This window comes from Ranitomeya imitator, chromosome 2, assembly GCF_032444005.1.
Source record: "Ranitomeya imitator isolate aRanImi1 chromosome 2, aRanImi1.pri, whole genome shotgun sequence".
In the NCBI taxonomy this organism is placed as follows: Eukaryota; Metazoa; Chordata; class Amphibia; order Anura; family Dendrobatidae; genus Ranitomeya; species Ranitomeya imitator.
Genome location: NC_091283.1, coordinates 329,387,047 through 329,459,135, shown reverse-complemented (window position 1 = coordinate 329,459,135; position 72,089 = coordinate 329,387,047). Strand labels below are relative to the sequence as shown.

The following is a 72,089-nucleotide window of genomic DNA, read 5'->3' as shown; positions in this document are numbered from 1 at the left end:
CTTGTATGCGATTGTGGGAAGAGGAGATAAGAGGGGAATAGAGAAGGAGATCTTGTGAGGATCGGAGGTTGCGTGCAGGAAAGTACTGGGAGACGAGGTCACAGATGTATGGAGGAGACAGGTTGTGGATGGCTTTGTATGTCATGGTTAGGGTTTTGTACTGGAGTCTCTGGGCAATGGGGAGCCAGTGAAGGGATTGACAGAGAGGAGAAGCTGGGGAATAGTGGGGGGTCAGGTGGATTAGTCGGGCAGCAGAGTTTAGAATAGATTGGAGGGGTGCGAGAGTGTTCGAGGGGAGGCCACAGAGCAGGAGATTGCAGTAGTCAAGGCGATAGATGATAAGGGCATTGACTAGGGTTTTTGCAGATTCTTGGTTGAGGAATGAACGGATTCATGAAATATTTTTGAGTTGTAGTTGGCAGGAAGTGGAAAGGGCTTGGATATGCGGAGAGATCAGCGTCAAGGATTACCCCGAGGCAGCGAGCTTGTGGGACTGGGGAAAGTGGGTAGCCATTTACTGTTTCAGCTTGTTTGGTTCCTAAGAGACCCATGTCAGTCTCTGAACTACCAGCTATATACCAGGAATATGCGGATGTGACAAGAAAAATGCTGATCAGCTACCCCCTCACCGTCCATACGATTGTCCAATTGAATTATTGCCCGGAGCAGGAATAATCTTTGGTAAGATCTACCCTCCGGCAGGGCCCGAACTTAAGGCTTTGAAGGACTATATTGACAAAAATCTAGCCAAGGGCTTTATACGCCACTCTTCATCTCCTGCAGGTGCACCCATCTTCTTTATGAAGAAAAAAGATGGATCTCTTAGACCCTGCATAGATTATCGGGAACTCCATAAGGTCACTATTAGAAACCGTTATCCATTGCCATTGATCCCTGAGTTAGTACGGCATGCCAAGATTCTAAACTGGGTCTCTGTGGGGCCTATAATTTGGTCCGTATTACACCTGGGGATGAATGGAAGACTGCATTCAGGTCACGCTACGGACACTTTGAATATCTAGCTATGCCGTTTGGTCTCTGTAACGCCCCAGCCACTTTCCAACACTTAGTGAATTACATATTTAGGGATCTCTTAGATACATTTGTGGTGATTTATCTGGATGATATTTTAATTTTTTCTAACTCCACAGAGGAACATCACAGACATGTGAGAATGGTCTTAGAACGTTTACGACAGAATCATCTTTACATTAAACTTGAGAAGTGTGAATTCCATCAGACCGAAATTCAATTTCTGGGGTATGTAATGTCTACACAAGAAATTAGTATGGATGGAAGCAAGACCTAAGCCATCAAGAATTGGACAGTTCCCAGGAATGTGAAGGAGGTGCAGCGCTTTATCGGGTTTGCCAATTTCTACAGGCGTTTTATTAGAAATTTTTCTGAGGTAGTGACACCTATCACACAACTTACCCGGAAAGAATCTAGCTTCACTTGGACCCCTAAAGCCCAAGAAGCATTTTCCAGTCTGAAGGATAAATTTACCACAGAACATATCCTAGTGCATCCCAACCCTAAACTTGCCTTTATAATAGAGGTGGATGCCTCAGACTGTGCCATCGAAGATATACTATCACAGAGAATAGGTGAGAAGAATGTCTTGCACCCCTGTGCTTTTTTTCCCCAGCGGTTATCTGTGACTGAGAGGAACTATGATGTAGGCAATAGAGAATTGCTAGCTATTATTGTCGCATTCAAGGAATGGAGACACCTTCTTCATGGAGCTGCACAGCAAATAGTCGTCCTAACTGACCACCGCAACCTTGAATTTATAAGGTCGGCTAAGTGCCTGACTCCTCGCCAGGCCCGTTGGAATCTTTTCTTAAACCAATTTGATTTCGTAATCTCTTATAGGCCAGGATAGCGCAATGGGAAGGCTGATGCACTCTCTAGGATCAATTCAACGGAGACCCGTCCATCTACTCCTCCTAAGACGATTCTTCCCTATTCTAGTTTCCTGGGAGTGATTCATAATCAAGATCTACTTAAGGACATCAAGGAAGCATACCATTCAGATTCTTTCCTGGTACTACCTCCTATAGACGTAAGTCTTGTTTATTAGAATGGTGTGTGGTTTCAGGGGCAACGCCTGTATATACCTGAAACGGTCAGATTGAGAGTATTGCAACTCATCCAAGATTCTAAGATAGCTGGGCATAGAGGAGATCTAAAGACACAAGAATTTCTTTCACGTTTCTTTTGGTGGCCCACTTACAGGAAGGAGGTTCTAAACTATGTCACTTCATGCGAAGTTTGTGCGAGATGCAAGACACCATGTTCCTCACTAATGGGTCTATTGCAACCCCTACCCACCCCTTCCCGTCCATGGGGATCCATTTCCAGGGATTTCATTGTGGAGTTGCCAACCTCTCAAGGGAAGAAAACCATTCTAGTGGTAGTGGATCTGTTAACAAAGGTGGCTCATTTTATTCCCTGCGTCAGCTTCCCCACTGCTAAACAGACATCAGATTTAATGATTCAAAATGTGTTTCGCTTGCATGGAGTACCAGATGAGGTCATTTCTGATCGAGGGGTGCAATTCATTTCAAGGTTTTGGCAGAATTTTTGTGCCGCACTGGACATTAAAGTAAACCTTTCTTCTGCTTTTCATCCACAGACTAATGGACAAACAGAACGGACTAATCAGACCCTGGAGCAGTATCTCCGCTGCTTTATCTGCCACCTACAGGATAATTGGGTGGATTTACTTCCACTGGCCGAGTTCTCCTATAATAGCACTTCAACTAAGCAGTCTCCTTTTTACGCCAATCTAGGTTATCATCCTTACATTCTTCCTCAATTTCCCATAGATACGCCCTTGCCAGCTGTGGCTGAAAGAATCACGTCTTTACAAACAGAATATTGATCTTCTAAAGGAAAATCTGGAATTGGCTCAGGAAAGGTATAAGAGAGCAGCAGATAAGTTTCGCAAACCTGCACCAACTTTCAAGGTTGGAGACTCTGGATATCAACTAAAAATCTTAAATTGAGAATCCCATCATCCAAATTGGGTCATAAGTACATTGGACCCTACAAGATCAGTAAGATTGTAAGTGCCGTTGCTTGTCGTCTTCAACTGCCCAGAACTATGAGAAGTCATCCTGTCTTTCATGTTTCTCTACTAAAGGCAGCAGTACCCAATATATTTCCTGGACGTTCTTCTCCCCATCCTGATCCAGTGCTGATTGATGGTCAGGAGGAATTTGTGGTGGAGAAGATTCTGGATTCCAGGTTATATAGGAATCGGCTACAATAGCTGATTAAATAGCAGGGCTACCCAGTTGAGGGCAACTCATGGGAACCGGTTAATAACATTAATGCTCCTCGCTTACTCCGTCAGTTCCATCAGAGGTACCCAGACAAGCCTGATCTGAGGTCATCAAAAGGCTGTCTCTAATGGGGGATAATGTAAGGTTCTCAGTCTCTTTGCTATATATGCTGTGATTTTCTGTTATTGAAATCTGGTTTTTCCGTCGGCCATTTTGCTTTGTCCTGCTGCAGCTACCTTGCCCTGAGTCAGTATGGAGTTTCTAGCTTCTATGTTTCTGCCCTGTTCTCTGCCACTTGCCTTTTTAAGCAGCCTCAGCTGTTCAATCAGTGCTTCTGAATCATGTCTGCAGTCAGCCTGTGACCTGCTCCTGGAAGTCTTGGACTTAGTAATCCAGCCATCTCCTACTGTGGATCTCTGGAACACTTGTGGAAACTGGAACTCTGCTGCATGCTAAGCAACATTTATCAGGGAAGTAACAGAGTGACTCTGAACCTGCTTTGTGCTTAATGGTGAACTTAAGGTTTACTCTGGCCTGCTGTGTCGCCCGCTATGTCTCCTGCCTCTGTACCTGCAATTGTGTAAAACCTGTTTCTCTGTGGCATACTTGTATGAAGTAATACAAGCAAGTCCTAACTACCGTATTTTTCGGACTACAAGACGCACTTTTTCCCCCCAAAAAAAGGGGGGAAATTGGGGGGTGCGTCTAATAGTCGCAATGCAGGCTTACCGTGGTGGCAGAGGTGCGGCGGCAGAGGTGCAGCGGCAGAGGTGCGGCGGCAGAGGAGGCGCAGTAAGCGGGGTCCCTTTCTCCGGTGAGGTGATGCAGCAGCCCGGTATGCAGCAGAGCCGGGTGAATCCTGTTGTTATCGGTGGTGGCGGCCATTTTCCTGAGGTCGCGCGTGCGCAGATGGAGCGCTCTGCTTCCCGGGGCTTCAGGAAAATGGCCGCCGCGATCTCCATCTGCGCACACGTGGCCTCCCGCGGCCATTTTCCTGAAGCCCCAGGAAGCAGAGCGCTTCATCTGCATACACGCGGCCTCAGGAAGATGGCCGCGCCCACCGATAACAACAGGATTCACCCGGCTCTGCTGCTTACCGGGCTGCTGCATCACCATACCGGGGAAAGGGACCCCGCTTACTGCGCCTCCTCTGCCGCTGCACCTCTGCCACCGCACCTCTGCCGCCACGGTAAGCCTGCATTGCCTGCACGGTAAGCCTGGGACCGCTCTCACGCCATACCTCTCACTGCACCTCCTGATCCCAGCACCTCCTGATCCCAGCACCTCCTGATGCCAGCACCTCCTGATCCCAGCACCTCCTGATCCCAACACCTTCTCATCCCAGCACCTCCTCATCCCAGCCGACACCTTGCCTCCTGTGACCCTGCTCTGCCACCGCCAGCCCTCAGGTAAGATACTGTAAATTCGGACAATAAGACGGACCCCCATCTTATAAAAAATCGTTTTTTCTGCAATTTTCACCCCAAATTTGGGGTGCATCTTATAGTCCGAAAAATACGGTAAACCTGTGTCTCCTGTGTCTTCCTCGCACCAAAGCACAAGACTCTAAATAGACTGTGTACAAAACATTACGCTGCCAGACCCAGAGATGCACCTCATGCCATTTTACAGAAGAATGCAGCAGAACCAGCGAACATATGCAGCCACCTGGAATGATCTCTGGGCCATAATGGAAATAAAAGCAGGTGATGCATTCTGGCCGGTCATGCAGGAACACTTCAAGCTTCCAGCAGAATTAGATGTACACATTCGGGAGTCAGGGTCACAGCTAATTAAACAGCTCAGAGAGTTGGCCAAAGGCAGATTGGCAGGACTAACTCTCAGCTTCTATGACATGAGCCAAGACAAGACAGAGTCTGTGGAGAAGTTTCATGGCAGAGTAATGCAAGTTTTCCAAGACTTAGGTTTCACCATTCATGACCAGATACACAGGCAAATTGTCACGGGCTACCGCGACAGAGAGGTTCCAGAGAACCGCAGCGCTCTGGGCCTCGTTCACACACTGTGAACAGAAGCTCTTCACCTATATTCTGACCTGGCTGCTTTGTGCCAGCAGTGCAAGAGTTAACCTTATTGCTGAGAGCTGGGTCTCTCTCAGCTGAACTGGATTTTGTAATCTGATCCTCTATATAGACCCAGTCCTGACTTCAGCTATTGTCAGTGATCAGTTCTACTGCCTGGCTGGAGGTTGATGGAGAGAGGTGTTGGTGTTGGAGGTTTATTTACAGAGATTGGTGTCTGCAGTTTTGGTTGCATGTTAAACCTGTTTTCCTTCCTAAGTTTATTCCTTCTCTTCCCTTCTCTGTGGTTGTGTGAGCATTTGGTGAGTTTGAATCTTTTAGTTACCTTGTCTGTTTACCCTGTTGTTTGTTGTATTATTACACGGGTGCACTCCACCTCTTTTGCGGGGAGAGGGGGCCACTCATAGGGCCTGCACAGGAGACAGGGATACGCTGGCGGCTCGGGCCTCCTAACCTTCATAGGTACCCCAGAGATGAGGGAAAGCCAGGGCCCCATTAAAGTGGTAGGGTCAGGTGCGGGTCCCAGTACGCCGTCCTGCCCCTTTAACGCCGCTTACGGCATGACACAAATGTTGGCACAGGCCTTTGTGCATGGACTAAGAGAGCCAATCAGGAAACCGCTGATAATGGCCAGGCTTGACACCCTGCTCACTGTAGCCAAAGGGATCGAGTTCCAACCAGGAGTGCGGAAGACGGCCCCCCTCATGGTGGCCACAGACCCTGATGAGCCACCACAGTATAAGGACAGAAGAAGTGTCAAATGTTACAACTGCGGCAGATTTGGCCATTACTGGAACCAGTGCAGAGCACCTCTGCAACCCAAGACCCTGCCCAGAGGAACAGGCCAAGGAAAAAGCACAGAATGCAGTGAAGTACCCCGTCCATAGGACAGGGGCAAGCCAGGTCGGCAAGACACCACGCTCCTGACATGTAAAACCCCATCTGCGGGACCAATACCCCAAATTACCCTGAAAGTGGATGTCATTGTCAAATCTTTTCTTGTGGACACTGGTGCAGCCAGAAGTGTGATAAGACATGTGGAACTCCCTGACTCTACCTATCTACCTATCTTCTTCAACTATATCAATAGTAAAAGAATAAAAACTGAAAATGTAGGCCCCTTAAAAAATAGTGAGGAAAGAATGGTTGTAGATGACGAGGAAAAAGCTAACATATTAAACACCTTCTTCTCCACGGTATTCACGGTGGAAAATGAAATGCTAGGTGAAATCCCAAGAAACAATGAAAACCCTATATTAAGGGTCACCAATCTAACCCAAGAAGAGGTGCGAAACTGGCTAAATAAGATTAAAATAGATAAATCTCCGGGTCTGGATGGCATACACCCACGAGTACTAAGAGAACTAAGTAATGTAATAGATAAACCATTATTTCTTATTTTTAGGGACTCTATAGCGACGGGGTCTGTTCCGCAGGACTGGCGCATAGCAAATGTGGTGCCAATATTCAAAAAGGGCTCTAAAAGTGAACCTGGAAATTATAGGCCAGTAAGTCTAACCTCTATTGTTGGTAAAATATTTGAAGGGTTCCTGAGGGATGTTATTCTGGATTATCTCAATGAGAATAACTGTTTAACTCCATATCAGCATGGGTTTATGAGAAATCGCTCCTGTCAAACCAATCTAATCAGTTTTTATGAAGAGGTAAGCTATAGGCTGGACCACGGTGAGTCATTGGACGTGGTATATCTCGATTTTTCCAAAGCGTTTGATACCGTGCCGCACAAGAGGTTGGTACACAAAATGAGAATGCTTGGTCTGGGGGAAAATGTGTGTAAATGGGTTAGTAACTGGCTTACTGATAGAAAGCAGAGGGTGGTTATAAATGGTATAGTCTCTAACTGGGTCGCTGTGACCAGTGGAGTACCGCAGGGGTCGGTATTGGGACCTGTTCTCTTCAACATATTCATTAATGATCTGGTAGAAGGTTTACACAGTAAAATATCGATATTTGCAGATGATACAAAACTATGTAAAGCAGTTAATACAAGAGAAGATAGTATTCTGCTACAGATGGATCTGGATAAGTTGGAAACTTGGGCTGAAAGGTGGCAGATGAGGTTTAACAATGATAAATGTAAGGTTATACACATGGGAAGAAGGAATCAATATCACCATTACACACTGAATGGGAAACCACTGGGTAAATCTGACAGGGAGAAGGACTTGGGGATCCTAGTTAATGATAAACTTACCTGGAGCAGCCAGTGCCAGGCAGCAGCTGCCAAGGCAAACAGGATCATGGGGTGCATTAAAAGAGGTCTGGATACACATGATGAGAGCTTTATACTGCCTCTGTACAAATCCCTAGTTAGACCGCACATGGAGTACTGTGTCCAGTTTTGGGCACCGGTGCTCAGGAAGGATATAATGGAACTAGAGAGAGTACAAAGGAGGGCAACAAAATTAATAAAGGGGATGGGGGAACTACAATACCCAGATAGATTAGCGAAATTAGGATTATTTAGTCTAGAAAAAAAAACGACTGAGGGGCGATCTAATAACCATGTATAAGTATATAAGGGGACAATACAAATATCTCTACCCTCACCTAGTGTATCCTCACCCATCCCCTGTAGACTGTGAGCCCTCGCGGGCAGGGTCCTCTCTCCTCCTGTACTTGTGTGTGCCTTGTTTTACTCATGTTTATTGTACTTGTCTATATTTGCCCCATTCACATGTAAAGCGCAAAGGAATAAATGGCGCTATAAAAATGAATAATAATAATAATCTCGCTGAGGATCTGTTTATACCAAGGAAGGTGACGGGCACAAGGGGACATTCTTTGCGTCTGGAGGAGAGAAGGTTTTTCTACCAACATAGAAGAGGATTCTTTACTGTTAGGGCAGTGAGAATCTGGAATTGCTTGCTTGAGGAGGTGGTGATGGCGAACTCAGTCGAGGGGTTCAAGAGAGGCCTGGATGTCTTCCTGGAGCAGAACAATATTGTATCATACAATTATTAGGTTCTGTAGAAGGACGTAGATCTGGGGATTTATTATGATGGAATATAGGCTGAACTGGATGGACAAATGTCTTTTTTCGGCCTTACTAACTATGTTACTATGTTACCTGCCTATCAGAATCCTCTGTGTGTTGCGTGGGGATTGACGGTCAAGTCAGACATTCTCAGCTTATAAAGCCTCTGAGCGTGTGCACTCAGCCAGGACACTCAATCTTGTCCCAGTTTGTAGTGTCAAGGACTTGCCCACTCAACCTGCTGAGGGCGGACCTACTACAGAAGCTGAAGGCGACCATAGTGTTTCAGGAAGATGGGACCATGACACTTTCTTCACCCCTGACCTATGAAGAATCAATCATGCTGGTGGCCCTGCAAGAACCTCAAACAACCGATGCAGGCCTACCCAAAAAGGTACTGGACGTAGTACCAGAAAGTCTATGGTCTAAGGGACCCCAGGACTTGGGAAAACTTCAAGTTGCCCCAATATGGGTGTCACTCAAACCAGGTACCCCGTACCCTCGTAAGGTTCAGTATCCCCTGTCTATCACCCAGAGTCAAGCTGTCTCTGACCAACTGAAGGTCTTCCTGGAAAAGGGATAATTATTCCCTGCACATCACCTTGCAATACCCCACTTTTTCCGGTGAAGAAAAAGACTGTAAAAGGAGAGCCAGCCAAGTTCAGAATGGTGCATGACCTGAGGGCCGAGAACGAGGCTTCGGTATTTGAAATCCCAATTGTGCCAAATCCGCACACTCTGCTCTCAAATGTGCCAGCCATAGCAACAGTTTTTCAGCAATTGACCTGGCTAATACTTTCTTCAGTGTTCTCCTTCACCCGGACGACCAGTACCTGTTCGCCTTCACACACCAGGGGGCACAGTACACAAGGATAGTGATGCCCCAGGGGGCTCAGAACAGCCCTTCACAGTTCACCAAAGCAATGTCCACCATCCTCGCCAACTGAATCACAGAACATGCAGAAGTCACCCTTCGACAATATGTGGACAATCTTCTCCTTTGCGCAGCTGACCTTGATACGTGTACAGCGCATTCCGTGTCTCTCCTACTCTACCTGGCGGAGCAGCACTGCAAGGTCTCGAAAAACAAAGACAGTGGTGTCAGAAGCGAGTGATGTTCCTGGGACACTATATTGCCCAGCAGACAAAGCACCTGACAGATGACTGGAAGGCCACTGTGGAGAAGATGGCTCCCCCAACAACTCCAAAGACACCACAGGCCTTCCTTGGTCTAGTTTCGTATTGCAGGACCTGGATCCTTAATGCCTCAGTCTTAATGCAGCCTCTGTACGATCGCATCAATGCAACCCCATTCCTTCTCTCGGATGCGGCTGTCAACTTGTTCAGGAAACTGAAAGACTCCATAGTCTCAGTGCTAGCACTAGGCCTACCTGACTACGAGAAGCCATTCTGTCTCTACCTGATGGAAAAAGAAGGTCATGCTACTGGAGTCCTGACACAGATTCATGGAGGAAAACAGAGACCTTTAGGCTACTTCTCAGCCCGCCTGGATCCAGTTGCAAGGGGAGCCCCCTTTTGCATGAGGGCAGTATTTGCAGCACATGCTCTCCTAGATAAGACTGCTGATATCATTCTTGGACATCCACTGGAGATCATGGCTCCGCAAGGCATCTCAGAAATCCTCAACCAAACCCAGCCAAAACATCTCTCCACTGCCAAACATCTTCGCCTCCAGTGCTCTCTGCTCTTGTCTGACAATGTCACCATCTCCAGATGCACAGTCCTCAACCCGGCCGCTCTACTCCCACTCCCAATGGGGGATGCGGATATGGACTCTTCAGATCAAAATCTGCATGATACCTTTCACAAGGATCTGGATTTGCTCCAGACTGATGACTATGATTGCTTCAGCAACATACAACAGAAAACAGCAGGATTACCCAATGTGGCGGATGAGCCACTGAACAACCCAGAGTTGATCCTCTACATAGATGGCTCCAGATTTGCAGATGATGAAGATTTCACATGGGATGTGCAGTGACAGCAATCAAGAAATTCTATGGTCCAGAAGTCTGCTGCTTAGCCTGTCACCCAAGGAAGAAGAACTGATGAAGGCCTGCCAGATTGCGAAAGCCAAACTGCGAACATATATACCGATTCAAGGCACTTGAATGGCATAGCACATGACTTTGGACCCATCTGGGCTGCAAGGGACTTCATCACAGCAAGCGGAACGACTGTGAAGCATCATGGAGCCATCAGGGACCTGCTGGACACACTCCAACTTCCAAAAATGGTGGCAATATTAAAAGTCAAAGCACGTGGAAAACTGAACATAGTAGAGGCAAGGGGAAATAACATGGCGGATATGGCAGCCACAGGAAGACAATATGGAGAAGTGGGAGAGGTCGTAGAGCCGGATGGCTACTACATGACGACTGCAGACAAGAAACCTGACAAAATGACGTCTTGGGATCTGTTCAAGAAGTTGCAGAACCAGGCTCCGAAGGAGAAGGAAAGCTGGATGGGGAAGGGAGCAACACATGAAGAAGGAAGGGTATACACAATGGACTACAAACCCTTTTTGCCCCAAATCATGTACCCTATGGTCGTTCAATGGGCACATGGGCCCACACACAGATATAACACATAGATGAATGATCTGATCGGTGCTTACTGGTTCGCTCCCGGGGATTTCCACCCTCACAGCCAAATTCACTAGCAGCTGTTTGACCTGCAGCAAATGCAACCCTGGACGAATGGAGAACATTCCCACACATTACCTGGCAAGAAGACCCCTGTACCCCTTCCACAGGATCCAGATAGATCACATCCAGATGTCGCCAAGTGGAGGAGTGAATATGCCCTCGTGGTCGTGTTCTCAGGATGGCCAGAAGCTTTCGCAGTGAGAAACCAGTCGGCGAAGACTACTGCAAAAAAGCTACTTTCAGAAATAGTGTGCAGATATGGGGTTCCAGAAGTGATCGACAGTGATCAGGGACCCGCAATCACAGCAAACCTAACATGAGAGATCCGGTCAGTAGTAGGGTCAGATTTAAGCCTACACACTCCATACCATCCCCAAAGTAGCAGGAAAGTGGAAAGACTAAACGGAACACTTAAGAACAGGATGTTGAAAGTTGCCCATGAGACAAACAAATCATGGCATGAGACACTCCCAATCGCACTATTTAGTGTAAGGCTGTGTGCACACGTTGCGGTTTTTTCACGGTTTTTCCCGATAAAAATGCTATAAAACCGCAAAAAAACGCATACAATAAGCATCCCATCATTTAGAATGAATTCTGCATGTTTTGTGCACATGGTAAAAACTGCAGCATGTTCATTAATTTTGCGTTTTTTTTTGCGGATTTCCCACTACAAAATGCATTGGGAGGTGTCCGGAAAAAAACGCGGCAAAACCACAGTAAAAACGCGGCAAAACCGCGGCAAAAATGCATGCGGTTTTCTTGCGGATTTCTTGCAGAAAATGTCCGGTTTTACTCAGGAATTTTCTGCGAGAAATCCTGAACGTGTGCACATAGCCTAAGGCACACTCCCAGAGGCCCAGAAAAGCTGTCGCCATATGAAATTTTGCTTAGGTCTAGTCCCAGGTTAGGGGTATCCTTCCCTCAGCAGCTGACCATGCAATATGATACTTTGTCGGCTTATGTAATTGAGCTCACCAAGAAACTTGCTAATATCATTCTCGAGTTTTTTCTTCATTGCCAGATCCAGATTCAGTATCCGGTACGCACTCCTTGAAGCCAGGAGACTGGGTGTTGGTGAAAAAGTTTCTGAGAACACCACTCGATCCCAGATTAGATAGTCCTTTCCAAGTGCTGATGAGGACACCAACCTGTGAAACTGGAGGGAAAACCGACTTGGATCCACACATTGCATTGCAAGAAAGCTCCCATACCAGAAGATACACCCAAGCCAGAATGATGTTGTGGATGCTCTGCCTGACCGGATAGATGACCTACCTAATAAAGAATACACACCACTGACTACACATGCTGTTAACTAAGAGACTATGATTACAATGCCATGAACCCCCGATAGGGACAGATCTCCTGACCGCCCATTTGCAAAAGTCTGTACTGAGTGGGGTGTATGCACTAGGCATGCATCAGCTCACCGGCAGCACAAGAGTTGCAGCACTTTAGGACAAGAGGTTACTATGAGTGCAAGTCATATCTAAGGGGGGATTGTGACGGAAATGTATACATTTCATGTAGATCTCACTTGCATATATACTCATATGTACTCATATGAACTCATACTCACAGCTAATATAAACAATATAATCAATTGCTTTACTTAACCCCATGAGCCAGACCAGCTCAAACCAGACAGCTCTTTGGCATTTCTAGACAACAAAAATTGAAACCAACACCAGATGTCTTGGCTGATGTCTAGACTTTAGCTGAATAGCAGGAAAAAGACGACAGTTACCTATGAAGTGCTAAGGCTAAGTTCACATTTGCGTTGTGCGGTGCTGTGTCGGCGATGCAACGCATGCAAAAACGCATGCAAAACGCAGCTTTTTGTGACACATGCGTTCATTTTTGCATGATTTTTGGCGCAGAAAAAATGCATCATGCAGCGTCCTCTGCACCCTGACGCTTGCGCCAAAATGACGCATGCGTCACAAAACGCAAGACAACGCATGTCCATGCGCCCCCCATGTTAAATATAGGGGCGCATGATGCATGTGTCGCCGCGGCTGCGCCCGTCGCAGCACCGCACGACGCTAATGTGAACGTAGCCTAAATCAGCTTGTTGTTTTGCCTTAACCAGAATCTTTCATGTATTCAGACAACCAACAGAGGAGCTTGACAATATGGTAATTAACTAACCACCCCTTTCTATATGCAATTATAAAACCATGTATGTACAATAAACCATCAGTATTGGTGGAATGGTATTCTGCCACCATGGTGTACAGTCTCATTCTTGATGAGCGCTCAAAATACTCAGTCTTATTGGGAACGGCCCCAGCAAACACAGGGATAGATTTATCCAAACCAAATTTCGATAACAGGAATACAGGTGGAACGCACACAAACTGCGGTGGAACGCACCAGCCGCCAGTTCCTATTCCCAACTGAGCAGTGGAACACATACTTATTCCCTGGAACGCAGGGAGACTTCCGCTGACGCCACTTGCGGTCGACATCACAGCGCAACACTGCACACTGTTTTTACCGCCTCCCTCCCTTTATATACCTGGCCTTTTTACTACACCACAGACCAGCGGTGGATGCAGCGTCTGCACCGCCAAGTCACAGGTAATTTTTTCCCAGTTACCTTTATTTGTATATAGCGGTTAGTTCATTAACACATCAATTGCTCTACATACAATGCACTCCTCTCTTTTATACTGTAGGTATTTAACCCCATCATAATCAGTGATCTCTCTTTTTTTTGGTCTTAGCTGACCATTCACGTCCCACTTTGGAGTACGATATGTTTTTCCTCTTAGTACTTTTCATCATATATACATTGTGTCACAACCCGCCTCTTCTAATTTCATTTTTTCGATTAATAGGTCTTTACTGCCAATAATTTCTTGTATATACTTTTGTTATTTTTCCTTTTTTTCCCCACATATATTATGTATTTGGGTCATTCCATGTCAAGTGAACCAATGATTTTTACCACTATATTTTTAATTGTTTTGAGATGTTGTAATTTGGTAACAGTGTGTCAGAGAATGCAAAATGTGAAGAACAAAAAATTCTAGATATTTTTTTAAATTTTTTATTGATTTTCAAAGTTCGGAAAAAGTGCGAATTTCGGTGTTGCCTGCCTTTACATTTCTCCCCATAACTCAGGCTAGAAAAGAGATAGAGAAACAAAATAAACACCATTCTACTCAGAACTGTACCGGCTTTCACCAGATATGTCATAAGAGTATCTTTGATAATATTTTACCTATGCGAACGCAAGCTCAAAACTTTAAAACGCATTTTCGAAAACTGCACATGTGCCTGCTATGCTCCTATCCACATCCGTACCAAAATTCAAGATGGGATCGTGATGGGATCATATTTTAAAAAATAAAACTATTACAGTGTCAGTTCAAAAATCTTGATTTCAGATCTGTTCAGCCTGTGGTCTAACAGTGTGGGGTCAAGATTTACCAAATAATCCATGATTGCTAGATATTACTGTATTATTTTAATATGTTACCACTTAGAAGCAGGAGAGGACAGAGGAGAAGCTTTGTTAGGGCTGAGAATGACCAGGGGTAGACGGTGACTGCAGAGTAGATGACCGGCCGGCAAGCAGCTCGGGCCTCCACAGACCGTATTCACACCAAATCTTAACACCCAGGCAACTCCTCAAATGGAGGGAGAAAAATATTCTTAACATCCAGTTCATGTTCACGGTGGAAAATGAAATGCTAGGTGAAATCCCAAGAAACAATGAAAACCCTATATTAAGGGTCACCAATCTAACCCAAGAAGAGGTGCGAAACCGGCTAAATAAGATTAAAATAGATAAATCTCCGGGTCCGGATGGCATACACCCACGAGTACTAAGAGAACTAAGTAATGTAATAGATAAACCATTATTTCTTATTTTTAGGGACTCTATAGCGACAGGGTCTGTTCCGCAGGACTGGCGCATAGCAAATGTGGTGCCAATATTCAAAAAGGGCTCTAAAAGTGAACCTGGAAATTATAGGCCAGTAAGTCTAACCTCTATTGTTGGTAAAATATTTGAAGGGTTTCTGAGGGATGTTATTCTGGATTATCTCAATGAGAATAACTGTTTAACTCCATATCAGCATGGGTTTATGAGAAATCGCTCCTGTCAAACCAATCTAATCAGTTTTTATGAAGAGGTAAGCTATAGGCTGGACCACGGTGAGTCATTGGACGTGGTATATCTCGATTTTTCCAAAGCGTTTGATACCGTGCCGCACAAGAGGTTGGTACACAAAATGAGAATGCTTGGTCTGGGGGAAAATGTGTGTAAATGGGTTAGTAACTGGCTTAGTGATAGAAAGCAGAGGGTGGTTATAAATGGTAGAGTCTCTAACTGGGTCGCTGTGACCAGTGGGGTACCGCAGGGGTCGGTATTGGGACCTGTTCTCTTCAACATATTCATTAATGATCTGGTAGAAGGTTTACACAGTAAAATATCGATATTTGCAGATGATACAAAACTATGTAAAGCAGTTAATACAAGAGAAGATAGTATTCTGCTACAGATGGATCTGGATAAGTTGGAAACTTGGGCTGAAAGGTGGCAGATGAGGTTTAACAATGATAAATGTAAGGTTATACACATGGGAAGAAGGAATCAATATCACCATTACACACTGAATGGGAAACCACTGGGTAAATCTGACAGGGAGAAGGACTTGGGGATCCTAGTTAATGATAAACTTACCTGGAGCAGCCAGTGCCAGGCAGCAGCTGCCAAGGCAAACAGGATCATGGGGTGCATTAAAAGAGGTCTGGATACACATGATGAGAGCATTATACTGCCTCTGTACAAATCCCTAGTTAGACCGCACATGGAGTACTGTGTCCAGTTTTGGGCACCGGTGCTCAGGAAGGATATAATGGAACTAGAGAGAGTTCAAAGGAGGGCAACAAAATTAATAAAGGGGATGGGAGAACTACAATACCCAGATAGATTAGCGAAATTAGGATTATTTAGTCTAGAAAAAAGACGACTGAGGGGCGATCTAATAACCATGTATAAGTATATAAGGGGACAATACAAATATCTCGCTGAGGATCTGTTTATACCAAGGAAGGTGACGGGCACAAGGGGGCATTCTTTGCGTCTGGAGGAGAGAAGGTTTTTCCACCAACATAGAAGAGGATTCTTTACTGTTAGGGCAGTGAGAATCTGGAATTGCTTGCCTGAGGAGGTGGTGATGGCGAACTCAGTCGAGGGGTTCAAGAGAGGCCTGGATGTCTTCCTGGAGCAGAACAATATTGTATCATACAATTATTAGGTTCTGTAGAAGGACGTAGATCTGGGGATTTATTATGATGGAATATAGGCTGAACTGGATGGACAAATGTCTTTTTTCGGCCTTACTAACTATGTTACTATGTTACTATGTATTGTACAAACCAGGACTACGAAGAGGAGGAGGAGAGTTTGTTATAACATCAGTTACAGAAAGCAGAACCCATCACAGGGACTCAGCAATATCGGACTGTCATCCCATGTAGTGGAAATAAAGACAGTGACGACCATGAATGTTGTGAATTCTGTTGTCGAGCTCCCTCCTGTGGTCATGAATGGTACTTCGGTGAGTTTGGTCCGTGGGCTCCCTCTGGTGGCTGTGAGTGGAACTGCTGCTTCTGAGGTTCCTTACACAGGTGACGTGGTTTATCCTTTGGTTGGCTTCTCTATTTAACTCCACTCAGATCGTTTCTCCATGCCAGCTGTCAATGTTTTAGCATTGGTTCAGTTCGCTCCTGGATCTGTCTGGTGTCCTGTCTTCTCCTGCAGAAGCTAAGTTCCTGATTGTTATTATTGTTCTTGTTTCTTTGTCCAGCTGGTTGTCTTGATTTTGTCTTGCTAGCTGGAAGCTCTGGGATGCAGGGTGGCACCCCCGCATCGTGAGTCGGTGCGGAGGACCCTTTTGCACACTCTGCGTGGTCTTTTGTAGGTTTTTGTGCTGACCGCAAAGATTCCTTTCCTATCCTCTGTCTATTTAGTAAGTCGTGCCTCCCTTTGCTGAAACCTATCTCATTTCTGTGTTTGTGACTTTCATCTTTACTCACAGTCATTACATGTGGGGGGCTGCCTATTCCTTTGGGGAATTTCTCTGAGGCAAGGTAGGCTTTATTTTCTTCTCTAGGGCTAGCTAGCTCTTAGGCTGTGACGAGGCGCATAGGGAGCGTCAGGAGCGCTCCACGGCTATTTCTAGTGTGTGCGATAAGATTAGGGCTTGCGGTCAGCAGAGCTCCCACATCCCAGAGCTCGTCCTGTATGAGTTTAACTATCAGGTCGGGTGCTCCTAACCGCCAGGTCATAACACATGAAGTGGTAGAAGGCGGCACAAGATCGGCAATGGATGACACAACTGGCTATGTGACCTGTGAATATGATCGGCGCTGGCAGCTACTGGACTCTCCAAAGATTGTGAAAATGAAGACGTAGAAGTGACTTTTCTGCACTTTCTGGTCCAGCGCCGTCCTTTGTGTATCCAAGAAAATCAGACATTGTAAAAGTGAACAAAAATCAGATATAACTCAGGTGGAGCCGAACACCATGACAGGCCGCACATGGTGACACAGAAGGAAACGGCCATTGCTAGTGAGCCCTTATGGACAAGATGACATTTCACCCACTAGAAGGGACACATTGATGATAACAGGCCAGTGTAAAAACCTACTATTATTTGTTTGATTAGTTCATATTTTATAGAACGAGGATTTAACTACTGTACTATTCCTCTTAAACACTTCAGAAATGACATGTTTAGTGATATAGTAGAAAAAAAATTGTTCCATGTATAAATAGGTGGTAGAAATATTGGTTCTTTTAATCTTGTTTTTAACATATAATTAGGATCAGACTGTATTTAGAAAACCACACTTGAGGATGTGCTTATCTTTTGGCTTGTTCAAAGAATTCAGGTTGAAAATGCTGAGCAAGTTGTGTTATGATGATTAAGATGGATTTATTCTGGCACTTCGGTATTTGTTTTTTTGTGTTTCTTTATGGTTACATATAAATGTTGAATGCAATAAGTTGTAATTTGAAAAATACAAATTTGATAGATCCCAAGTTGAGTCCCTGTACAAATATAAACAAGGACATGAGTAACACACATGCATGTTTTCACAATTTTAAAACATGTTTTTTTCAGAATTGTGCATCAAAATTTGTAATTTGATTTCTCCAAAACAAAATATAAATAAACATAGTCTTGTGACATATCAAATGAAAGCTGGTACAGTTCTGAGAAAAATGATGCCTCTCCCACCTCTATATCTTAATTCTAGCCCGAGATATGATAAAAAATGTAAAGCCTTACCAGGCCAAAATCCGCGCTTTTTCAAAACTTTAAAAATCTGTAAAAAATTGACTGATGAAGAAAAAAAATTCTAAACTTTTAATTTGAAATTAACTAAAGTTGTACTTCATAAAAACAAAAAAAATCTAAAGACGTAAGGTAAAAAAATATTCATATTTGGATCACTTGATATGGAATGACCCATTTGCATTTATTTTGGTTACTATGTGTTTCACAGCAACTGATGAAGGTCTATGTTTGAGACTGAAATGTTTTGCCATACTTTGACGTACCACTGTCTAGGACCGAATAAAATTATTTTCATATTCACATAAGTTGAGTGCCAGGTTCTGCCTTCTACATATTGTCACGGTTTGGGAACCTACCTCGGCACCACAAAATAGTTGTGTGCACGTTTATCTTCGAACTTGCTGCTCAGCACAGACGTCGGTCTCAGCGTCTTGCTCAGGCTCGAGGTATACCTTTGGTTACTGCTGGCCCTTCAGCCAAGTCTATGGTAACCAGTGATGCGCAGGTGCAGTCTTGTGCTCTGGAGTCGAAGTCCAGAGATCACCTTACTGAGCATGTTCGTGATATGGCGGCTTCTCTTTGGTGGTCGGACGTTAACTGCTCTGGTGATGTGGGAACTCCGGATGGGCCCGCGGGCGATGTCTCACCCGACTTGGCTTGGGTGTTTGGGTGGAGCCTAGCGTATAAAAGACTTTCAGTGGCGAATGTGGGCGTGCTAGTGTCATCTATGTTTGGTGTATGTGGGTGGATACTCTACCACTCTGCATATTTGTGTGTGTGAGTGCGCCTTTGCTCTGAGGCTTTAGTCTGCTATATGCTTGGGTGCCGGTCAAGCATAGGTTTAGTACAGTCAGGACTGGGGTAATTAGCAGCTTGGCATAGCATCTGTTTAGTTCATGTATGCGGTTAACACAGTTCAGTTACAGAGCAAGCTCAACTCTTATGCATCCTCTCTGTGAAGTCAACAGGGTATTGTACCTAGCGTCATATGAGTTTCTTTTCTTGGCTTAGCATCTGTTTCGTTCATGTGTGCGATAGGCACAGTTTAGTTGCAGAGCAAGCTCAATCCTAGTGCTAACATTTCTGTGACGCTAACAGGGTGTAGTACTTAGCATTCTTTAGTTCAGTACCTCTCTGTGCTGTAATGGAGCATGGTACTCAGTGTCCTGTTCACACTGTGTGGGGTTAACACAGTGTGTTCTAGCAATCACTCGCTGTTTGCTTCCGTCTGTCACGCTCACGCCCTGACTGGTGGGCGTGAGCTCGGGAGGTTTGTGGCTCCACTGTGCCACAAACCAGACTACCCTGGAAGGGCCGTGACTATGACAGCTGCCTGGGTTTTCACTGGAGCCTCTGATGGTGAGGTCAGGCTTGTGCAGCAGGCAGCTGCCAGGTGCTACTCCAGGGTGGTGTCTGGCTGTGGCTGCTGATCCCACTTGGGAGACAGGAACACCAGGATTGGTGCGGGCATTAGGCAGGACTGGCAGAAGAGCACGGCTGGAACTCAGACGAGTAGGCTGGCAGAGACACGGCAGAGAACACAGGACTGGCTAGGACAGCAGGAACACAGGACTGGAAGGCAGGGCAGGAACGGCAGGACTGGCAGGAACACAGGATTGGGAGGCACTGCAGAGAACACAGGACTGGAAGGCAGGGCAGGACTGGCAGGAACACAGGATTGGTTGATGTGGTATATGAAGGAACAGGTAGGGGCCTGTTCACACTGGAGGTGCAGGTAGAGATATAAAGTTTGGAGGAACAGGTAGGGACCTGTTCACACTGGAGGTGCAGGTAGAGATATAAAGTTTGGAGGAACAGGTAGGCACCTGTTCACACTGGAGGTGCAGGAACAGATATGAAATATGAAGGAATAGGTAGGGACCTGTTCACACAGGAGGTGCAGGAAAGGAAACAAGCAGAAAGGAATGAGTTATGAAGAAACAGGTTGGGACCTGTTCACACAGGAGAGGAGTGCAAAACTGCAGATAGGAGTGGAAAAGCAGCAAGAGATAGCGTAGCAACAAAAGCTGAGCAGAGCCACAAAGAATGTGGAGAGAAGCTGCAGCAAGAGATACTGCAGAAGCTAAGCAGAGTGGAACCACAAGAATTGCAGAGAGGAACTGCAGAAAGAGGTTTCTGCAGAAACGGGAGCGGAGCAGAGTAGAACAGAGCAGAACCGCAGGAGTGCGGAGCAGTGGTAAAGCCACCAAGATACAGAGCAGGCAGAGCCGCAAGAGTGCGGAGTGTAAGCAGACGGAGAACACAAGGAAAGACACAGCAGGGAAGGAAGCCACAGACAAGGAGACCAAGATAAGACTAAGTACAGACAAGGCAAAGGAACAAGACACAAGGACAAAGACACAGGGACCAGGATATACAGCCTCCTGGAGGGCGGACAACAAGATCAAGGCAATAGCACAGAGAAAAGCCTCCAGAGAGGGAGTAACTCAGAGCAAGACCTGGCAAACTCAGAAGCTAAACACTAACTGAGCAAACACATTGCACAGGCCCAGAGCACAGGGTGGAGCTGCACTATATACAGGAGGCCTCTTGGTAATTGGTCAGGAACTGATTAGACAGATGCACCTGATTCCTATAAGAACCAGAGAGTCCAGGCGCCGCCCCCCTATACACACAGCCATGAAGCATGCAGAGAGCAGAGACACAGAACATGGAGCTGGCATGAAACAGAAACCACAACATGGCATGGAGCAGTGGGTAAGATTGTGTGAGAGATGTGAGGCCATGCCGTGATGCCAGCAGAGTTGTTGCACCGTCATTGTTCATGCTAGAAGCCGATTCATCTCTGCATGGTGGACCCAGGGTTGTGATTGCACTTTATTATTATATTTTATTTAGTGCAATCCACCAGCCCTAATAACCACTGTATATGTAGATAGGAAAAGATGACAAGGGGGGGGGGAAGGGGTTGTACATGGAATGAAGATGGGGAATTGTGGCTAGGGAGAGAAGGTACAGTAGGTGCTCATCCACTCAGATACTACCTGCAAGAATCTTGTTAACCCCTCTGTGACCTTAGATGTACTATCCCGTCGAGGTGCCCTGGGCCTATCTGACCCTGGACGGGATAGTACATCATAGCGATCGGCAGCGCTCACGGGGGGAGCACCACCGATCGCGGCCGGGTGTCAGCTGCTTATCGCAGCTGACATCCGGCACTATGTGCCAGGAGCGGTCATGGACCGCCCCCGGCACATTAACCCCCGGCACACCGCGATCAAAGATGATCGCGATGTGCCGGCGGTACAGGGAAGCATCGCGCAGGGAGGGGGCTCCCTGCGGGCTTCCCTGAGCCCCCCGCAGCAACGCGATGTGATCGCGTTGCTGCGAGGATCTTACCTCCCTCCCTGCCTACTCCAGGCCCGGATCCAAGATGGCCGCGGATCCGGGTCCTGCAGGGAGGGAGGTGGCTTCACAGAGCCTGCTCAGAGCAGGCACTGTGAAGCCTGCAGCACTGTAAGTCAGATCAGTGATCTGACAGAGTGCTGTGCAAACTGTCAGATCACTGATCTGTGATGTCCCCCCCGGGACAAAGTAAAAAAAATTTTTTCCAAATGTGTAAAAAAAATAATAAAAAAAAATATTCCTAAATAATGAAAAAATATATATATATTATTCCCATAAATACATTTCTTCATCTAAATAATAAAAAAAACAATAAAAGTGCACATATTTAGTATCGCCGCGTCCGTAACGACCCGACCTATAAAACTGGCCCACTAGTTAACCCCTTCAGTAAACACCGTAAGAAAAAAAAAAGAGGCAAAAAACGCTTTATTATCATACCGCCGAACAAAAAGTGGAATAACACGCGATCAAAAAGACAGATATAAATAACCATGGTACCGCTGAAAACGTCATCTTTTCCCACAAAAAACGAACCGCCATACAGCATCATCAGCAAAAAAATAAAAAAGTTATAGTCCTGAGAATAAAGCGATGCAAAAATAATTATTTTTTCTGTAAAATAGTTTTTATCGTATAAAAGCGACAAAACATAAAAAAAATGATATAAATGAGGTGTCGCTGTAATCGTACTGAACCAAAGAATAAAACTGCTTTATCAATTTTACCAAACGCGGAACGGTATAAATGCCTCCCCCAAAAGAAATTCATGAATAGCTGGTTTTTGGTCATTCTTCCTCACAAAAATCGGAATAAAAAGCGATCAAAAAATGTCAAGTGCCCGAAAATGTTACCAATAAAAACGTCAACTCGTCCCGCAAAAAACAAGACCTCACATGACTCTGTGGACCAAAATATGGAAAAATTATAGCTCTCAAAATGTGGTAACGCAAAAAATATTTTTTGCAATAAAAAGCGTCTTTCAGTGTGTGACGGCTGCCAATCATAAAAACCCGCTAAAAAACTCGCTATAAAAGTAAATCAAACCCCCCTTCATCACCCCCTTAGTTAGGGAAAAATAAAAAAAATGTATTTATTTCCATTTTCCCATTAGGGTTAGGGTTAGGGCTAGGGTTAGGATTAGGGCTAGGGTTAGGGCTAGAGTTTGGGCTAGGGTTAGGGCTAGGGTTAGAGTTAGGGCTAGGGTTAGGGCTAGGGTTGGGGCTACAGTTAGGGTTGGGGCTAAAGTTAGGGTTAGGGTTTAGATTACATTTACAGTTGGGAATAGGGTTGGGATTAGGGTTAGGGGTGTGTCAGGGTTAGAGGTGTGGTTAGGGTTACCGTTGGAATTAGGGTAAGGGGTGTGTTTGGATTAGGGTTTCAGTTATAATTGGGGGGTTTCCACTGTTTAGGCACATCAGGGGCTCTCCAAACACGACATGGCGTCCGATCTCAATTCCAGCCAATTCTGCGTTGAAAAAGTAAAACAGTGCTCCTTCCCTTCCGAGCTCTCCCGTGTGCCCAAACAGGAATTTACCCCAACATATGGGGTATCAGCGTACTCAGGACAAATAGGACAACAACTTTTGGGGTCCAATTTCTCCTGTTACCCTTGGGAAAATACAAAACTGGGGGCTAAAACATAATTTTTGTTGGAAAACAAAAAGATTTTTTATTTTCACGGCTCTGCGTTATAAACTGTAGTGAAACACTTGGGGGTTCAAAGTTCTCACAACACATCTAGATAAGTTCATTGAGGGGTCTAGTTTCCAATATGGGATCACTTGTGGGGGGTTTCTACTGTTTAGGTACATTAGGGACTCTGCAAACGCAATGTGACGCCTGCAGACCAATCCATCTAAGTCTGCATTCCAAATGATGCTCCTTCCCTTCCGAGCCCTCCCATGCGCCCAAACGGTGGTTCCCCCCCACATATCGGGTATCAGCGTACTCAAGACAAATTGGACAACAACATTTAGGGTCCAATTTATCCTGCTACCCTTGGAAAAATACAAAACTGGGGGCTAAAATATAATTTTTGTGGAAAAAAATATTTTTTATTTGCACGGCTCTGCGTTATAAACTGTAGTGAAATACTTGGGGGTTCAAAGCTCTCACAACACATCTAGATGAGTTCCTTAGGGGGTCTACTTTCCAAAATGGTGTCACTTGTGGGGAATTTCTACTGTTTAGGTACATTAGGGGCTCTGCAAACGCAATGTGACGCCTGCAGACCATTCCATCTAAGTCTGCATTCCAAATGGCGCTCCTTCCCTTCCGAGCCCTCCCATGCGCCCAAACGGTGGTTCCCCCCCCCACATATGGGGTATCAGCGTACTCAGGACAAATTGGACAACAACTTTTGGGGTCCAATTTCTCCTGTTACCCTAGAGAAAATACAAAACTGGGGACTAAAAAATAATTTTTGTGGGAAAAAAATTTTGTTTTATTTTTATGGCTCTGCATTATAAACTTCTGTGAAGCACTTGGTGGGTCAAAGTGCTCACCACACCTCTAGATAAGTTCCTTAGGGGGTCTACTTTCCAAAATGGTGTCACTTGTGGGGGGTTTCAATGTTTAGGCACATTAGTGGCTCTCCAAACGCAACATGGCGTCACATCTCAAGTACTGTCAATTTTGCATTGAAAAGTCAAATTGCCCTCCTTCGCTTCCAAGCTCTGTCATGCGCCCAAACAGTGGTTTACCCCCACATATGGGGTATCGGCGTACTCAGGACAAATTGTACAACAACTTTCGGGGTCCATTTTCTCCTGTTACCCTTGGTAAAATAAAACACATTGGAGCTGAAGTAAATTTTTTGTGAAAAAAGTTAAATGTTCATTTTTATTTAAACATTCCAAAAATTCCTATGAAACACCTGAAGGGTTAATAAACTTCTTGAATGTGGTTTTGAACACCTTCAGGGGTGCAGTTTTTAGAATGGTGTCACACTTGGGCATTTTCTATCATATAGACCCCTCAAAATGACTTCAAATGAGATGTGGTCCCTAAAAAAAATGGTGTTGTAAAAATGAGAAATTGCTGGTCAACTTTTAACCCTTATAACTCCCTAACTAAAAAAAAATTTGGTTCCAAAATTATGCTGATGTAAAGTAGACATGTGGGAAATGTTACTTATTAAGTATTTTGTGTGACATATCTCTGTGATTTAATTGCATAAAAATTCAAAGTTTGAAAATTGCGAAATTTTCAAAATTTTCGCCAAATTTCCATTTTTTTCACAAATAAACGCAGGTACTATCAAAGAAATGTTACCACTATCATGAAGTACAATGTCACGAGAAAACAGTGTCAGAATCACCAGGATCCGTTGAAGCATTCCAGAGTTATAACCTCATAAAGGGACAGTGGTCAGAATTGTAAAAAGTGGCCTGGTCATTGACGTGCAAACCACCCTTGGGGGTAAAGGGGTTAAGGGAGAGAAAAAAAGGGGGGACTGACATATTTTATAATTTATATTATATTAATAGCTAATTTATAACCCAAACTTGTTGATTGTGTGGATGTGTCTGGCCTAAGAGAGACAATTACAGGGAGTGAATGTGTGAAGACAAAGTATGCAAATTGCCTCTTCTGAGAAAAAGAGGACTTAAACTCTATAGCGCCACCTGTTGGAAGTAGCGATCCTACAAGTCACAATCAACCCTTTAACGAGTCGTGAAATATGACTTGGGATAAAAGCCAAATCAGTATCTCAATTCGCAGACACGGTGTTTTGGGCTGTTGGCCCTCATCAGTGCGAAGCTTGAGAACTGATTTGGCTATGTGAGAGGCTCTGGACTGGGGTCTAAGGGGTAACGTTTCTGAATTGAAGAGAAAGTAGTATTTTGACACGGTCACTGCTTCAAATAGTCTTCATTGCAAGTGCATAAATCAAGAAGCAGTAGAACGTGATAAACCGCACAATGTCCACATACCAAAGAGGCATACACAGACAAGAGAGATGATTACATTACCCAAATATGCCCTTTTACACATGTTTCGCTTGTGATTCTTCCTCTAAAAGGGTTTCTGAGGAAGCATTACAAGTGAAAGTTGTGTAATGTGCGGTTTGCCACATTCTGCGGCTTCTGGATTTATGCACTAGCAAATAAGACTATTTGAAGCAGTGACCGTGTCATGCACATAACACCACACATGCCCTATGGAATTGGGTTTATAACATTTATTGTTTGTAATATTTTTGAATGTTTACATGAGCACTGTCACTTTATTGGTCTACAATTTAATATTTATTCATGTGTGGATTGCAAATCCTTTCTATATATTTTTTTGCATCTGGGCTTACTGTGAATTGCTATCTACCTCTCGGCAGAAACATTACACCTGGGATTGTTAATGACATAGGATGATATGGTATATAATTGTTATACACTGCTCAAAAAAATAAAGGGAACACTTAAACAACAGAATATATGTCTAAGTAAATCAAACTTCCGTGAGATCAAACTGTCCACTTAGGAAGCAAACCTGTTTGACAATCAATTTCACATGTTGTTGTGCAAATGGAATAGACAACAGATGGAAATTATTGGGGATTATCAAGACACACTCAATAAAGGAGTGGTTCTTCAGGTGAGGACCACAGACCACATCTCAGTACCAATGCTTTCTGGCTGATGTTTTGGTCACTTTTGAATGTTGGTTGTGCTTTCACACTCGTGGTAGCATGAGACGGACTCTACAACCCACACAAGTGGCTCAGGTAGTCCAGCTCATCCAGGATGGCACATCAATGCGAGCTGTGGCAAGGTTTGCTGTGTCTGTCAGCGTAGTATCCAGAGGCTGGAGGCGCTATCAGGAGACAGGCCAGTGCACCAGGAGACGTGGAAGGGGCCGTAGGACAGCAACAACCCAGCAGCAGGACCGCTACCTCAGCCTTTGTGCAAGGAAGAACAGGAGCACTGCCAGAGCCCTGCAAAATGACCTTCAGCAGGCCACAAATGTGTCTGCACAAACGGTTAGAAACCGACTACATGAGGATAATCTGAGTTCACCATGCAGGACGCTTGGCATTTGCCACAGAACACCAGGATTGGCAAGATCGCCACTGGCGCCCTGTGCTCTTCACAGATGAAAGCAGGTTCACACTGAGCACGTGACAGACGTGACAGAGTCTGGAGACGCCATGGAGAGCAATCTGCTGCCTGCAACATCCTTCAGCATGACCAGTTTGGCAGTGGGTCAGTAATGGGGTAGGGTGGCATTTATTTAGAGGGCCGCACAGCCCTCTATGTGCTTGCCAGAGGTAGCCTGACTGCCATTAGGTACCGAGATGAGATCCTCAGACCCCTTGTGAGACCATATGCTTGTGTGGTTGGCTCTGGGTTCCGCCTAATGCAGGACAATGCCAGACCTCATGTGGGTGGAGTGTGTCAGCAGCTCCTGCAAGATAATGGCATTGAAGCTATGGACTGGCCCGCCCGTTCCCCAGACCTGAATCCGATTGAACACATCTGGGACATCATGTCTTGCACCATCCACAGACTGTCCAGGAGTTAGCAGATGCTTTAGCCCAGGTCTGGGAGGAGATCCCACAGAAGACCATCCGCCGCCTCATCAGGAGCATGCCCAGGAATTATAGGGAGATCATACAGGCATGTGGAGGCCACACACTACTGAGCTTCATTTCCTTGTCTTGAGGCATTTCCACTGAAGTTGGATTACCCTGTAACTTCATTTTCCACTTTAATTTTGAGCATCATTCCAACTCCAGACCTCCGTGGGATATTAGTTGTGATTTACGTTGATCATTTTTAGGTTTTATTGTTCTCAACACATTCCACTATGTAATTAATGAAGATTTATAACGAATATTTCATTCAGTGATATCTAGGATGTGGGATTTTAGTGTTCCCTTTATTTTTTTTTTAGCAGTGTACATCTTCCATATGAGCGTTCCACTTAAAATTATATACTATATATGTAAAGGATTTTACTAAACTATACTTTGGGACAGATTTAAATAAGTTTTATATACCTACCCGATGATTTTTCTCTGTATAATCTCTTCTTCATATATGTTTTTATGTGTTTAGCTGAAATAAAGATATTGTATTTCATACTGAAATTTTGTTTATGGGTGTAATGTTTGTAGGCTATGCTGTTGATTTCTACTCCTCAATACATGTAGGACCTCATTTGGGCTTTTTATATATGGTTAGACAAAGGAACTACATATAGCGGCAAAAGGTGTATACATGATAACCTCATACTGCAGGGAAATACATATATTTTTGAACAACAAAGAAATTGATAATACAACATGACAATATTCATGAGTATTTCACCAAACACCATTACAATCCATAAATCCCCATGTCCCTTTTAACTAATGTGGTTACTCACATTACTCTTCACATATTGACAACTGTATTGTCCTTGTCACAGACACTACTTACTACCATATGACACCACTTATTCACTCTCACAATGCCCTGCAGCTACTTCCATCAACCTTTGTGCATGCCAACCATACATGCTAATGACTGATGTAATTTTATGTCTCGATTCCGACTAGAGCTCCAATAACGGCATTTCATTAGCTGCAAAGTTAGTTAGCGAAAGTTTTTCCAAGATGTCAGCTCAGTCCGACATGGCTGTTCAACATATTTAGTACTGATCGTTCTCGTACAATGAGCGTTTTTATTTTAACATGGCCAAACATGAGGAATGACAAGAGGTTGTCCTAGTAGTGGTCAACCCCTTTAAGAAGATATAATTAATTTTCAGTTAAAATAACTCCAACATTTTGAACATGAAAAAGACTTCTCCCCTCTGTGACTTCCCTGATTTTTATTAAGAGTTGATTTACGAGAAAGGATTTCCCACATTAAGAACATGAAAAATGTTTCTCCCGTGTGTGAGTTCTTTGGTGACTAAGAAGAGATGATTTCTTCACAAAACATTTCCCACATTCTGAACATGAAAAAGGCTTCTCCCCTGTGTGAGTTCTCCGATGTTTAACAAGACTTGATTTATCTACAAAACATTTCCCACATTCTGAACATGAAAAAGGCTTCTCCCCTGTGTGAGTTTTCTGGTGCTTAACAAAATTTGATTGATGGTTAAAACATTTCCCACATTCTAAACAGGAAAAAGGCTTCTCCCCTGTGTGAGTTCTCTGGTGCTTAACAATATTTGATTTCTGGTTAAAACATTTCCCACATTCTGAACAAGAAAAAGGCTTCTCCCCTGTGTGAGTTCTCTGGTGCTTAACAAAATTTGATTTCTGGTTAAAACATTTCCCACATTCTGAACATGAAAAAGGCTTCTCCCCTGTGTGAGTTCTCTGATGATTAACAAGACTTGATTTATCTACAAAACATTTCCCACATTCTGAACATGAAAAAGGCTTTTCCCCTGTGTGAGTTTTCTGGTGCTTAACAAAATTTGATTTACGATTAAAACATTTCCCACATTCTGAACATGAAAAAGGCTTCTCACCTGTGTGGGTTCTCTGGTGGCTATCAATAAGCATTTTCTGGTTAAAACATTTCCCACATTCTGAACAGCAAAAAGGCTTCTCCCCTGTATGAGTTCTATGGTGATTAACCAAATCTGATTTCTTTGTAAAACATTTCCCACATTCTGAACAGCAAAAAGGCTTCTCCCCTGTGTGAGTTCTATGGTGATTAACCAAATCTGATTTCTGGATAAAAGATTTCCCACATTCTGAACAGGAAAAAGGCTTCTCCCCTGTATGAGTCCGTTGGTGCTTAACCAAATCTGATTTCTGGATAAAAGATTTCCCACATTCTGAACAGGAAAAAGGCTTCTCCCCTGTGTGAATTCTCTGGTGCTTAACCAAATCTGATTTCTGGTTAACACATTTCCCACATTCTGAACATGAAAATCTTTTCTCTGTTATGTGAATTGTTTCATGTTTAAGAAAAGTCTTTTCGAGAAAACTATTTCCATAGTCCGAGTATGAAAATGGCTTCTTTCCTTTTGAATCAATTAGTTTTTTAATGCTTATATTGTTACTTTGATATTCCTTAGTAGTTGGTAATGAATGAGAAGACAGATCTTTGCTGTGAAGGGATGATGGTATATCTGGAGTAATGGCATTCACTTCAATTGTATCCTGTGTAATCTCAAGATCATCTGATTTAAAAATTGAAGATGTCAGCTGTCCCTTTGATCTCTTGGTACAGTCATCTGCAAAAAAATAAAAAAAAATTAATAATTTTGCATAAAATATCCTCAAATGTTATACTTTTGAACATTTTTACTTTAGCGGTCGGTAAAAATTACAAGCTTTTTAAAAATACTGAATTATTCACCAAAACAATGACAGCTCAGTCTAATTGAAAACCTCATAGTATGAACCAGTGGATCGTGGTGTTCAACGGTTTGTTCATTCTGCCTCCAAAACATGGAATAAAAAGCCACCAATATTATATAGGCGAAAATTATGCCAATAAAACTTCTACTTATCTCACTAAATACAAGACACCACTAAAGTCCATCATCTACCTGTGGAAAAACAAAAGGTTTCCACATTATTTGTGGCTCAAAAGCTCTTGAAAAGTAACATGGCTTCCATAAACCAATCCAGCAATATCCGCTCTCCCAAAGTAAAATTTCCACTCATTTCTGAGCTTTGTAGTGTGCCCAAACCACATTCAGCATCCATATATTTGGCTTTACTATAGTGAGACGAACCCACTTAATTTACAGTGTGTGTCTTGTGGAGCACAATCTGGGCACTATGTGTTGTATAATAAGATGGCAAATTTCTGTAAAGTGGCAGTGGAATCAAAATAGTCACTACTCCCATAGAATAATTTACTGAGGGTTATAATTTCCAAAATGGAATCACTTTATGTGGATTTCTACTGCTTTAGTTTTCTGTAATTTTGTTATATTAGGGCATCTGCAAATAGTGTGCCCCCTCTCCACTGGAATCTGCTCCTGCGATGTTTGATTCCATCACCAAGCGGCGCCTTATTTATTGTGCAGGCATTGCTGGTAATAGAGGTGACGTCAAAACTAGAAGGTCTGGTTGGTGCTGGCTCTGTCCAACCACAATGATTAGGGTGTCTGAGACAAGTAGTTTAATCCAGTCTGGCAGTATGGATTTGTGTGCTGTCCAGCTGGAGCAATGTGCTACTTGCTTAAGCCAATTAGAAAGCACCAAACCCTACTAAAGCTTGAAGCATATTGCTGGAAGCTGTCAGATACAGCCTTGTTTGCCTCTGGTTCAGTCCTCTGTGCTCAGCTCCCCGCTGTTGTATTTGTTTCCTGTTGTGATCCCAGCCTGGACGATGAGCAAGGCAATCCCTAGCATCAGGAAAATGGAGTAGGTGGTCAATGACAAGGCGGTAAATCCGGGAGCCCCAGTGGGATGTTAATGAAGGCAGAGGAGGCGGAGCCCGGCGCGCAGAGTATTGAGTGATGGCTGGGAGGCGTTTCTGTCTGGGGGAAAAGACATGCCCCCTGATCTATTTCAAGGTATCAGGGAGAAATTATAAAAGCGATTATTTCAGCGTTTGCAGGGACCTGAACTAAAAAAAGAGCCATTTTGACAGAATGCAGCATTAGTGCTGCACAAGGTGGCTCTTTTAGTTAAAAACACCTGGGGGGGGGGGGGTGACAGGTTCCCTTTAAACAGCTTTTGCCTAAGGGTATGTAGAGATGGGCCGATGATAAAGACACATATATGGACACCAATGTTAGTAATGATTCTGAATAATTACTAAAGAATAATAGTGCTTGTCAACAAGTTTTTAGAAGACTATAAAAATACCAGATCTCTGTAATAAGGCCTGAATGACCTATGTGTCCTAAATATGATAATATATGTGTCCAATCTTACTGCATTTGCCCAAACCTGTAAGGGATAGAGCGTAAGTCATATCCCTATAATGGGTCATATAATGATCATATGCATGAGAAATAGATTTCTCTCATCCCTGGTGACAGTTTGCCAAGATGAAGGGTAGTGCTAATATTGCTATCATAAAGTGCTGATAAATGAGCAAAAATATAGCTTATAAAAATATAAACGGAAACCATGATGCATGATAAGAACATGCTGCCCCAAGTATCTCAAGATAAATGATAGCATCCTATGTGTCGAAGCAAACTACACTTACCCAGGCCTATGAGGAATAAAAGATGTGCCGCGTAACAACGCGTGTCGCTATGCCATATAGCTTCGTCAGGGGAAGTAAACTTCTTGTTTACTTCCCCTGACGAAACTATATGGCTTGTGACTTACGCTGCATCCCTTACAGGTTTGGGCAAATGCAGTAAGATTTGACACATATATTATCATATTTAGGACACATAGGCCATTCAGGCCTTATTACAGAGATCTGGTATTTTTATAGTCTTCTAAAAATTTGTTGACAAGCACTATTATTCTTTAGAAATTATTCAGAATCATTGCTAACACTGGTGTCCATATATGTGTCTTTATCATCGGCCCATGTCTACATACCCTTAGGCAAAAGCTGTTTAAATTTATTACACACTAACATTCTGCTGATATATCATATGCAAATACTTGGAATCATCCCCTTGTGGGCATATGCTTTGATGTAATGGGTCCATCGTAGCATTGACGAATTAGGCCTGGAGAGTTATTTTATTGTAATTGTGTATTTACTAACACGCCTTACTGTGAGTCATTACTATGCTTCACGTTTATGTGAATTTTAAATCTTTTTAATGGTTACACTGATTGATTACCCAATAAAGCTTGTTTCACACTTTATTTAGTGGTGTGCACCGTTGTTTGCTCCTTCTTTTCCATTGTTTGTGCCTTCTTTTCCCTTGTTTGTCTCAGCATTCATTTGGTCGCAATGGTAGCACCCCGTCATCAACATTATTTCTTTATTTATGAGGGGTGCCCGCTTCTCCTTTATATAGCTATGACCATCTTTTAATCTGCCAGGTGATCACTGACAGTGACCCCAATACATTGTGTCTGCAAACTCAAGCAAGATCTGCATTCAAATAGCTGAGGCTATGTGCACACGTTCAGGAATTCATGCAGAAAATTCCTGTGAAAAACCGGACATTTTCTGCATGAAATCCGCAAGAAAACCGCATGCGTTTTTTGCCGCGGTTTTGCCGCGTTTTTTTCCGGACACTTCCCAATGCATTTTGGAGTGGGAAATCCGCAAAAAAAACGCAAAAAGATAGAGCATGTCCGGATTTTGTGCCTGATGCGTTTTTTAAAAAAACGCATCATGTGCACAAAACATGCGGAATTCATTCTAAATGATGGGATGCTTATTGTATGCGTTTTTTTTGCGGTTTTATAGCGTTTTTATCGGGAAAAACCGCGAAAAAACTGGAACGTGTGAACACAGCCTAAATGGCTCTCCTTCCTTTATTAACCCTGCCATGTGCCCAGAAAATAGTGTAGAATCATATATAGGGTGTTGTCGGATTCAAGAGATGTTGGAAAATAATTTGGAAGGTCCATTGGTTTCCTATTATCCTGGTGAAAACTCTATGGGTAATTAGAGTATGTAGCTCGGTGGCGAATGGCAATGTAAACAATCGTAAGGGCCAATATTTTCTGTCCGATGAGTTTCAAGAAGAAGTATTAGACATCTTTATAACAGTGTAGAGCTGAGGTGTCTTAAATTTAGATCTCAGGCATTTGGAAGAGCTGATGGAGACCTTCTTTTAAAGGCTAGCAGGTAGTTGCAGACTCACATAAGTGAGGCAAGCTGATCCCACCATCATAAAACTACAATACAAAATGAACCTGTAGTAAAAGAACTAGAATAAAAAAAAACATGTTATATCCCCAACAACAATATATGTTTGGGAGAAAGGTCCATCACTAAACCGGAATTGCACTTATTTATGGTGGACCATTGGAGCTACTGAGTTCTGAAATTATTTATTGCTCCCCGTATCGGGAGAGATTGTGCCAATCTCAATTCCTTATGATCGAAAACATAATGGAATTTATGACGTGGAGTGAATCCATGAAACCAGAGCTCGAGTCATGCCAACACATCTCCTGCAGGGGTGAATAAATGTATATTATATACACATGTATATTACAGCCATCAGCCACGCACGGCTTAGAGATATATCATGGCACAGGGGTAATGTTTTTTATGTAGTTTATCACAATCCTCCCTGAAATTATAATAATAATAATAATAATCTTTATTTTTATATAGCGCTAACATATTCCGCAGCGCTTTACAGTTTTGCACACATTATCATCACTGTCCCTGATTGGGTTCACAATCTAGAATTCCTATCAGTATGTCTTTGGAATGTGGGAGGAAACCGGAGTGCCCGGAGGAAACCCACACAAACACGGAGAGAACATACAAACTCTTTGCAGATGTTGTCCTGGGTGGGATTAGAACCCAGGACCCCAGCGCTGCAAGGCTGTAGTGCTAACCACTGCGCCACCGTGCTGCCCATAAAATTAGAAATTAGTTTTTAATACAAATTGAAAAGTCAGGATAAAGGGAAACTCTGCTGTTATTGTACAGAAATTCACACTTGGCCTCACTGCACATTTACTGTTGTTGATCATAAAAGCTAAGTTTGTCCAGAAAGACTGGACCTGGTCTTGTAGGGACCATATGAGCCCATTCAGCAGCACAGAAGGGAGAGAAGAGATTCATTCAATAAGATATCAGGGTACTAGGAAGCCAACAGCATCATTACCCTTTGCTTTCTCTTACAGGCCCATCATATTTTTCTTCAAGTGATTTTCTAACTTGTCAGCACATTCTACATACATTGTCATTTGGGTTTGCAGTTTACAGATCTGGGCAGGTAACGGTCAGCATCTTCTAATTGAAGTAGGTGGATGTTCCAGGTTGTAAGTTCTATAGAAAAGGGCTTTCAATGTCCAAACTCATTTGAACATAGTTTGGCGGAGGAGAATGTTGTGGTCTAGAGAAAAACTGGAGATTGCACGATTGTGATACGGCCGGACTACATGACCCGATAAATCAGCCACAGCCGGTGACTGAGAACAATCTGTGACTTCTCTGCATTTAGTGGTTACTACTCACCTGGGTAGTCATATGTTGGAATCTCCTCTTTACACCACTCATCACCCCTCACATATGTCTCTGTAGTATTAATATGGGTCAGATCTTCACCCTGAAACAAATATTGTAAAAGTCACCGACAGATGGAGAAGTCACATCTGTGATCAGCTCTAATCCTAATCCATCTCCCCTTTTCTCATTACAGTTCTGGGATGTGTTAAGAGAAGCATAGAGTCTAGATCACGTCAAGTAATTATTCTCGTCTACTCCTCCTTGGTCAGATTTCTTCTGGAATATTGTGTCCAGTTCTGCGCACCACATTTACAAAAAACATTGAAGAGCGTGAGCTAGTTCAGAGAAGAGCTACCAGGATGGTGAGTAGACTGCAAAGTATGTCCTACGAGGAACAGTTAAAGGATTTGGAAATGTTTATTTTGCAAAAAGAAGGCCAAGAGGAGGCTTAATAACTGCCTACAAGTATTTGAATGGATGTCACAGTGTAGAGGGATCGTCCTTAGGCTGGTGTCACACTTCGCATAGGGAAATACGGTCCGTTTTTTACAGGCGTAATACGCAGAAAAGTTCCTGAGCAGTGATCCATATTCAACTCGAGGATGCGATTATTTCTCTAAAAATTATCCGTGTGTCATCCGTATGGCATCCGTACGGCGAGATGGTTTGCAAAATGGACATAGAATGGATCCATGGGCTCAAATATTCGTGAAAACATATACACAATACAGACCAAAAGTTTGGACACACCTCATTTAAAGATTTTTTTGTATTTTCATGACTATGAAAATTGTACATTCACACTGAAAGCATCAAAACTATGAATTAACACATGTGGAAGTATACACTTAACAAAAAAAGTGTGAAACAACTGAAAATATGTCTTATATTCTAGGTTCTTCAAAGTAGCCACCTTTTGCTTTGATGACTGCTTTGCACACTCTTGGCATTCTCTTGATGAGCTTCAAGAGGTAGTCACCGGGAATGGTCTTCCAACAATCTTGAAGGAGTTCCCAGATATGCTTTGCACTTGTTGGCCCTTTTGCCTTCACTCTGCGGTCCAGCTCACCCAAAACCACCTCGATGCGCCCCCTGCTGGCATAAACTCATATGAACTCTAGCGTTGGAAAATATTCAGAAAAATTCCCACTCTAGAGTTCATATGAGTTTATGCCACCAGGGGGCGCATCACTGCAAGTCTACGGTGCTACGTTCCCCTGCATTCCATTCATTCCCCAGTTTTTACAACCAGGAGCAACAGCCGCATTAGCAGGCTCCCTGGTTGTAAATTTATTTAATCCCTTCAGATGGATTTACAGCGTGGGACAGACTGGTCGCTGGAAAGGTATGGGATATTGTTGCTTTTTTATTTTTTTACAGAACGATGGTCTTCAGGTGGATTAAGCATACAATAAAGATTTTAAAACCCCATGTGTGTATTTATTTCATTAAAATAGTTTATTCATAATGCATGTGTATTATTAACCCTTTACTACTATTGGATTAATAATGGATAGGTGTCTTATTGACATCTCTCCATTATTAACCAGGCTTAATGTCACCTTACATTAGCAAGGTGACATTAACCCTTTATTACCCCATATTCCATCGCTACTCGGGAGTGGGAAGAGAGTGGCTAAGTGCCAGAACAGGCGCATCTTACAGAATTGCCTTTTCTGGGGTGACTGGGGGAATATATTTTTAGCCGGGGAAGGCGGGGGGGGGGGGGGGGGGGGGCGGGGCTGGTCAATAACCATGGTCCCTCTCTAGGCCATTAACCCCTTCATGACCCAACCTATTTTGACCTTAATGACCTGGCCGTTTTTTGCAATTTTGACCAGTGACCCTTTATGAGGTAATAACTCGGGAACGCTTCAACGGATCCTAGCGGTTCTGAGATTGTTTTTTCGTGACATATTGGGCTTCATGTTAGTGGTAAATTTAGGTCCATAAATTCTGCGTTTAATTGTGATAAAAACGGAAATTTGGCGAAAAGTTCGCAATTTTCACATTTTGAATTTTTATTCTGTTAAACCAGAGAGTTATGTGACACAAAATAGTTAATAAATAACATTTCCCACATGTCTACTTTACATCAGCACAATTTTGGAAACAAAATTTTTTTTTTGCTAGGAAGTTATAAGGGTTAAAATTTGACCAGCGATTTCTCATTTTTACAACGAAATTTACAAAACCATTTTTTTTTTAGGGACCACCTCACATTTGAAGTCAGTTTGAGGGGTCTATATGGCTGAAAATACCCAAAAGTGACACCATTCTAAAAACTGCACCCCTCAAGGTGCACAAAACCACATTCAAGAAGTTTATTAACCCTTCAGGTGCTTCACAGCAGCAGAAGCAATCCCAATGGTAAAAGGAGAAACTGAACCACGAAAGTTGTTGTCCAATTTGTCCTGAGTACGAGGATACCTCATATGTGGGGGTAAACCACTGTTTGGGTGCACGGCAGGGCTTGGAAGGGAAGGAGCGCCATTTGACTTTATGAATGAAAAATTGGCTCCACTCTTTAGCGGACACCATGTCACGTTTGGAGAGCCCCCGTGTGCCTAAAAATTTGAGCTCCCCCACAAGTGACCCCATTTTGGAAACTAGACGCCCCAAGGAACCTATCTAGCTGCATAGTGAGCACTTTAAACCCCCAGGTGCTTCACAAATTGATCCGTAAAAAAATGAAAAAGTACTTTTTTTTCACAAAAAATTAATTTTAGCCTCAATTTTGTCATTTTCACATGGGCAACAGGATAAAATTGATCCTAAAATTTGTTGGGCAATTTCACCCGAGTACGCCGATACCTCATATGTGGGGGTAAACCACTGGTTGGGCACACGGCAGGGCTTGGAAGGGAAGGCGCGCCATTTGACTTTTTGAATGGAAAATTTGCTCCAATTGTTAGCGGACACCATGTCGCGTTTGGAGAGCCCCTGTGTGCCTAAACATTGGAGATCCCCCACAAATGACCCCATTTTGGAAACTAGACCCCCAAAGGAACTAATCTAGATGTGTTGTGAGCACTTTGAACCCCCAACTGCTTCACAGAAGTTTATAACGCAGAGCAGTGAAAATAAAAAAAATTCTTTTCTCAAAAATGATTTTTTTAGCCCGCAATTTTTTATTTTCCCAAGGGTAACAGGAGAAATTTGACCCCAAAAGTTGTTGTCCAGTTTCTCCTGAGTACGCTGATACCCCATATGTGGGGGTAAACCACTGTTTGGGCACATGCCGGGACTCGGAAGTAAAGTAGTGACGTTTTGAAATGCAGACTTTGATGGAATGGTCTGCGGGCGTCACGTTGCGTTTGCAGAGCCCCTGATGTGGCTAAACAGTAGAAACCCCCCACAAGTGACCCCATTTTGGAAACTAGACCCCCCAAGGAACTAGATATGTGGTGAAAACTTTGAACCCCCAAGTCCTTCACAGACGTTTACAACGCAGAGCCGTGAAGATAAAAAATCATTTTTCTTTCCTCAAAAATGATGTTTTAGCAAGCATTTTTTAATTTTCACAAGGGTAACAGGATAAATTGGACCCCAGTAATTGTTGCGCAGTTTGTCCTGAGCACACTGATACCCCATATGTGGGGGTAAACCACTGTTTGGGCACACGTCGGGGCTCGGAAGTGAGGGAGCACCATTTGACTTTTTGAATACAAGATTGGCTGGAATCAATGGTGGCGCCATGTTGCGTTTGGAGACCCCTGATGTGCCTAAACAGTGGAAACCCCTCAATTCTACCTCCAACACTAAAAAACCCTAATCCCAACTGTAGCCATAACCCTAATCACAACCCTAACCACAACCCTAATTCCAACCCTAACCCACGTTGCGGATTTGTGTGAGATTTTTCCACACCATTTTTTAAAAATCCGTGGGTAAAAGGCACTGCGTTTTACCTGCGGATTTACCGTGGATTTCCAGTGTTTTTTTTGCGGATTTCACCTGCGGATTCCTATTGAGGAACAGGTGTAAAACGCTGCGGAATCCGCACAAAGAATTGACATGCTGCGGAAAATACAACACAGCGTTCCCGCTCGGTATTTTCCGCACCATGGGCACAGCGGATTTGGTTTTCCATAGGTTTACATGGTACTGTAAAGCTGATGGAAAACTGCTACGAATCCGCAGCAGCCAAATCCGCACCATGTGCGCATAGCCTAATTCTAAAGGTATGTGCACACGCTGCGGAAAACGCTGTGGATCCGCAGCAGTTTCCCATGAGTTTACAGTTCAATGTAAACCTATGGGAAACAAAAATCGCTGTACACATGCTGCAGAAAAACTGCACGGAAACGCAGCGGTTTACATTCCGCAGCATGTCACTTCTTACTGCGGATTCCGCAGCGGTTTTACAACTGCTCCAATAGAAAATTGCAGTTGTAAAACCGCAGTGAAATGCGCAGAAAAACCGCGGTAAATCCGCAGCGGTTTAGCACTGCGGATTTATCAAATCCGCTCCGGAAAAATCCGCAGAGGACCAGAATACGTGTGCACATACCGAAACCCTAACCCTAACCCTATTCTAACCTTAGTGGGAAAAAAAAAAAAAAATTCTTTATTTTATTATTGTCCCTACCTATGGGGGTGACAAAGGGGGGAGTCATTTACTATTTTTTTTATTTTGATCACTGTGATATAACCTATCTCAGTGATCAAAATGCACTTTGGAACGAATCTGCCGGCCGGCAGATTCGGCGGGCCCACTGCGCATGCGCCCGCCATTTTGGAAGATGGCGGCGCCCATGGAGAAGACGGATAGACCCCGGGAGGATCGGTAAGTATGATGGGGTGGGGGGTGCACGGGGGGGGGGGGGGGGGATCGGAGCATGGGGGGTGGATCGAAACGCGGGGGGGGTGGATCGGAACGCGGGGGGGGTGGATCGGAGCACGGGGGGAGCGGAGCACAGGACGGAGGGGAGCCGGAGCAGTGTACCGGACAGATTGGTGGCTTGGGGGGGCAGACCAGTGTTTCCAGCCATGGCCGATGATATTGCAGCATCGGCCATGGCTGGATTGTAATATTTCACCAGTTATAATAGGTGAAATATTACAAATCGCTCTGATTGGCTGTTGAACGTGAAACTGCCAATCAGAGCGATCGTAGCCACGGAGAGGTGAAGCCACCCCCCCTGGGCTGTACTACCACTCCCCCTGTCCCTGCAGATCGGGTGAAATTGGAGTTATCCCTTTCACCCGATCTGCAGGGACGCGATCTTTCCATGACGCCACATAGGCGTCATGGGTCGGATTAGCACCGACTTTCATGACGCCTACGTGGCGTCATGGGTCGGGAAGGGGTTAAGATCTGCCCTCAGTCACTGGTTTTCCCACTCTGGTGGAGAAAATTGAGCAGGAGCCCACAAGTTTTTTTCCGTGATTTAACTCTTTATTTTAACACCTAGAGCCACCAAATCTCAATGACATATACATATATATATATATATTGTGAGGCAGTAACCCCTGTTACAGCTAGGGGGCACTGTATGTGCTCTCCAGAATGTGCATGGAAGTGTAGTGAGGCTATGAGGGCGTACTGCAGACACAGGTGTGGCTGTAATTAGAATAGTGAAGCAGTGACACATTAAAAGCCCTGGAGTAGAGGGGGAGTTGTGTCAGTGTTGAGCTTGGAAGCAGACAGAGCAGTTGTCTGCAGAGCTCTCTCTGTGTGGAGCAACACAGAGGCAGAAGGAACCAGAGAGACTGACACCCTGTGTTTTGGGCTGTCTTGTGTTTACCCGGCTGCAATCCGGAGGATAAAGAGTGCAGTGCACTGAGTGAGTACAGAGACTTGATACCGGCGTGTGGTCACCCAGGGAAACTGGACAGATGGAGGTTCGGCCTGTTTATTGACTGCATCATATAACCATGTATTACTAATGGACTGTATGAAGAAGCCGTATAATGTATAAACTGTGTGAAGTAACACAATAAAGGAACATTTTGTTGGAACTTGCTTGGGTCACTGCTGTTTCACTGCGTATGGTCCTACCGCTGCATTACATATGGTGGAAAGAATGTGGGCCATGTGAACTAAGGCATACCCAGAGAGTGCTGTAGATCGTTGTGCAAGTCTGCTGGAGAAATGGAGGAGCTTTTGGAGCAGGTTGTGCTCAATCAGCAAAGGCTTCAGCAAGAGACGCTGCAGTTTCAGCGTTCACAGCAAGAAGTTCTGCAGCAGCAGGAGCTGCAGTGGTAGCAACAGCAAAAAAGGCGCTACAGTGGAAGCTAGCAGAGCTTCAGCATGTTAAAATGGAGACCCCTAAAGTGAGGAGTGAACAGCAGAGTCCTGAAGAGGCCCCAAAGGTAAGGGGTGATCATTGGGTGTACCAGTGGTCCTATGTAGAGACTCGGTCTGCCAGGTCTCAAGCAAATGACTTATTGCAATTGGTGGAGGAGTGGCTCCAGCCTGAGTTCTGTTCTCCGTATGAGATGATGGAGAGAATTGTGGCTGACCGGATGGCGAGGGCTCTGCCGGCCGCCATGCAGCGTTGAGTCGGGCTGAGGGACCTAGGCCACCTGGAACTGCTGATAGAATGATTGAGCGGTATAAATCCACTCAGGACGTTGCACCAGAGCCCGGGCATGGGGCTAGTAACTGTTCGGTGACATCTAAGCTCATGGACTGTGGGAACACTGACACTGGTCAGGAGTCTATGTGTGCCCAGCCTGTATGTATCACCACTACAGGCACAGCCAGCAGAGAACCAGAATTGTGCCAGGTACTTGTGAATGGGTGCCGAACAGAGGCTCTCCTGGACACTGGAGTAAAGTGACTCTGGTCCATCGGTCTCTTGTTGCTGGGGACAACCCCAAAGGACCGAGAGTGGAGGTGATGGGTATCCACGTGGAAAACCGGGAGTACCCGACCACGGAGGTTAATTTTTCCACACCAGGTGGGGACATTAAGCATGTGATGGGAGTGGCGAAGACCCTTTCATATGGGGCTGTGCTGGGGAGAGATTTGCCCCTGTTTTGGTCCCTGTGGGAGACCAGGGTCAACCCTCTCAAGGAAAGTGTTGTACTGGGTGCAGAACCCAAAGATATTGATATACCTGCGATACGGGTCGCCAACCTAGGGACAGAGTGTAATACCAATAGGCTCCCCCTAGAGGTAATGGTAGGAGAAACTAAAGATGTTTCGGGCGTAGAACCCGAAGATCCTAAGATGTATGCCACAGGGGTCGCCAATTTAGGGTTAGAGTGTAATCCCGATAGGCTCCCCCTAGAGGTTGTGGCAGTAGAGGTCGTGGGGACCACATTGAACCCTGAGCTGAAGGTGTTCCCTGGTAAGGTTGGGACAGCTCAGAGTCCCACACGGAGACGCAGATATAAAAGACGCAGGTATGAGAAGAGCCAGGAGTGTATGGTCGCAGAGGCGACTGGGGACGTGCGCACGAGGAACCCTCTGGCATCGGTCAAGGATGGGGCCGGGGGTCAGGGTAAATTAGATAGAGCGCTCGCTAGACAGCAGTGTCGGGAGGCTCAGGTTTGGCGTAGTACAGATGTATGCTCTGAGTTGCCAGCACGGTCCGCGGCGTTTCAGCGTGAAATAGTCACTGAGGCACAGGTAAGGGTACAGAGGAAATGGTACCAGGGGCTCGAAAGCAGATACTTAGGAGACAGGATGACCTGTGGGGTTAGTGTACCCAAAATAAACAAGCTCGAGACCACTCAAAACTAGCCCAAATCTGCGGTTAAACAGAAAAGAGGGCTTGGCTTCTTTAATGGGGAACAAGGGGGGTGGTCCTGTAATGAAGTGTGGAGGAGAAACGCAAAGGGGAGGGATGCATGCGCCGATCGATGGTTCCAGTCCCTACTTTGATTTCTTTGTGTAGTTTCAAGCGGGGATGTCACAGGGGCATACCAACATCTTGTCTCGCGCCCTTACGGAGTAACAAATGTTCAACTCCACAAGTGTAAACAGGGGGGGAGGATATGTGAGGCAGTGACCCCTGTTACAGCTAGGGGGTGCTGTTTGTGCTCTCCAGAATGTGCATGGAAGCGTAGTGAGGCCATGAGAGTGTACTGCAGACACAGGTGTGGCTGTAATTAGAATAGTGAAGCAGAGACTGATTAAAAGCCCTGGAGGTGTGTCAGTGTTGAGCTTAGTTGTAGACAGAGCAGTTGTCTGCAGAGCTCTCTCTGTGTGGAGCAACACAGAGGCAGAAGGAACCAGAGAGACTGACACCCTGTGTCTTGGGCTGTCTTGTGTTTACCCGGCTGCAATCCGGAGGATAAAAAGTGCAGTGCACGGAGTGAGTACAGAGACTTGATACCGGCGTGTGGTCACCCAGGGAAACTGGACAGGTGGAAGTTCGGCCTGTTTATTGACTGCATCATATAGCCATGTATTACTAATGGACTGTATGAAGAAGCCGTATAACGTATAGATTATGTGAAGTAATACAATAAAGAAACGTTTTGCTTGAACTTGTTTGGGTCACTGCAGTTTCACTGCATATGGTCCTACCGCTGTATGTATGTATGTATGTATGTATGTATGTATGTATGTATGTATGTATGTGTATATATATATATATATATATATTATACACTAGATGGTGGCCCGATTATAACGCATTGGGTATTCTAGAATATGTATGTAGTATATAGCACAGCCCACGTAGTATATAACACAGCCACATAGTATATTGCACAGCCACGTAGTAGATAGCACAGTGACGTACTAAATAACACAGCCCATGCAGTATATAGCACAGCCCACGTAGTATATAACACAGCCCACGTAGTATATAACAATGTGGGCACCATATCTCTGTTAAAAAAAAAAAAAGAATTAAAATAAAAAATAGTTATATACTCACCTTCCGGTGGCCCCTGGAGCCAGGCCAGGCCTTGACCGATGCTCGTCACGACGCTCCGTTCCCAGTAATGCATTGCGGCAATAACACGTGATGATGTAGCGGTCTCGCGAGACCGCTACGTCATCATCTCGCGAGACCGCTAAGTGAGCTCGAGTCATTGCCGCAATGCATTCATGGGACCGGAGCGTCGCGAGGACCGGGAAAGGCTGGCGCGGTAGGTGAGAATATAATGGTTTTTTTTTATTAGAATGCTAAAAATAATATGTTTTTACTATTGATGCTGCATGGGCAGCATCAATAGTAAAAGGTTGGGCACACTTACATGGTTAATGGCAGCGTTAAACCGCGTTATGGCGCGGAGTAATGAAGTCCTAAAACGCTATGTGGGTGCTGACTGGAGGGGAGTATGGAGGGGTCAATGACTGGACGGAAGTAGGGAGGGACTAATTCGCGGCCGGACTGTGCCGGTCGCTGATTGGTCGCGGCCAGCCGGCACCAATCAGCGACCCGGGATTTCCGTTACAGACCAAGAGACGGAAGTACCCCTTAGACAGATATATAGAATAAATGTCTATCTATATCTATTCTATTCTGACCTGTCAGTGTGATTTTACTGTACACCACGCTGAATTACCGGCTTTTCTCTAGAACACCGCTGCATATTTCTCGCAAGTCACACTGATGGTCCGTGTGTAATCCGTATTTTTCTCGCCCCTATAGACTTTCATTGGCGGATTTTTTGCACAATATGCTGACAAATGCAGCATGCTGCGATTTTCTCAGTCTGTAAAATACGGCTGCGAAATATACGGCAGATAGGAGTTGCCCCATAGAGAAACATTGGTCCGTGTGCAATGCGTTGTTTTTGCGCCTCTCATACGTTCCTAAAACTCTCTAGTGTAACCCCGGCCTTATTCTAATTTACACATGGAAACCCAAGGAGCAATGGAATATATGTGAAACTATGAATCTAAGTATAAAACATATAATACTGGTGGATAAAACCAGACTGGACACAAGACCTTCACAGCCATCTACACATCATAGGGGAGATCTCATGACACCTTCTCTCCATCTACCTGATGATCCTGAGGAACATTGGGATCTTCTTGTTTACAGTCCTGTGGAAGAAGAGGACGGGGACATCTATCTGGTGTTGTCCTCTTACTGGATAGATCTGGAGGAAACACATACAGGGACTGAATTCATTCTTTACATACAGATAATTATAGGCCGTGTGTATTTAGTCCTGTCTATTACCTGGTGATGGGAGAGGCTGGGGAACCTCCATCATGATGTCCTTGTACAGATCTTTGTGTCCCTCTAAATACTCCCACTCCTCCATGGAGAAATAGACGGCGACATCCTGACACCTTATAGAAATCTGACGCATACAATAAAAAAGTCATCCCCCCTGATCCCTTCATAACATTACTGTATAATGTCCCAGCATTCCCAGCAGTGTCACCTCTCCAGTCAGCAGCTCAATCGTCTTGTAGGCGAGTTCTAGGATCTTCTGGTCATTGAATTCCTCATGTACAGGGGGGTGAGGTGGAGGCCCCGTGATTGGGCTCAGGGTTCTTCCCCATCCATCAGACACAGGGTCCTGACAGCGCTCACTAGAGGTCTTCACTACTGTGTAATCCTGGTTAAGGAGAGACACATTAATAAATCTCACTACAGACATTTCCAGAGTCCTCACCTCTCCAGTTCTGTCCATCTGTTATTCCCATAGATCAAAATGATGTAATGTGACGTCATCAGAATCTCTCACCTCTCCAGTAAGCCGGAAAACGATCTCTAGGGTGAGGTGTAATATCCTCTCCGCCATCTTGTCTCTGTCCATATCCAGCCTTGATGAATAAATTAGTAAAATTCTCTTATATAGAAGATCTTTACTGAGAGGATCCGATATTGTAGAGACCTGAATGAGAAGATGAGCCGAAGTAACATCATAAAAATTCTGTGTAATAATACAATTACTGGAGCTAATAAGGGAAACATATGAGATTTATTATTTTACAGTATTTAGTTTTCTTCTTTACATCTACTAATAGAACCTATATATTTTAGGCCACAGACAAGAAGCAGTTTCTACTTCGTTTACACATCATAGGGGTGGTCTAATGACTCCTCTCCATCTACCTGATGATCCTGAGGAACATCGGGGTCTTCTTGTTTACAGTCCTGTGGAAGAAGACTGGGACATCTTTCTGGTGCTGTCATCTTACCAGATAGATCTGGAGGAAACACATACAGGGACAGAACTCATTCTATACATACAGATAATTATAGGCTGTGAGTATTTAGTCCTATCTATTACCTGGTGATGTGAGGGGCTGGGGATCCTCCATCATGACGTCCTTGTACAGATCTTTGTGTCCTTCTAAATACTCCCACTCCTCCATGGAGAAATAGACAGCGACATCCTGACATCTTATAGGAACCTGACACATACAATGATACCGTCATCCCCGATCCCTTCATATCGTTACTGTGTAATATCCCAGCATTCCCAGCAGTGTCACCTCTCCAGTCAGCAGCTCAATCATCCTGTAGATGAGTTCTAGGATTTTCTCGTCATTGATGTCCTCATGTATCAGGGGGTGAGGTGGAGGCCCCGTGATTGGGCTCAGAGGTCTTCCCCATTCCTCAGACACAGGGTTCTGACAGCGATCACTAGAGGTCGTTTTCACTACTATGTAATCCTGGTTATGGAGAGACACATTAATAAATCTCACTACAGACATTTCCAGAGTCCTCACCTCCCCAGTTCTGTCCATCTGTTATTCCCATGGATAAGAATGATGTAATGTGACGTCATCAGAATCTCTCACCTCTCCAGTAAGCCGGAAGAGGATCTCTAGGGTGAGGTGTAATATCCTCTCCACCATCTTGTCTCTGTCCATATCAATCCTTGATGGGTAAATCAGGAAAATTCTCTTATATAGAAGATCTTCACTGAGAGAATCCGATATTGTAGAGACCTGAATGAGAAGAAGATGAGCCGATGTAACATCATAAAATCCTGTGTAATAATACAATTACTGCAGATAATAAGGGAAACATAGGAGGAGATTTATTATTTCACAGTATTTAGTTTTCTTCTTTACATCTAGTAATAAAACCTATATGTTTAGGCCACAGACAACAAGCAGTTTCTTCCTCGGAGTCGGCAGCTGAATACGTTCCTCATAGACTCATCTTCCATAACGCTAATTCTCGTTTCATTTACCGACACTGGAATCGGCATTAGCAATACTGCAGGAGATATTCATTACACGTGACCGGAGAAATAACTACTTCATGATGAGGATGACATCTTCATCTTCTACTAAGGCTCTAGAAACATATTTGGCCAGAGTCCATCACTGACTCCATCACTACCGGCCGTCTATATGAAGGTTTCCCGTCTTCCCCGCACTGTAATCTTCTATCACGTTAGAGCTCAGGTCTGATTCACACACAGAAGTTTGTTTTGACAAACACCGTGGACAGAAATGATTTGATCCCAAAGTCTCCATGTACAGTGTTTTATGGGGTTTATTTTTGGCCTTAGGCTTTCCCATATTACAAGAAAACTCCAGAAAAGCAGATATTAAATAAATGTTTCAAAAGAAAATTGGCTCCAACAATTCTTGTAAAAATAAAAAAAACATTAAAAAGCAGGAGACATATTTTATTATTTTTTAATAAGTGAAACTTTTTTTTTTTTTTTACAAATTAACTATTTTGGGCACCAGAACATAGACGTACACTGCAGGGACGGCACAGGTGCGGCTGTAACAAAAACTCTGGCAGTTTAACCACTTGCTGCTGTGAAAAGCTAACATGGCTTCTGAGAAGATGTGACAGAGTTCGGCTGATTGCCCCTCCGCCCCCAAGTACTCTATAGTATGGGGCGGCCTAGTTACTACGGTACTTACATGTCTAATAATGGTGTCTGGGCCTGCAATGTATGAAGGTCTATTAGGCCAGGTCAGAGGCAGCGTCCAATAAGTTACCTTTTAATCTCTGTATCGGTTTGTACTCACTCGGAGGCGGTTGAGGTCGGCACAGACAGTGATATTGCTGCAATGTCCAGGCAAGTTTATTTAAACTTCATAAACTGCTCAGGACAGTAAAACAAAAGAACAGCCTTTTCAGGCACAAAGTGAAAACATAAAGTAAAAAGTCCATACAACACACAGCGGGTCCGCCTGCTCAGGATAGAGTCCAATTCTTTAGCACAGACCAACACACAGGAGATCCACACATCCAGCTCCAGACACTGAATGAGAGACTCGGCCTCCATTTTTATCTGCCAAATCATGCCCCTGGGGCTGGGATATGCGAGCAATCATTGCCACCCATCTCTTATGACTGCTCGTAAAACCCGGCCCTGGGAATGGCTTAATAACTCTCAGCACGATATGTTCTGGAGCATGCTTCCGAGCTCACATCACCACATCTAATAGCCGCAATGATACATATCTCCCCTCAAGGACTCGTCTGGCGGCCATCTTACACCCCCATACACGTTAGATTAAAGCTGAATGAAAGCACTGATTTCAGGGGGTTTGGTCGACTATATAATGTATTTGAGGGCCTCCCGACAGATGATGTCAGGGCAGAGAAGGATCTAGATAATCCTCCGCTAGAGGAGTCTGGAGGCGACTCTCTCATACAGACCACAGGAAAGCTGGAATATTTGTGTGTATGGGGGAGTCAGGAGAGATAGCCGTCTGCCAAATGACCGTTCAGCCAACACTTATCTCATATGTATGGGGCCGTTAGTATTACACTGACAGGCAGTGATGATACACGGCACTACAGTAGTACAGTGCATCACTGGAGCCATCAGAGGCTTGTATGTTGTATGACCGCACTAATCAGAGGGGTTTAAAAAAACGTTTCAAGTCCAAAAAAAAAAAATCACAGTTTTAGCAACAAGAAATATCCATCACTATATGGAAAACAGAGTCACTGCACAATGTAAGTTAAGTCACGTCCATAACAACTTTAATATTCCCTATTAGCCTATATGACTCTATATATTACCGTATATACTCGAGTATAAGCCGAGATTTTCAGCCCCAAAAAATGGGCTGAAAGTGCCCCTCTCGGCTTATACTCGAGTCATGGAAGGTGGTGGTGGGGGGGGGGTGAGGGTTCGGCGGGTGAGGGGGAGCGATGCCTGTCAAATACTCACCTGCTCCCTGCGCTCCTGGCGCGGTCCCCGCATGTCCCACAGTGTTCGGGCGCAGCAGCTTCTTCCCCTGTTCAGCCGTCACTGGTACCTCTCATTAAAGTTATGAATATGGACTCCACTCCCATAGGGGTGGAGCCGCATATTCATTACTGTAATGAGCGGTGCCACGTGACCGCTCACTACAGGAAGAAGCTGCCGCTCCCGGAGACGTGGGACATGCAGGGACCGCGCCAGGAGCGCCGGAAGCAGGTGAGTATGTCATATTCACCTTTCCGCATTCCACTGCCACCTCGTCTTCCGCGTCCTCTGTAGTGACTGTTCAGGTCAGAGGGCGCGATGACGTATTACTGTGCGCGCCGCCCTCTGCCTGAACAGTCAGTGCGGAGAGACGGGACACTGAGGAGCAGCGGGCAGCGACGAGAGGTGAGTATGTAATTTTTTTTTTTTTTTTTTTAAAGTGCAGCAGCAGCATTACATGTGGCACAATGTTATATGGAGCATCTATCGGGTCATAAAGAACTGCATGGAGCATTATATGGGGCCAGAACTGCATGGAGCATTATATGGGGCATCTATGGGGCCATAACTGCATGGAGCATTATATGGAGCATCTATGGGGCCATAAAGAACTGCATGGAGCATTATATGGAGCATCTATGGGGACATAAAGAACTGCATGGAGCATTATTGTCACGATCCAATTTTGGATTTGTGGCAGATCTGGTTTGCTTCAGTTTAATACCTTTTTTCCTTTCTGGTCATCGGGGGTTAATGCAGTTTCTTCCCCCCGGTGGCCGCTGATGTTACTGCATTGCTGCTGGCTCAGCTGATGCTTGTGATGACCACTCCCTCCATCCTTTAAGAGGTCATCTGGTTCATCAGCTGACTGTCGGTGTTAGTTCATTCTTCAGTGACCAAGCTGGGAACTGCTGTTCTTCAGCTGTGTCCGTTGTATCTGGTGTTCCTTCCTGCTGTGCTGTGCCTTGCAGCATTAAGCTAAGTTTGGTTTTCCTTTACATTTTCTATTTATAGTTATACACTGGTGCAGTTCACCTCCCTTGGGGGGAGTGGGGGTCACTATAGGGTCTGCATAGGAGACAAGGATATGCTGGCGGCTCGGGCCTCCTAACCTTCATATGTACCCCCGAGATAAGGGAAAGCCAGGGCTCCTTATAGTGGCAGGGACAGGTGCGGGTTCCAAATACGCCGTCCTGCCCCTTTATCGCCGTAATCGGCGTGACAATGATATGGGGTATCTATGGGGCCATAATGAACTGCATGGAGCATTATATGGAGCATCTATGAGGCCATAAAGAACTGCATGGAGCATTATATGGGGCATCTATGGGGCCATAAAGAACTGAATGGAGCATTATATGGGGCATCTTATGGGGCCATAAAGAACTGCATGGAGCATTATAGGGGGCATCTTATGGGCCATAATAAACTGTATGGAGCATTATATGGGGCCTATTTTGTATGGAGCATCTTATGGGGCCATAATGAACAGTATGGAGCATTATATGGGGCTCCTGATTCAATATGGATATTCAAAAACACTTAACCTACTGATGTCTCAATTAATTTTACTTTTATTGGTATCTATTTTTATTTTTGACATTTACCGGTAGCTGCTGCATTTTCCACCCTAGGCTTGTACTCAAGTCAATAAGTTTTCCCAGTTTTTTGTTGCAAAATTAGGGGGGGTCGGCTTATACTCGAGTATATATGGTATATAAGTTTCACTTTTTGTATTGAAGAACTGAAATAAATTAACTTTTTGAGGATATTCTAATTTTGTGAGATGCACCTGTATATGTGGGGGTACGGCGGAACTGTGGAAATATCTTTTGTGTGAGAATTGGCAGTACTGTGGAAACTATAAAACTGTGTGAGGAGCATCATATATAATACAATTCCTCTGGGCTGTGCGGCATTTGTACAAAATAACTGACATCAGCCATCCAGACCCTACGGAATCAATGGGAAGAGGGAGAGTTTCAGGAAGAAAGAGTCTAGATGGTGCACCAGGTCAGGTGACTTTGATGACACAGTTTCCTGTTATTATGAAGGTCATAGCTCCAAAGCCAGAACAGATTTTGCACCAAGCGAAACAACGGGAGTGCCAGAGAAGAATCTGAGGTACCAGGCCATGGTAAAGTGCCCGAGGCAGCTGATTGTGGTGGCAGAACCCAGGCGGCACCAGACAAGTCCCAGAGTCCAGACTACGCCAACCAAGGCCTGATAACTAGACCTGCTCTGGTCAAGACCCGGAGTAAAAACTATGACTGTCAAGGCCTGAGAACCTGACCTGCACCAGTCAAGACCCAGAGTCCAGATTACGCCAGGCAAGAGCAGAGTCCCAGCTCTTATTAATTCTGGTACAAGAGACGGATGTGCCAATGATCTGTGATGACATTCCGCTCAGTAGTATACTCCAGCAGTGAAGAGCAGGAGGCGCCAGTGAGCCGGGCCATTGCTTCCAGCAGTGACGTCAGTACAGGTGTTGGTCCAGAGTAATACAAGAGACAAGGTGAAAGCTGGAAGTGAAGGCGGCCCAGCGAGCCTTGATAGACTTTGTTAGGAGGACTTATGGTCTAATGGGAAAAGGAGGAGACCCCACTATGGCCGGTGTTTGCAGAAGAGACAGTGTTATCGACCATATGTGTCAGGAAAATCACCCTCGTCAGCAGCTAAAGTAACATGTGGTTAGAGGCGGCTATTACAGTGCGAGTGAGCCGGAGAATTCATTGTGTATCTGATATTGGATATTTCACCTCGTAATCACCCTGTTTTGCATTATTCATTGTTGCCATAATGATCACAATTCCTATTATCAGGAAATAAATAATTATGTTGGTTTCTTCTGCCTTGCGTTTGTCTGTGTGTTGTATCCGGTCACCTGCTTACAGGGGCATAATGGAGGCATTACACTGTGTGGGGGGCATCATATATACTGCATAAGGGGCATTACACTGTGTGGGGGCCAAGAAAGGGGCCTGTACTAGGAGAACAATCCGTTCCCTCACTTCCTGTCCTCCATAGTTGAGTCATATGTACCCCAAAAGATTCTCAGTGCTCAGTAATGGGGAATCTCCAGCACCTACCTCCACCTGCAGAGCCGCACTCCTATGGCTGCTCTGTGCTCACAGGACCTGTGATGAGGTCACAGGAGGGGAGGAGTCAGGGGTCACATGATCAGGGGCCTCAGTGAATGATATCCGCAATGAAGACTCTACATGGAAACTTCTCCTCAGTCAGTGACATTCCCGCCATTATTCCCCCTCACTACTGGCACAATTACCTCGCGCCGCCTTTTCTGCACAGTGTTATGTGTGGAATGTAACGTGTGATTTCTCTGGAGACAAATAGACCCCACACATGAGGGAATTATCACCAGTCACCGGACGTCTACTATATGGCGGCATATGATATCGACTCCATACCAGGAGCTAAAATGCTGATATCTCGCTTATTTAACCCCTTCCCGAGTCTGGCTAAGGGTCAAATACGGCCATCCATTTCTCCAGTCGCTGTGGGGGGGGGTTTTTGTTAATAGGATGGAGGGCTGCGTCCATGATTGGATTTTACAGAGATTAATAAAATCACAGTTCACAATCCCAATCTTTTACCCCTTATATCTTACCTGTTTAACCAATTATCTGGAGATAAATGATTTTATAAACTCAATGTGAGAGGGGCATATAAACTTATACATGTACGCCATGGTGACGAATGGAAGACCGCATTCAATACACCTGAGGGGCAGATTGAAAATTTGGTGATGCCATTTGGATTAACCAATGCTCCGGCAGTCTGAAAATTTCATAAATTATATTGTTTTCTCACTGGTGGGTAGATTTGCGGTAGTTTACCTGGATGATATATTGAGTTAGGCCGGGGTCACACTAGACCGTAATACGGATGAGTGCAATGCGATAAAAAAATGCATAGCGCTTGTCCCATGTTAATCTATGGGGCAGCTCCCATCATCCGATATTTTGTCGGCCGTATTCAGGATCCGAGTGAAATCGCAGCATGCTGCGATTGTCAGCATATCTCAGCCGAGACTTGCCAATGAAAGTCTATGGGTGCGAGAAAAAAATCGGATTACACACGGACCAGCAGTGTGACTTGTGAGAAATATGCAGCGGTGTTAGAGAAAAAAGCCGGCAATTCAGTGCGGTGTACAGTAAAATCACACTGACAGAATAGAATAGGTAGAATAAATGTGTACACATAGTGTACAGATATATGTATATATATGTCAGTGTGTATATATATATATATATATATATATATATATTTATTTATTTATTTCATACAGCGCTAGATAGCAGAAAAGCCGGTACCGTATATACTCGAGTATAAGCCGAGATTTTCAGCCCAAATTTTTGGGCTGAAAGTGCCCCTCTCGGGTTATACTCGAGTCAAGGTGGGTGGCAGGGTCGGCGGGTGAGGGCGCTGAGGCATACTTACCTGCTTCCAGCGATCCTGGCGCTGTCCCTGCCTGTCACACGGTCTTCGTTGCTGCAGTTCTTCCCCTCTTCAGCGGTCACGTGGGGTGACCCATAGGGGTGGAGCCGCGTATTCATTTCTCTAAGCAGCGGTGCCGGTGACCGCTGATAGAGGAAGAAGCTGCGGCACCGAAGACCAGCTGTGACAGGCAGAGGGAGCGTCAGGATCGCTGGGACCAGGTAAGTATTTTATATTCACCTGTCCGCGTTCCAGCCGCCGGGCGTCGCTCCATCTTCCCGGCGCCTCCATCTTCCCGGCGTCTGCGCTCTGACTGTTCAGGTCAGAGGGCGCGATGACGCATATAGTGTGCGCGGCGCCCTATGCCTGATCAGTCAGTGCAGAGACGCCGGGAAGATGGAGGCGCCGGGACCGGATGCCGGGAGCTGCAAGCAAGAGAGGTGAGTATGTGTTTTGTTTTTTATTTTTTTTTTTTTTTTTGCAGCAGCAGCGGCACAGATATATGTGGAGCATCTATGGGGAAATATGAACGGTGCAGAGCACTGTATGAGGCACAGATATGGGGCACAATGAACGGTGCAGAGCACTGTATATGGGGCACAGCTATGGGGCACAATGAACGGTGAAGAGCACTGTATATTGGGCACAGCTATGGGGCACAATGAACGGTGCAGAGCACTATATGGGGCACAGCTATGGGGCACAATGAACGGTGCAGAGCACTATATGGGGCACAGCTATGGGACAAAATGAACGGTGCAGAGCACTATATGGGGCACAGCTATGGGGAAATATGAACGGTGCAGAGCACTATATGGCACAGCTATGGGGAAATAATGATCTATTTTTATTTTTGAAATTCACCGGTAAATGCTGCATTTCCACCCTAGGCTTATACTCGAGTCAATAAGTTTTCCCAGTTTTTTGTGGCAAAATTAGGGGGGTCGGCTTATACTCGGGTCGGCTTATACTCGAGTATATACGGTAATTCAATTGCCGGCTTTTGCTATCTCCTTCTCAAACCCGACATATGAGACAATACAAATATCTCGCTGAGGATCTGTTTATACCAAGGAAGGTGACGGGCACAAGGGGGCATTCTTTGCGTCTGGAGGAGAGAAGGTTTTTCCACCAACATAGAAGAGGATTCTTTACTGTTAGGGCAGTGAGAATCTGGAATTGCTTGCCTGAGGAGGTGGTGATGGCGAACTCAGTCGAGGGGTTCAAGAGAGGCCTGGATGTCTTCCTGGAGCAGAACAATATTGTATCATACAATTAGGTTCTGTAGAAGGACGTAGATCTGGGGATTTATTATGATGGAATATAGGCTGAACTGGATGGACAAATGTCTTTTTTCGGCCTTACTAACTATGTTACATGGTTTACATACAGTAAACCATCTCATATCTTCTTTTATTGCATAATCCTCTTTAGTAATGTAAGAAGCGTCTTGGTGTAAAATTTGGTGGCTCTAGCTATTAAATTAAAGGGTTAAATCGCGGGAAAAAATGTTGTGGGCTCCCACGCAATTTTCTCAGCCAGAGTGGGAAAGCCAGTGACTGAAGGCAGCTATTAATAGCCTGGATAGGGTCCAGGGTTATTGGCCCCTGCCTGGCTAAAAACATCTGCCCCCAGCCACCCCAGAAAAGACACATCTGTAAGATGCACCTATTCTGGCACTTAGCCTCTCTCTTCTCACTCCCGTGTAGTGGTGGGATATGTGTCTTGATCCCAATGGCAGGGGATCACTAAAGGACAAGCACAGATACAAACAAGCTCTAGGGCGATGGAACCTGAGCTGACCGCGACCCTGAACCTAACACACAAATAAAAGTAGCTGGGGAACGTGCCTACGATGATCCTAGACGTCTCGCTCCAGCCGAAGATCTAACTACCCCTATTAGAAGAAACACAGACCTCTCTTGCCTCCAGAGAAATACCCCACAGAAATAGCAGCCCCCCACATATAATGACGGTGAAATGAGAGGAAAGCACATACGCAGTATGAAAACAGTTTCAGCAAAATGAGGCCCGCTAAAGCTAGATAGCAGAGGATACAAAAGTGAACTGCGCGGTCAGCGAAAAACCCTTCAAAAAACCATCCTGAAATTACTTGAACTCATGTGCCAACTCATGGTACATGAGGAGCAATTTCAGCCCACTAGAGCAACCAGCAGCAGAGAATCACATATCTGCAGGCTGGACTAAAAACCAAATAAAGCAAAACACCAAAACAGGAAAATCCAAACTTAGCTTGACCAGAAGGTTCTAGGAGCAGGGAGCAGAGGTAACAAGACACACTGGATACATTGATAACCGGCGAGGAAATGCCAGCAAAGCCAGGTTAAATAGGAAACTCCCATATCCTGATGGAACAGGTGGAACCCAGAGACCCAGGAAAGACAAGTCACCCAGTACCATCAGTAACCACCAGAGGGAGCCCAAAAACAGAACTCACAACAGATATGGGGTAATGAGGGTTAATGTCACCTTGCTATTGTAAGGTGACATTAAGCCAGATTAATAATGGAGAGGCTTCAATTATGACGCCTATCCATTATTAATACAATAGTACAAAATGGTTATTAAAGCATACACACATTATTACAAAGTATTTTAATGAAATAAAGACACAGGGTGTTTTTAATATTTTACTATACTCTTAATCCACCTGAAGACCCTTGTCACCAGAAACAAATCCATCTGCAGGGGTTAAATCATTTTACACCCAGGAGCCTGCTAATGCAGCTGTGCTTGTGGCTGTAAAAACCTGGGGAATGAATGGAATGCAGGGGAATGTACTGTAGTTACCTCGAGTCGCGGTGATGAGCCCTCTGCTGAATGTCCTCATATGAACTCTAGCCTGGGAACTTTTCAGAATATTTTCCCACGCTCGAGTTCATATGAGTTCATCCAGCAGAGGGCGCATCACCGCGACTCGAGGTAACTACAGGTCATTCCCCTGCATTCCATTCATTCACCAAGTTTTACAGCTAGGAGCACAGCTGCATTAGCAGAGCTCCTGGGTGTAAAATGATTTAACCCCTTCAGATGGATTTACAGCGTGGGACAAGACTGAACGACGGAAGGTATGGAATATTGTTATTTGTTTTGTTTAACTTTGTTTCAGGTGACAAGGGTCTTCAGGTGGATTAAAAGTATAATAAAATATTAAAACACCCTGTTTCTTTATTTCATTAAAATACTTTGTAATAATGTGTGTGTGTTTTATTAACCATTTCGTACTATTGTATTAATAATGGATAGGTGTCATAATTGACACCTCTCCATTATTAATCTGGCTTAATGTCACCTTACAATAGCAAGGTGGCATTAACCCTTCATTACCCCATATCCCACAGCTACACAGGAGTGGGAAGAGAGAGGCCAAGTGCCAGAATAGACGCATCTTACAGCTGTGTCTTCTCTGGGGTGGCTGGGGGCAGATGTTTTTAGCCGGGGGGGGGAGGGAGGGCAATAACCATGGACACTCTCCAGGCTATTAATAGCTGCCCTCAGTCACTGGCTTTCCCACTCTGGCGGAGTGTTTTTCAGCGATTTAACCCTTTAGTTTAATAGCTAGAGCCCCCAAATTTGACACAAAGACACTTCTTACATTACTAAAGAGGAATATGTAATAAAAGAAGGGATATGAGATGGTTTACTGTATGTAATCCCTGTCTCATATCATGTCGGGTTTTGGAAGGAGATAGCAAAAGCCGGTAATTGAATTACCGGCTTTTATGCTATCTATTGCTGTATGAAATATTAAAATATATATAATATATTATCAGTATATATGTTTTAACGAATATTTGAGCCCATGGATGCATTGTATGTCCGTTTTGCAAGCCTGCGAGAAAATCTCGCCATATGGATGTCAAACGGATCATTTGATACGAGAAAATCGCATCCTCGCACTGCACACGGATGTCATGTCGGACGCTATTCACACTAGGGCGTCCGACAGACAGCGGTAATTCTGCATTCGTCCACTATGCGCTCAGTGGCGCCGGCCAGATTTTATCTAGGTTGTCCGGTGTTAATCTAGCTGGTACTCGGATTGGAGGCTGGGTCACGCCCACGGCCTTTAAATAGTTCTTCTGAACTTTGGGCGTCGCCGATTATAGCTTGTGTCTTGTACCTGGTGATCTCGGTTCGGAGTGATGGTCTTGGAGTGGAATTATCATATCTGGTGTATGTGGAGCGCCCCCAGACGCAGGGCCGCGGGTTACTCGGTACCGGTCCTCTGCTGACTCAGTTCTGGGGATGTCACAGTGGCTGGACCCGGTCCGTGACCCTGCTAAGGGGCGTCCAATAAAAGGTGATACAAGTCTGTCAAGGTTTCATGACGCCACCTGTGGTATTCGGTCGGGGTGACCGACGCTGCTCAGGGTCCACTGGGGTGATGTGATGGCAGCTAGATGGTATACCTTCCCACAGGTGAAGTGAGTCCCCAGGGCTTCCCAGTAGTGTAGGTGGGGATGGTGTGAGGTGCAGACAATAACGAGGACACAGGGTTGCAGTCTCTTTACTGGTGACTTCAGGATCCTCAATCCAGAGCACAGTTAACAGGGCTGTTTGAGACCGGCCGGTCCGAAGGCACATCCAGAGTTCCCTTTGCAGGTGGAAATTGTTGCCTACCACTAGCGCCTGTGTGTTGTAGTCCTTCCCTGCTGAGCATTCGGGATAGTCCTCACAACTTCTGTTCTCGTTCTTTCTAGTTCTTTCTCGATCTTTCTATTCTCCGTCCCCCAAGTTGGTTATGGCTAGGACGCACCCATTTGACAGGTAGGCTCGGAGCTCTTCCGGGACCCCAGAGACGCCCCTCTCCACGGTTGCCCCCTATGTCTGCTTAGGTGATGTAAGGTAGACAGCCAACCTATAATTAACTGTCCTGCGGTATTTGAAGTAAGGCATAAAGTCAGTTACTTCCTCGGTGTTCCGGGCACCGGCTACGCGCCTCAGTAGGATGTTGCCGTTCTCCAGGCACGACTCCTACTGGCTCTCCTTTGTGCTTGATCTCGTTTCTCACTGTCCACAATATCCTTCGCTTTGTGTCCTTTCTAAGGATACCGACGCAAGGTAGTGCAGGCGTGGTTCCGTTTCGTTCTGTTCTTGTCGCTAAGTCTCTGCCAGGTTCCCACGCCTGACAGGGACTCCCCTGAAGTCTCCCCCACAGCACCCCCTGCCACGGCATGTTGCCTGGGCAACACCCAGTCAGCTTCTAACTAACTTCCTATCCAACCCCTAGTTTTACCAGTATGAGGAGTGGCCTAATAAATAGAACCTTTTGCTCCCCCTAGTGGCCGGAGTGTGAAGTGTACTGTGTGCTGGTGATACCTGGTCAGGTGGGCTCCTTTAGTGCCATCAGACGTACAATCACTCCCCTTAGTGGCAGAGCGACATTACTGCAACGACCAGGTCTCTGGGGCGCTGCATATGATCCTTTGTCATATTTCTCCTTCCTATTTGTGTTTTGTTTTGCCCTGTGCACATTATAGTGTCTTCCTGAGTGTGTTTGCGGCGTGGTGCATTTTTGGTTGTTCCTGTCTGTGCTTTCTGTAGGGGTTGGTGTGAGGAATTATCACTGGGTGGAGGGTGGAGGTTTCAGATTAGTATTGAAACAGGATTTCAGGGTCAGGCCTGGCGGCCCAGACAAGCACACCATCAGTGTAATCTCTGGGAGAGGGACAGACAGGGTTTCCCTAGTCTGAGGGATATTGCAGGGTCCCGGGTTATTAGCTTTGCCTACCTAGGCTCCCCGTGACATTATAATCGGCCTATATTTTTGTATTCTATGGATCCCATGACTTCCATAACCCGCCAGTTGGAGGCGCTGTCCCTACAGGTCACTGAGTTGAAGGGGGCAGTTCAACAACAGGGTCTAGTAGTAGCTAATGTGCAAGCTGAATCTGCAGGTAGAGTTGCTGAGCCTAACTTTCCTTTACCTGAAAGGTTTGCTGGGTAACGCAGTAAATTTGTTACTTTTCGTGAAGCTTGCAAACTTTATTTTCGTATGCGCCCGATCTCCTCAGGTAATGAGGCTCAGCGAGTGGGCCTGGTGTTTTCATTACTTAACGGGGACCCCCAAGCATGGGCATTTTTGTTACCATCTGATTCAGCTGCATTTAACTCAGTGGAGAGTTTTTTTTCTGCTCTTAGACTCATTTATGATGATCCTGACAGAATGGCTCTAGCAGAATCTAAAATTCATGCTATCCGCCAGGGGGAGCGTATGGTGGAGGATTACTGTTCTGAATTTCGCCACTGGGCGGTTGATACACAATGGAATGATCCCGCGCTCCCTTCTGATGTACGAGACTCCTGCTTCTCTAGCGTCCGCTATGAGTCTTGTTGTCCGCATTGATTGCCGTTTGCGTCAGGGGGAGCAAGAGACGCTGCCGATGGGAGAGGGCGTAGGTACACGTGAGGTTGCTGCAGGTGAGCCCACGGAGCCTATGCAAATCGCAGGGGTGTCACATATTAAACATCGAGCCCCTCTGCTCAGGAAGCAGAGAGCCTATTTTTGCTGTGGTAAAACAGGTCATTATGTAAATACTTGTCCTCTGCTATCTAAGATAGGCGCAACGGCGGAAAACTACTAAGCTCAGAGGGTGTGGAGGAGGCCAATCTGAGTTTATGCATATCCTCCATGGTGGTTTCTCAATGCTTGCTCCTTGCTAAAGTTATGATCGCTGGCAGAGAGCTGCCAATCACTGTTTTTGTGGTTAGTGGTTCTGTCACTAATCTCAGTGATGAGGAGTTTGTGCGCATGGCCGGTTTCAGGATCGAAAAACTGCCTCATCCTATCCGGGTGGTTACCATCAATGCTGCTCCTCTCCCACAGGGGGAGATTACTGAGTTTGTGGCTGAGGTGAAACTCCACATTGGGGTTCTACATTTCGAGCAGGTTACATATAAGGTACTCAGGAATCTTCCTGCACAAATGGTTTTGGGTTTTCCATGGTTATCTATGCACAACCCGGTGATTGACTGGAAAACTCAGGACATAATTCAGTGGAGCGAATTCTGCCAGGAGAATTGCCTGGCCACATGTGTGTCCGCTGTGACTCCTAGCATTCCTGAGTCACTGCTGGATTTCGCGGATGTGTTTTCAGAGAAGGGTTGCTCTGAATTGCCACCACATCGCCCCTATGACTGTACTATCAGGTTTAAACCCGGGGCCAAATTGCCGAAGGCAAGGATGTTTAACATCTCTGGTCCTGAGAGGCAAGCGTTAAAGGACTACATTGCTGAAAGTTTGAGCAAAGGGCACATCAGGCCTTCGTCCTCACCGGTGGCAGCGGGGTTCTTCTTCGTTAAGAAGAAAGATGGGGGCGTGGCCTGAGCGGCAATGGTGTAGGACGTGGTGCCTGTGAGCTCCAGGGGTGCATCATCCAAAATCGGCTAACATTGGCTCAAATTCATCTTTTTTCTCCTAGCTGACGTTGGATATCCTCTTTACACGGCACCAGGACCTTATAGAGACCAAAATTGTCAATTTTGTCCTCCTCTTTCATCTACATGTGGATAGGCCGCATGGTCTGAGCTCAACTGCAGGCCCAAACATCTGCCACCATTATAACTGGGCTCATCAACACCCTGCCTTCATCTGAGGACACCGGGAGCTGAGCGACGCAGCCGGTGGCACCCCTGCGGCCCATATCATCCCCGCTGACACTGGGTCCCAGAGGCGGTGGGCGCTGTGGCGAGCGCCCCCTCCTCCTTCACAGTAACTCGGCCAGTGGCAAGTAAAGAGCCTCCCCGTCCGCGCCTTGCGCGGTGAAGTGGCTGAAGAAGAGGACATCTGCAGGCGCTGGGAGCTAGGTGACGTGGCCTGGGTCACCCCTGCGTCTCATCTCCCCACCGCTGTCACCGGGACTCGAGGGCGGTGGGCGCTGCAGTGAGCGTCCCCCGCCTCCTCCACAACAACCAGCGGCTGTGAGCGGGGAACAAAGAGCCTTCCGGTCCGCGCTGCAGCCAGACGCGGTGAAGCGGCTGAAGAGTGAGGATACACCCGCCGGAAGGTGGACACGCCGGAGCGATACCTGGAGGTCATAGAGCACCAGACTGGAGCAGGAGACCGCGCCGGAACCTCCTAACATCGGAGGTAAGAGGTCCCGGGACCGGCACTCGGCAGACAGGCAGTCATCTCACAGTGACGCGGCTGCGGCGACGCGCCTGCTGATCCCGGCGCCCCAACGCTCCATCTCCTGTACCGCCGCACACGCTGTCCAGACGACCCCTTCCCGCAGGAGGGAGCAAGCCCCTACAGGAGAGTCCCTGAGCCATACGATACTTTGAGATAGCGGTGGCTCCCACACCGGAGAACCCGGTAATCAACCATCTATCCACCTGGGACCTGAGGTTAGTAAAGCCCTATTAACCCCTAGAAAAGTGGCTCCCTTCGGTAATTAAAGGGGATTAAGCTGTAATACGGTAACAGGGGCTGATAACGCCAAGACAGCAGCTCTCAGCCCGCACATAAAACATTTCATAGACTTCCGGGAGGCGGAGCCTGAAGATGGCCGCATTTTTTATAAGAGCTCCTGGTCTGAGGGGGATAAATGGATAGGATAGGGACCGGACAAGAGTCAGCAGTCGTGGGCCCAGCTCTCCGGTTACCCTGGAATCGCAGGGCGCAGATAGCGCCGCAAGCACTGCCGCACACAATACTACCTACAGAAGGGCATTATAACTCTCTTTTGCACAGCAACTGTGAGACGCTGTGGGGAAGGCTCACACAGAGTGGAAATTGGCAGCAAAGCTGCAGTAATTCATCAGACTTCCCAATTCTTAAGATGTAATTGACGCGTATAGCGATATCACTGACAACTTCCCTTAACCCCTTCCCGACCCATGACGCCACGTAGGCGTCATGAAAGTCGGTGCCATTCCGACCCATGACGCCTATGCGGCGTCATGGAAAGATCGCGTCCCTGCAGATCGGGTGAAAGGGTTAACTCCCATTTCACCCGATCTGCAGGGACAGGGGGAGTGGTAGTTTAGCCCAGGGGGGGTGGCTTCACCCCCTCGTGGCTACGATCGCTCTGATTGGCTGTTGAAAGTGAAACTGCCAATCAGAGCGATTTGTAATATTTCACCCATTATAACGGGTGAAATATTACAATCCAGCCATGGCCGATGCTGAAATATCATCGGCCATGGCTGGAAATACTAGTGTGCCCCCACCCCACCCCTCCGATCGCCCCCCCACCCCCCCGATCTGGCCGGTACACTGCTCCGGCTCCCCTCCGTCCTGTGCTCCGCTCCCCCCCCGTGCTCGTGCCCGCTCCCCCCGTGCTCCAATCACCCCCCCGTGCTCCAATCACCCCCCCTGCACTCCGATCCACCCCCCCCCGTGCTCCGTTCCACCCCCCCGTGCTCCATTCCAGCCCCCCCGTGCTCCGTTCCACGCCCCCCGCGCTCCGTTCCACCCCTCCCGCGCTCCGTTCCACCCCTCCCGCGCTCCGATTCCCCCCCCCGTGCTCCGATTCCCCCCCCCCGTGGTCCCCCCCCACCCTATCATACTTACCGATCCAGCCGGGGTCCCGTCCTTCTTCTCCCGGGCGCCGCCATCTTCCAAAATGGCGGGCGCATGCGCAGTGCGCCCGCCGAATCTGCCGGCCGGCAGATTCGTTCCAAAGTGCATTTTGATCACTGAGATATAATCTATCTCAGTGATCAAAATAAAAAAAATAATAAATGACCCCCCCCCCCCCCTTTGTCACCCCCATAGGTAGGGACAATAAAAAAATAAAGAAATTTTTTTTTTTCCACTGTTAGAATAGGGTTAGGGGTAGGGGTAGGGTTAGGGTTAGGGGTAGGGGTAGGGTTAGGGGTAGGGGTAGGGTTAGGGGTAGGGGTAGGGTTAGGGTTAGGGGTAGGGGTAGGGTTAGGGCTAGGGTTAGGGTTAGGAATGTGCACACGTATTCTGGTCCTCTGCGGATTTTTCCGCTGCGGATTTGATAAATCCGCAGTGCTAAACCGCTGCGGATTTATGGTGGATTTACCACGTTTTTTTCTGCGCATTTCACTGCGGTTTTACAATTGCGATTTTCTATTGGAGCAGTTGTAAAACCGCTGCGGAATCCGCACAAAGAAGTGACATGCTGCGGAATGTAAACCGCTGCGTTTCCGTGCAGTTTTTCCGCAGCATGTGTACAGCGATTTTTGTTTCCCATAGGTTTACATTGAACTGTAAACTCATGGGAAACTGCTGCGGATCCGCAGCGTTTTCCGCAGCGTGTGCACATACCTTTAGAATTAGGCTATGTGCACACGGTGCGGATTTGGCTGCGGATTCGCAGCGGATTGGCCGCTGCGGATCCGCAGCAGTGTTCCATCAGGTTTACAGTACCATGTAAACATATGAAAAACCAAATCCGCTGTGCCCATGGTGCGGAAAATACCGCGCGGGAACGCTGCGTTGTATTTTCCGCAGCATGTCAATTCTTTGTGCGGATTCCGCAGCGTTTTACACCTGTTCCTCAATAGGAATCCGCAGGTGAAATCCGCACAAAAAACACTGGAAATCCGCGGAAAATCCGCAGGTAAAACACAGTGCCTTTTACCTGCAGATTTTTCAAAAATGGTGCGGAAATATCTCACACGAATCCGCAACGTGGGCACATGGCCTTAGGGTTAGGGTTGGAATTAGGGTTGTGGTTATGGTTAGGGGTGTGTTGGGGTTAGGGTTGTGGTTAGGGGTGTGTTGCGGTTAGGGCTGTGATTAGGGTTATGGCTACAGTTGGGATTAGGGTTAGGGGTGTGTTGGGGTTAGTGTTGGAGGTAGAATTAAGGGGTTACCACTGTTTAGGCACATCAGGGGTCTCCAAACGCAACATGGCGCCACCATTGATTCCAGCCAATCTCGTATTCAAAAAGTCAAATGGTGCTCCCTCACTTCCGAGCCCTGACGTGTGCCCAAACAGTGGTTTACCCCCACATATGGGGTACCAGCATACTCAGGACAAACTGCGCAACAATTACTGGGGTCCAATTTCTCCTGTTACCCTTGTGAATCTAAAAAAATGCTTGCTAAAACATAATTTTTGAGGAAAGAAAAATGATTTTTTATTTTCACGGCTCTGCGTTGTAAACGTCTGTGAAGCACTTGGGGGTTCAAAGTGCTCACCACATATCTAGATAAGTTCCTTGGGGGGTCTAGTTTCTAAAATGGGGTCACTTGTGGGGGGTTTCTACTGTTTAGGCACACCAGGGGCTCTGCAAACGCAACGTGACACCCGCAGACCATTCCATCAAAGTCTGCATTTCAAAAGTCACTACTTCCCTTCTGAGCCCCGACGTGTGCCCAAACAGTGGTTTACCCCCACATATGGGGTATCAGCGTACTCAGGAGAAACTGGACAACAACTTTTGGGGTCCAATTTCTCCTGTAACCCTTGGGAAAATAAAAAATTCTGGGCTAAATAATTATTTTTGAGGAAAGAAAACGTATTTATTATTTTCACGGCTCTGCATTATAAACTTCTATGAAGCACTTGGGGGTTCAAAGTGCTCACCACACATCTAGATAAGTTCCTTTCAGGGTCTAGTTTCCAAAATGGGGTCACTTGTGGGGGGTTTCTACTGTTTAGGCACATCAGGGGCTCTGCAAACGCAACGTGACGCCCGCAGAGCATTCCATCAAAGTCTGCATTTCAAAACGTCACTACTTCAATTCCAAGCCCCGGCATGTGCCCAAACAGTAGTTTACCCCCACATATGGGGTATCACCGTACTCAGGAGAAACTGGACAACAAATATTGGGGTCAAATTTCTCCTGTTACCCTTGGGAAAATTAAAAAATTCTGGGCTAAATAATTATTTTTGAGGAAAGAAAACGTATTTATTATTTTCACGGCTCTGCATTATAAACTTCTATGAAGCACTTGGGGGTTCAAAGTGCTCACCACACATCTAGATAAGTTCCTTTGGGGGTCTAGTTTCCAAAATGGGGTCACTTGTGGGGGGTTTCTACTGTTAAGCCACATCAGGGGCTCTGCAAACGCAACGTGACGCCCACAGAGCATTCCATCAAAGTCTGCATTTCAAAACGTCACTACTTCACTTCCGAGCCCCGGCATGTGCCCAAACAGTGGTTTACCCCCACATATGGGGTATCAGCGTACTCAGGAGAAACTGGACAACAACTTTTGGGGTCAAATTTCTCCTGTTACCCTTGGGAAAATAAAAAATTGCAGGCTAAAAGATCATTTTTGAGAAAATATTTTTATTTTTTATTTTCATGGCTCTGCGTTATAAACTTCTGTGAAGCACTTGGGGGTTCAAAGTCCTCACCACACATCTAGATTAGTTCCTTTGGGGGTCTAGTTTCTAAAATGGTGTCATTTCTGGGGGATCTCCAATGTTTAGGCACACAGGGGCTCTCCAAACGTGACATGGTGTCCGCTAATGATTGGAGCTAATTTTCCATTTAAAAAGCCAAATGGCGTGCCATCCCTTCCGAGCCCTGCCGTGCGCCCAAACAGTGGTTTACCCCCACATATGGGGTATCAGCGTACTCAGGACAAACTGGACAACAATATTTGGGGTCCAATTTCTCCTATTATCCTTGGCAAAATAGGAAATTCCAGGCTAAAAAATCATTTTTGAGGAAAGAAAAATTATTTTTTATTTTCATGGCTCTGCGTTATAAACTTCTGTGAAGCACCTGGGGGTTCAAAGTGCTCACTATGCATCTAGATAAGTTCCTTGGGGGGTCTAGTTTCCAAAATGGGGTCACTTGTGGGGGAGCTCCAATGTTTAGGCACACAGGGGCTCTCCAAACGCGACATGGTGTCCGCTAACAATTGGAGCTAATTTTCCATTCAAAAAGTCAAATGGCACGCCTTCTCTTCCGAGCCCTGCCGAGTGCCCAAACAGTGGTTTACCCCCACATATGAGGTATCGGCGTACTCGGGAGAAATTGCCCAACAAATTTTATGATCCATTTTATCCTACTGCCCATGTGAAAATGAGAAAATTGAGGCGAAAAGAATTTTTTTGTGAAAAAAAAGTACTTTTTCATTTTTACAGATCAATTTGTGAAGCACCTGAGGGTTTAAAGTGCTCACTAGGCATCTAAATTAGTTCCTTGGGGGGTCTAGTTTCCAAAATGGGGTCACTTGTGGGGGAGCGCCAATGTTTAGGCACACAGGAGCTATCCAAACGCGACATGGTGTCCGCTAACGATGGAAATAATTTTTCATTCAAAAAGTCAAATGGCGCTCCTTCCCTTCCGAGCCTTACCATGTGCCCAAACAGTGGTTTACCTCCACATGTGAGGTATTGGTGTACTCAGGAGAAATTGCCCAACACATTTTAGGATCCATTTTATCCTGTTGCCCATGTGAAAATGAAAAAATTGAGGCTAAAAGAATTTTTTTGTGAAAAAAAAGTACTTTTTCATTTTTACGGATCAATTTGTGAAGCACCTGGGGGTTCAAAGTGCTCACTATGCATCTAGATAAGTTCCTTGGGGCGTCTAGTTTCCAAAATGGGGTCACTTGTGGGGGAGCTCCAATTTTTAGGCACACGGGGGCTCTCCAAACGTGACATGGTGTCCGCTAAAGAGTGGAGCCAATTTTTGATTCAAAAAGTCAAATGGCGCTCCTTCCCTTCCAAGCCCTGCCGTGCGCCAAAACAGTGGTTTACCCCCACATATGAGGTATCAGCGTACTCAGGACAAATTGGACAACAACGTTCGTGGTTCAGTTTCTCCTTTTACCATTGGGAAAATAAAAAAATTGTTGCTAAAAGATAATTTTTGTGACTAAAAAGTTAAATGTTCATTTTTTCCTTCCATGTTGCTTCTGCTGCTGTGAAGCACCTGAAGGGTTAATAAACTTCTTGAATGTGGTTTTGAGTACCTTGAGGGGTGCAGTTTTTAGAATGGTGTCACTTTTGGGTATTTTCAGCCATATAGACCCCTCAAACTGACTTCAAATGTGAGGTGGTCCCTAAAAAAATGGTTTTGTAAATTTCGTTGTAAAAATGACAAATCGCTGGTCGAATTTTAACCCTTATAACTTCCTAACAAAAAAAAATTTTGTTTCCAAAATTGTGCTGATGTAAAGTAAACATGTGGGAAATGTTATTTATTAACTATTTTGTGTCACATATCTCTCTGGTTTAACAGAATAAAAATTCAAAATGTGAAAATTGCGAAATTTTCAAAATTTTCGCCAAATTTCCGTGTTTATCACAAATAAATGCAGAATTTATTGACCTAAATTTACCACTAACATGAAGCCCAATATGTCACGAAAAAACAATCTCAGAACCGCTAGGATCCGTTGAAGCGTTCCTGAGTTATTACCTCATAAAGGGACACTGGTCAGAATTGCAAAAAACGGCAAGGTCTTTAAGGTCAAAATAGGCTGGGTCTTGAAGGGGTTAATCTTCAGGCACCTACTTCATCATGGATAAATTCGTGGGTAAAACTTCCAAAACTGACAGAAGCTCCACACGTAACCAGGCAGGCACATCTCCAGTGTCACAAATTGCTGATGTTGATACACCGAACCCACAATCCATTGCAAATGCTATCATAGAACGGTTGATGCCTTGAGATTGATAACAGACTAGCAGCTTTTCAAACTTCATTGGACACAATTGTCTCACAAGTCAATACCCAGGGAGCGCGCATAGCAGAAGCTGAACAAAGCATTTCAGATCTAGAGGACTCTGCTAAAGCCCTTAAGGACAAACTGGATGGCAAAGATAAGGACATCTTAAGGTACCGTCACACTAAGCGACGCTGCAGCGATACCGACAACGATGTCGATCGCTGCAGCGTCGCTGTTTGGTCGCTGGAGAGCTGTCACAGACAGCTCTCCAGCGACCAACAATCCCGAGGTCCCCGGTAACCAGGGAAAACATCGGGTTACTAAGCGCAGGGCCGCGCTTAGTAACCCGATGTTTACCCTGGTTACCAGCGTAAACGTTAAAAAAACAAACACTACATACTTACCTTCAGCTGTCTGTCCTCCGGCGCTCTGCTTTCCTCTGCACTGTCAGCGCCGGTCAGCCGGAAAGCAGAGCGGTGACGTCACCGCTGTGCTTTCCGGCTGGCTGGCGCTGACACAGGATGCAGGAGGAGTGCAGAGAAGCACAGCGCCGGGGACAGACAGCTGAAGGTAAGTATGTAGTGTTTGTTTTTTTAACGTTTACGCTGGTAACCAGGGTAGACATCGGGTTACTAAGCGCGGCCCTGCGCTTAGTAACCCGATGTTTACCCTGGTTACCAGTGAAGACATCGCTGGATCGGCGTCACACACGCCGATCCAGCGATGTCAGCGGGAAGTCCAGCGACGAAAAAAGTTCTGGACTTTCCTCAGCGACCAACGATCTCCCAGCAGGGGCCTGATCGTTGGTCGCTGTCACACATAACGATTTCCTTAACGATATCGTTGCTACGTCACAAAAAGCAACGATATAGTTAACGATATCGTTATGTGTGACGGTACCTTTAGACCTTCTGGACAAAGTGCATGACCTTGAAAATAGATCTCGACGTAATAACTTGAGACTCATAGGCCTCCCAGAATCTGTCCACCCCTCGGAGTTGGTCAAAATAACTTCAGAATGGCTACCAAAATCTCTTGGGGTTCTACCAACGTCAGGTGCAATTGCCATTGAGAGAGCACACAGGTTGGGACCTCCGAGGGGAGGGGATGGCGGCAGACCAAGACCAGTCATGTTTAAAGTCCTGGATTTTCAGGATAAAGTTCGCATCTTAGCAGCATACAGAAAACAACGCTCCCTGTTATATGAGAATCACAAACTACTCTTGTTCCAGGATTATTCGGCCGCCTTGGCAGCCAGACGCAAAGCCTTCAATCCTGCATGCAAACTCTTGGTAGACAAGAACATTCGCTTTGGCTTGCAGTATCCTTCAATTCTGCACTTTGGCATGGCGGGGAAAAATTGGTCCTTTAGCGATCCAGAAAAGGCTTTGAAGTTTCTGCAGGAGGAATCCCGGGCACTTACTAACTCTGACAACACCTGAATGAGTAGAGCTGACACAACTTATTATTTTTCAGTGATGTCGCTTTTGTGTTAATACTCTTTTGCCCTTAAGCGGCATGTTTATTTTTTATGTAGTGCTCACTCTGTGGTTGAGCACATTGGTTACAGTTAAAAAGTTCGAATAGGGTGGGTGAGGGGAGGTTCTCTGCATGCGCAATCATAATGTTCTGGGAGATCTTGCACTCACTCGCTGGGATGAGTGGGGGTCTCACTTACAGTATTTATATATAGGTTACACGGCTGTTCGCAAAGGTGTAGGTTAATGGCTGATCAGACTAGTTCTAAAGATGCCGCAATCCGCTTTTTACAATGGTGCTCATGGAATGTTAACGGGTTAAATACTCCAATTAAGAGGAAATAGTTCTACATTTTTTACAAAAACAAAATTTCCATATCATCTTCCTACAAGAAACACATTGTTTTTAATCCAATCACCCTTCTCTGCTTAGCAGGAAGTATACGCTTTGCGCTGAGGCTTCATACTCCAAAAAACAGCGAGGTGTAGCTATATTAATACATAATGGCCTTAAATATGAGATAATTGATACACTGGAGGACCCGCAAGGTAGATTTCTCTTGGTCAGAATCATAATTGAGGGTATGCATTTTAGCCTGGTCAATATCTATGCCCCTAATGCACCTGAGACACAATTTCAAGTTAAAGGGAACCTGTCACTTGTGTGCTACGGAGGACAGAGAATGAACTCCAATCAAATATTTCGGCCAGCATGCAGCCAGCGGGTAAGCAAAGGGTGAATCAAACACCCGAAAACTCCGCCCATATGACCCAAAACCAGTCCCGCCAAATTCAGGCGACAGGTTCCCTTTAACCCCTATACCCCCAAGGGTGGTTTGCACATTATGGACCAGGCCAATTTTTACAATTCTGACCACTGTCCCTTTATGAGGTTATAACTCTGGAACGCTTCAACGGATCCCAGTGATTCTGACATTGTTTTCTCGGGACATATTGTACTTCATGATAGTGGTAAAAATTCTTTGATAGTACCTGCGTTTGTTTGTGAAAAAAAAACGGAAATTTGGTGAAAATTTCACAATTTTCCAACTTTGAATTTTTATGCAATTAAATCACAGAGATATGTCACACTAAAATACTTAATAAATAACATTTCCCACATGTTTACTTTACATCAGCACAATTTTGGAACCAAAATTTTTTTTTGTTAGGGAGTTATAAGGGTTAAAAGTTGACCAGCAATTTCTCATTTTTACAACAACATTTTTTTTTAGGGACCACATCTCATTTGAAGTCATTTTGAGGGGTCTATATGATAGAAAATACCCAAGTGTGACACCATTCTAAAAACTGCACCCCTCAAGGTGCTCAAAACCATATTCAAGACGTTTATTAACCCTTCTGGTGCTTCACATGAATTTTTGGAATGTTTAAATAAAAATGAACATTTAACTTTTTTTCACAAAACATTTACTTCAGCTCCAATTTGTTTTATTTTACCAAGGGTAACAGGAGAAAATGGACCCCAAATGTTGTTGTACAATTTGTCCTGAGTGCGCTGATACCCCATATGTGGGGGAACCACTGTTTGGACGCATGGGAGGGCTCGGAAGGGAAGGAGCGCCATATGGAATGGTCTGCAGGTGTCACATTGCGTTTGCAGAGCCCCTAATGTACCTAAACAGTAGAAACCCCCCACAAGTGACCCCATATTGGAAACTAGACCCCCCATGGAACTCATCTAGATGTGTTGTGAGAACTTTGAACCCCTAAGTGTTTCACTACAGTTTATAACGCAGAGCCGTGAAAATAAAAAATCTTTTTTTTTCCCACAAAAATTATTTTTTAGCCCCCAGTGTTGTATTTTCCCGAGGGTAACAGGAGAAATTGGACCCCAAAAGTTGTCCTATTTGTCCTGAGTACGCTGATACCCCATATGTTGGGGTAAACTCCTGTTTGGGCACACGGGAGAGCTCGGAAGGGAAGGAGCACTGTTTTACTTTTTCAACGCAGAATTGGCTGGAATTGAGATCGGACGCCATGTCGCGTTTGGAGAGCCCCTGATGTGCCTAAACAGTGAAAACCCCTCAATTATAACTGAAACCCTAATCCAAACACACCCCTAACCCTAATCCCAACAGTAACCCTAACCACACCTCTAACCCTGACACACCCCTATCCCTAATCCCAACCCTATTCCCAACTGTAAATGTAATCTAAACCCCAACCGTAACTTTAGCCCCAACCCTAACCCTAACTTTAGCCCCAACCCTAACCCTAATCCTAACCCTAACCCTAGCCCTAACCCTAACCCTAGCCCTAATAGGAAAATGGAAATATATACATTTTTTTTATTTTTCCCTAACTAAGGGGGTGATGAAGGGGGGTTTGATTTACTTTTACAGTGGGTTTTTTAGTGGATTTTTATGATTGGCAGCCGTCACACATTGAAAGACGCTTTTTATTGCAAAAAATATTTTTTGCGTTACCACATTTTGAGAGCTATAATTTTTCCATATTTTGATCCACGGAGTCATGTGAGGTCTTGTTTTTTGCGGGAAGAGTTGACGTTTTTATTAGTGACATTTTTTGATCGCTTTTTATTCCGATTTTTGTGAGGCAGAATGACCAAAAACCAGCTATTCATGAATTTCTTTTGGGGGAGGCGTTTATACCGTTCCGCGTTTGGTAAAATTGATAAAGCAGTTTTATTCTTCGGGTCAGTACGATTACAGCGATACCTCATTTATATAATTTTTTTTATGTTTTGGTGCTTTTATACGATAAAACTATTTTATAGAAAAAATAATTATTTTTGCATCGCTTTATTCTCAGGACTATAACTTTTTTTATTT

The 72,089-nt window shown here is 45.2% G+C and overlaps 1 protein-coding gene across 1 annotated transcript; it reads right to left on the bottom strand.

Annotated features, from left to right (window-relative positions):
• Nucleotides 1–24,505: 24,505 nt before the first annotated feature.
• Nucleotides 24,506–51,911, bottom strand: LOC138663555 (zinc finger protein 182-like). The gene is made up of 11 exons (XM_069749798.1): nt 51,851–51,911; nt 46,390–46,539; nt 46,081–46,260; nt 45,876–45,999; nt 45,698–45,792; nt 45,327–45,476; nt 45,021–45,197; nt 44,813–44,936; nt 44,632–44,729; nt 34,722–34,812; nt 24,506–29,871 (listed from the first exon to the last, which is right to left on the bottom strand). Exons 2-11 carry the CDS (start codon nt 46,459–46,461, stop codon nt 28,544–28,546), a joined length of 2,439 nt encoding a protein of 812 aa, XP_069605899.1. The 5' UTR covers nt 46,462–46,539; nt 51,851–51,911; the 3' UTR covers nt 24,506–28,543.
• Between the last annotated feature and the right edge of the window lie 20,178 nt (nt 51,912–72,089).

Coding starts and splice junctions, on each gene's coding strand:
- LOC138663555 (XM_069749798.1), bottom strand. CDS start 46,461: ATGGACAGAGACAAGATGGTGGAGAGGATATTACACCTCACCCTAGAG. Junction 45,198..45,326: donor TTTTCCGGCTTACTGGAGAG/GTGAGAGATTCT, acceptor CTCCTTAACCAG/GATTACACAGTAGTGAAGAC. Junction 34,813..44,631: donor ATGTTCCTCAGGATCATCAG/GTAGATGGAGAG, acceptor TATTTGTTTCAG/GGTGAAGATCTGACCCATAT.